The sequence below is a fragment of the Lolium perenne genome, chromosome 2 (genome assembly GCF_019359855.2).
Source record: "Lolium perenne isolate Kyuss_39 chromosome 2, Kyuss_2.0, whole genome shotgun sequence".
In the NCBI taxonomy this organism is placed as follows: Eukaryota; Viridiplantae; Streptophyta; class Magnoliopsida; order Poales; family Poaceae; genus Lolium; species Lolium perenne.
Window position 1 is genome coordinate 24,003,242 of NC_067245.2, and position 55,833 is coordinate 24,059,074.

General features: G+C 48.0%; 3 protein-coding genes across 3 annotated transcripts; all 3 read right to left on the reverse strand.

The window, feature by feature from the left end:
- Positions 1 to 1,961: 1,961 nt before the first annotated feature.
- LOC139835420 (uncharacterized) lies at positions 1,962 to 6,118 on the reverse strand. Its single transcript, XM_071825272.1, has 3 exons — positions 5,267 to 6,118; positions 3,403 to 3,970; positions 1,962 to 3,190 (listed from the first exon to the last, which is right to left on the reverse strand). The coding sequence occupies exons 1-3, from the start codon at positions 6,116 to 6,118 to the stop codon at positions 1,962 to 1,964; spliced, it is 2,649 nt and encodes an 882-aa protein (XP_071681373.1).
- A 16,883-nt stretch (positions 6,119 to 23,001) lies between these two features.
- Positions 23,002 to 27,067, reverse strand: LOC127331488 (cytochrome P450 714B1). The gene is made up of 3 exons (XM_051357668.2): positions 26,596 to 27,067; positions 23,659 to 24,503; positions 23,002 to 23,552 (listed from the first exon to the last, which is right to left on the reverse strand). Exons 1-3 carry the CDS (start codon positions 26,897 to 26,899, stop codon positions 23,130 to 23,132), a joined length of 1,572 nt encoding a protein of 523 aa, XP_051213628.1. The 5' UTR covers positions 26,900 to 27,067; the 3' UTR covers positions 23,002 to 23,129.
- Positions 27,068 to 28,786: 1,719 nt separating this feature from the next.
- On the reverse strand, positions 28,787 to 33,972 carry LOC127331489 (acid phosphatase 1). Its single transcript, XM_051357669.2, has 2 exons — positions 33,287 to 33,972; positions 28,787 to 29,063 (listed from the first exon to the last, which is right to left on the reverse strand). The coding sequence occupies exons 1-2, from the start codon at positions 33,853 to 33,855 to the stop codon at positions 28,883 to 28,885; spliced, it is 750 nt and encodes a 249-aa protein (XP_051213629.1). The 5' UTR covers positions 33,856 to 33,972; the 3' UTR covers positions 28,787 to 28,882.
- Positions 33,973 to 55,833: the final 21,861 nt, after the last annotated feature.

Here is a 55,833-nt window from a genome sequence, read left to right on the forward strand (position 1 = left end):
GATGTGCAATGAGTATTTGGTCAAGCTTTCTATTTTTTATGTTGTTCTATGATGGTTTTATGAGAATGTCGACTGTCGAATGCATATTACATCACCTATATGGGCCCATAGGGCTGCACTTTAATGTAATGAATGTGTGTTGGAAGGGACGGACTGACATAAACCGTTTTCCAATACTATGAGTTGCATTAGAGGGGTTTATGACGGAGACCAATGATCTTGTTGATATGGTGGGACATTTATGTCTTAATGATTCCTATACTTGCTCATGAAAATGCCTCTAAGACCCATCATAAGGGGTGCACTTGCTCATATTTATGGTTGCACTTAATTTAGACTCCGCCCCTAATTGAATGAAACTTGACAAAATATTTACCATGTTGTGTAGAAATCCGAAGCATGTTAGTAAATCTATGCTACCCTCGATTTTTTTTCTCATATAAACACACACACTTGAGCTTGTCATCTTGCTGCATAGAGGATTGGGTTTTCTCTCATTGAGAGCATTTACATACTGCAATTTACTTTTTGTATTTTACTCTATTGCAAACTATACACACAAAATACCAAAACTACTACTTTACTATATTGTGTACTTGTCAAATTTGCTAACCAATGCCTTTTCCTGCACTTGGGAGCAATCAATTGTTCCATTCATCGTGTCCATTATATCCATTCATTCAGGGATCCCGTTGAAACAAACAAAAAATATGTGCATGCGCGTGATAAGATATCAAAATCATGTCACTACTAATGCAAAAACGTAAATTAAATATGCTTAAAAATTCACTCATCAGCGCTCCCATCAACGGTGGATAGATGGTTCGACCTAATATATGAGGTGCAACGACGGTGCCATGAGTGCGGCTACGACTTTCCGTTTTTCCTACGTTGCTCTTGCTCCCTTCAGGTGTTCTTCTTCTCCTCCGGTGTTCCGACATCAGTGGGATATCAAAAAATCGATCATGCCCATGGGTTCACGTAAGCTAGCACACCCCATGAAACAATGTGGCTTTGAAATTCATTCAATGTAACCGGTAACAAACTTTTGGTAACTTCTATGCTTTTTGTTATGAAACGACTCTGGTAGGTATGTGCGCCTCCTTTCTTTTGGTCCTGCAGGCGCCCCCTCCCTCTCCGTTTCCCTCGGGTTGAGAGTGTGTGCGCCTCGGGTAACTGTCTTTTCATCACGCATACCATGAGAAAGATTTGTAATTATCTAAAGGCCAACGTCAAATACAGTGAATTGACATCATTTAATCTTCCATGATCCATGTCACACATTCCTTCGCTAAAAACCACTTGTGTCGTAGTATTTGGCTAGCTACCAGAATGTCCAAGGCGCAAAGCACTACCTTGAGCCTATCATCACTCTACCTACGCGGAACACATTATTCACCCTGGTTCATACAAAAATGAGGGGATGACAACCAAGGTATCTAACGCGAGCAAGGAAGGATAAGCCTCGGCACCACCAAGAAGAAGCGGAAGATCTAGCATAATGTAAGGATGGTGAATGACCGCACATAAATTCTCCTAGATTTTCCGTAACATTTTTAGTGGATCTTTTTTTCAACATTTCCATTAATTAGCCGGCCCACGGAGTGAAATATCGAACTTAACCTATATATAAATAACTAGTATCTCAAAAACGAAATAAAAGGCTTTCTTTTAAGCTTGTTAATGGAATTCCACAGGAGTCAAGCGCTAGCAAAGAAGAATTGGAAATCAGTCGCTTCCCTTCTGGACTCAAGTCAGCAGAATCTTCTTTCCTATATTTTTTCCAAGCGATCCCCTGTGAAAGTATTTTGGGAAGCGTAACCCTAAACCTGGGTCCGCGGTGCATATATATAGTCGGACATACAAGGCCCACCTCGTGTATATGCGAGGGGGTATAATACACAGGAGATATACATGACTACAGCTAGTCTATACAGATACAGTTTAACACTCCCCCTCAATCATAACTTGTCCAAGTTAAGATTGTGACGAAACTTCACTAGCTGTCGAGTAGCAAGAGGTTTAGTAAAACCATCAGCTACCTGATCTCCTGAAGGAACAAACCGGATGTCCAAAAGCTTCCGAGCAACCCTCTCACGAACAAAGTGATAATCCACTTCTATGTGTTTAGTCCTAGCATGGAACACTGGATTTGCAGAGAGATACGTTGCTCCAATATTATCGCACCATAACACTGCCGCTCGTGGATGAGGAACTCTCAATTCGGCAAGCAATGTTTGCACCCAAATTACTTCAGCCGTTGCATTAGCCAGAGACTTGTACTCAGCCTCTGTACTGGACCGAGAAACTGTAGCCTGTTTCCTGGCACTCCATGAGATCAAGTTTGATCCCAAAAACACAACAAAGCCTCCAGTGGATCTCCTGTCATCGGGGCACCCAGCCCAATCAGCATCAGAAAAAGCACTGACCAGAGTAGAAGTCGACCTGCTCAATCTCAGCCCAAGGGAAACAGTACCACGCACATATCGCAGTATCCTCTTGACAGCAGTCCAGTGAACAGTGGTCGGGGCATGCAGAAACTGACATACCTTATTAACAGCAAAGGAAATATCTGGTCTAGTCAAAGTAATGTACTGCAAAGCACCAACAATGCTTCTGTAGCGAGTAGAATCATCACCACTCAGAGCCTCACCATCATGCAGTGACAGTTTGTCAGACACAGACAAAGGAGTATCAACAGTTTTGCAAAGTTGCATATTCACACGACTGAGTAATTCATTTGCATACTTCTCTTGGGACAGAATGATACCATCAGACACCCGCTGAACTTCAATACCAAGGAAGTAATGAAGATCTCCCAAGTCCTTCAAGGCAAAGTCCATGCCCAAGTCATGCAGAAGAGCATCAACAGCCTTCTCTGAAGAGCTAGCTACAACAATGTCATCAACATAAATCAACATAAAGATAGACACTCCCCCTTTGTTGTAGAAAAACAGAGAAGTATCTGCCTTGGAAGGAACAAACCCAAGAGAATGCAACTTAGTACTCAAACGAGAGTACCAGGCTCTAGGTGCTTGCTTCAAACCATAAAGAGCCTTATCCAACTTGCAAATATGTCCCAATTTAGTTTCATACCCAGGAGGTTGGCGCATATAGACCTCTTCTTCCAGAACACCATGTAAGAACGCGTTCTTCACATCTAGTTGTCGAAGTTTCCAGCCACGAGAGACTGCAAGGGCCAACACAAGACGAATAGTAACCGCTTTCACAACAGGACTAAAAGTGTCCTCATAGTCGATCCCATAGCGCTGCTTAAAACCTTTTGCAACTAAGCGGGCTTTGTACCTATCAACAGTGCCATCAGCTTTCCTTTTTACTTTGTAGACCCACTTACAGTCAATCACGTTCTTCCCGTGAGAGGAAGGAACAAGATGCAGGTACGATTAGCCATCAGTGCAGCATACTCCTCATCCATAGCTGCCTTCCACCGAGAATCACTCAGGGCTTCAGTGAGAGTGTTAGGTTCACCAGTACGGCAGAAGTTACCAAACCGAAGACGGTCATACCGAACAGTACCATCGGTGAATTGTTTGGGACGAGAAATCCCACTTTGGGAGCGTGTACGAAGACGCTCAACAGGCACCACAGGAGCAGCTGCAGGTGGCTCCGGCGCAGATGATCCAACGCCTGAAACAGGAGCTGCCGGGCTGGCAGCAGGAGTCGGCACAGATGATCCTGTGGCCGCTGAAGTGGAGGGAGAACCCGCCACAAAGGATCCGCCAGTTCCTGTCGGCGAGGCAGACGAGGCGGGGTTGTCACCAGGCACGGATGGAGCAGGCGAATCGCCGCGCGCCACGCTGGGCGGGAGAGCGCCAGACCGCGGCAATCCCGGGGCGGAGACGCCAGGCAGCGGCGATCCCGGAGCAGATGCACCTGGCGGCAATGATTGGCCGCTGTCAGCAGAATCAGCATGAAAGTCCGTGTCAGCAGCAGAAAAACCACCTGATTCCTGTAGAACAGACTCAGCAGATGCAGAATTAGCAGGATTAGCGTCAGGCGGTGCCTGTAAATCGTGCCCCTCATGATGATGCAAAGGAATTGGTTGAAGTTCAAGTGGGAGGAGATTAATCTCGGCGCGTAACCGAGCACCCGCATTAGAGTGAAGAGCAGCAAACGGAAAAACTGCTTCATCAAAAACAATGTCGCGAGAGATGTACACACGACCAGTAGAAATATCGAGACACTTATAGCCTTTATGCAGACTACTGTAACCAAGGAAGGCACACTGTTTGGAGCGAAAGTCGAGTTTGTGTCGATTATAGGGTCTAAGATTCGGCCAACAGGCACACCCAAAAATGCGTAAGACGGAGTAGTCACCCTTGTTGCCAAAGAGACGCTCCATAGGTGTTTGAGATTGGATGACCTTACTAGGAAGCCGATTAATGAGATAAACAGCTGTAAGAAAAGCTTCATCCCAGAATTTCAAAGGCATAGATGCATAGGCAAGGAGGGACAGACCAACTTCAACAATGTGCCTATGTTTGCGCTCAGCAGGACCATTCTGCTGATGAGCATGGGGACAGGAAACAAGGTGAGAGATACCAATCTGCTGAAAAAAAGGATTTAGCTTCTGGTACTCACCACCCCAATCAGTTTGCATGGCCAAGATTTTAGTATCAAACAATCTCTCAACATGATTCTGAAAATCACGAAACTTTTGAAACACATTAGATTTCTTTTTCAACAGATAGACCCATGTGAATTTACTATAATCATCGATAAAACTCACATAATATTTAAATCGACCAAAAGATTCAGAGGCCGGGCCCCAAACATCAGAAAACACAAGTTCAAGAGGTGCAGTGGACACACTAGTAGACTTTGGATATGGAAGTTGATGGCTCTTGGCCATTTGACAAGCATCACAAACAGACTCTTTATTTGACTCACTAAACGGAATATTATTATCACGAAGGACTTGTTGCACCACAACTGACGACGGATGACCTAGACGCCGATGCCAAAGCGATGAGGAGGACTTGACGACACCATGAGCTTGATGACCAGGAGAAGGTGTGGTGGAAGACGGTAGTGGATAAAGCCCATCAACGCATCTACCGTGGAGCAGAACCTCCCTCGTGTCCTGATCCTTAACAAAAAAAGAGTCAGGCCAATATTCCACAAAAGCATGATTATCACGGGTTAGGCGACTAGTGGACAATAGACTTTTTGTGGCTTTAGGAACATGGAGGATATTCTTAAGATGCAGATCATGATTAGGGGTACGAAAAACAGACGAACCAACATGACGAATATCCATACCTGCACCACTAGCTGTGTGAATTTGATCATGGCCCTTGTCGCGATCCCTCACATGGCGTTTTTCAAGCTCTCCAGTGACATGATCAGTCGCTCCAGAATCAGAGTACCAGTTTGTATCAACACCGTATTGTCCAACAGCTACGCCAACAGACTTTTCAGGACCACGGTAATTTTTGTTGAACCTCTTCCAGCAGGCTAGGGCAATGTGGCCTTCCTTGCCACACACTTGGCATACAGGCCGGGGACCATCACCATAAGGCTGGCGATACCCCTGGTTACCACGTCCACCATGTCCACCTCGATTGCCGCGGGACTGATACCCGCTCTGCTCATAGTTGCGTTGATCATAGCGTTGTGGCTGCTGCTCATAGCCACGTTCGTATCCGCGATCAGAGTAACCGCGACCACCACGCTGTCCTCCACGCGAGCCACCACGACCACCACGTGTAGCTGCATTTACAGAGGAGTCACCAGTCGGATTCTGTTCATCCAACCGAGCTTCATATGAGACCAGCTGCGAATAAAGATCGCTCATGCTGACATGCTTGTCCGCTTTGATCAGAGCGGTTATCGCAGCAACAAAGCCGTTGTAGGCCTCTTCATCAAGACCAGCTAGAACATACGATACAACATCGTCATTGTCCAGAGGCTTCCCGGCGGCGGCCATCTCATCCGCCAGATTCTTGATCTCATTGAAGTAGACAGCAGCAGATTTGTTCTCTTTCTTGCACTTGTTCAACTGTGTACGGAGCTGCACTACCCGCGCCTTAGATTGCGACGCAAACATCTCCAGAACCGTCGTCCAGACGCTCGCAGCACTGGTCAGACCGACCATCTGCGTAAGAACTTCTCGTGACATATTCCTCACGAGATAACTGAGCACAGTTTGATCCGCAGCAATCCACTGAGTATATGCTTATGCTGGATTAGGGATCTTCACCTCCTTCCCATCCTTGTCCGTCTCCTTCAGTTCCTTCTCAGGCGCCGGCATCGATCCGTCCAGGAGCCCAAACAGTTGAGCGCCACGGATGTCCGGCAGTACCTGCGTCTGCCACAACAGAAAGTTGTCCCTCGTGAGCTTCTCCGAGAGATTCGTATTAAGGCCACCAGAGGCCGGCATCGCAGAGGAGGAAGACGACGCTTGAAACGCCATGGCCAGGAACAGCGATCTACAGAAAACACTGCGATGCATAGAGAGACGGTGGCGGCGATGGCGGCGGAGGCTCGACCTAGATGCGATCGTGGAAGCCGAGCTCTGATACCATGTGAAAGTATTTTGGGAAGCGTAACCCTAAACCTGGGTCCGCGGTGCATATATATAGTCGGACATACAAGGCCCACCTCGTGTATATGCGAGGGGGTACAATACACAGGAGATATACATGACTACAGCTAGTCTATACAGATACAGTTTAACATCCCCCACCGGGATCGATTTTCATTATCATTGATAAAGAAAAACATCGTCAGTACTCTTTAATTATATTTTTACAGCAAAAGAACCACCACAAAAGAACCAATCTAAACATCTACTGCACTGGGTCAAGAGCCACCTCGCATCCCAGGCACGCTCACAGATCGGACAGGAACAAGTTCTACAGCCAATTTTTATCAACACATTTTGATCCCAGCAAGAGCAGTCGACAAGTTTAACCAAAAGCACAAGGTCATCACAGGAGCAGAGATTTTCTGGCAAGGATTCAAGCGTCCATATCATTAGCATCATCTTGCGCGCGTCGACTTCCATATCTCCATCTGCTGGGTTTGTCAGTCGACGAGGGCCAGCAACTGCATCATTTCCTCCAGCACCAGCTCCAACACCCAGGGCCAGATTAAGGAGGGCGTCCGCACCTTGTTGGAGCTGTGTAGCGTCAGAATCCGAGTGAAGACCTACCCAATATTTCATAAATGCAGCAGCAAGACAGATTAGATTAACAGAAATTTTCAAGTATTTTCGCTCAAAACAAGAACTGTTACACGTTTTTCAAATGGCCCAGCAGATAGTTTCCATGCCGGCGATCAGGACGTTGCGACTCGCTTGAGAAAACTGGGGCATCCACCAAACGAACTGGGCAAAAACAATCCAGAACGAGTAGGAGCGCCCACTGCCATGCCCACCAAGCTCCAGACATACTTAGTTGCAGGGCAAGAGAAGAACAAATGCAAAATGGTGTCATGTGTGGGACAAAATTGACAAAGAGGATCTCCTGTCCCCAATTCCTTGCACAGATGCCATTCTTAGTCCATTTCCATTTTGGTTTGTCCACATCATCGGATAGAGTCCCCTGGTTCAAAATCTCCACAAGACCACACCATTGCATTTGCAAGTCAGCAAATAACCATCTTCTGAAAGATAGTCTCCAACCCACTGTGCAGCAGCAGCCACATATATGTTTTGCTCATTGAAGATATCATAAATTTTATGCTGTGTTTGGTTGCAATGAATTGGGCTCTGAATTGAATTGGCAATGGAAAACCAAATCAACCAATTCAATGGAATACCACAAAGAGTGTTTGGATGCGCGTGGTATTGAGCTATAGACTTCAGGTTTCAATGGAATACCAAATCTTGTTTGGATGTCACATGTGTGGAAATGAGAGTATTTTGTCTTTGAGCAATATTATTTTTCACACAATATGTTGGGGAGATGACCCCCGGTATGCCAAAGGCATGCCAAACCGGATGGTTTGGGCCATCAAGATACCGGTTTAATGTTTATACCGGAGCACGAAGATAGGAGTTTGGCTAAGTAAAGCTAAGCCGGTATCCCCAAGAGGGGTATACCGGAACCGGATAAAGAAGATACCGGGTTACCGGAAGGAAGGGCGTGTCGGCAAGACTGGTCAAAGATTCTCTTCAGAGCTAGAAGACAAGGATGAGCTAAGCAAAGTGACTTTAATCGGAGCCCTGGCGCCATCGAGAGGGGTGACGCTGAAAGAAGCCGGAGGACGTCAGCGTCCCTGATTAAAGAAGACCCCGGCGTCATCCATGATTAAAGTAGCTTTGTAAAGTAGTTTGTCCAGTCAAAGATGCCATTAGGGTTTCTTGCTCTGTAAGTCACCCTCTCCCCTATATAAGGAGAGGGGGCACACCCGTGTTGAGAAAATGGTCAATCCCTAGACGCTCGTGTACGCCCTGAAACTTGTAACCATGTTGAGATCAATGAAGCTAGCGATCTAGAGCAGAGTTCTTCCTCTTGTCTTTCTTCTTGCATACCTGCCTTTGGTTGTGTTCTTGAGGAAAGCATCCAGAAGTTCATCCCATCTAATCGCAAACCCTCCCCCGAATCCTCTAGCGCCCATTCGGCCCCAACTTAAGCCATCCCATGGCATCTGCTCGTTCGCCACGACGACAGTTGGCGCCCACCGTGGGGCATGAAGTGGCGCTTGCTGGAGTTCACATTCGGGCGGGCATCCTCGACGTCGCCGGCCAGCGTACGGTCTCCGCGTTGGTGCAACGCATCTACGCCATGGACTTCATCAACGACAACGCGGGCTACTTCGCCAACGGCGGCATCTTCCCCAAGAACGGCCGCATCATCGAGTTCGGCAGCCACCGCATCTACTTCGGCACCGTCCCTGTGCGCCAGTGCCTCTCGCCGGTAGTGGTGGCACCGGATCCGCCAAGATGGCTACATGCTGGCCGCGCTCCTGGCAGCGTGGAGGTGATGATGGCAGGCGCGCTCGACGCCGGCAAGGGAGCTGTGGAAGAAGGTGCTGGGCGTGCGGCTTCAACCCGCGCGGCCAAGCCACCGCTGGAACGCGGCGCGGGCGCTGCGGGAGCATCATCCGCACCACCGGAAACACCACTCCAAGCGGCGATGAACGTCCTCGCCACCCCCATCGCGCAAAACATCGACCCGGCAGCGGCTCAGGCGGAGCTGGAGGCGCAGCGCCAGAAGATACTCGAGAGCGGCAAGGACGTCGTCAGGGCGCAGCGCGAGCTGAACCTAACCGTACGTGAGTATAACGCTGCCCATGGCTTTGCTTCTGTTAGCGCTCATGCTGCTAGGATACCGGAAAACCGGCTTAAGGCTCGCAATCTAGACCAGGATCTGCGTAAAGAAATTCATACCGGCAAAAGCACTTCTGCATCTGTGAGCATAGTAGAAAAACCTAAGTACAGTAGCCCAGATAAAACAATAAAAGCTGCTAAAGCTACTGTGCAACTGTGTGAATCGCTTTCCGGGGACGCTCTGGCAAAACAACAAGAGCGTGTCCGGGAACTTCTTGAAACTATCGAGCAGCAAAACGCTGAGCAGCTTGATAAGCTGAACAAGGTTGTGGCTTCAAAATCCGCGCGTTCGACAAGGAATGCCGGTAGCAAGTCCCATGGGCAGGCTTCGTCCCCCCATCCGGACAGAAGAAGAGAAAAAGAAGTGAATGCGCAGCAGATGACTGTGTATGATCCGGTCCTTGCCGGAAAACAACAAGCCGGGCAATATGATGCCGGTAGAAAAAGCCAAGGGGCAAACAGCGGCTACGCCAAAGAAGGCTATGCCGGAAACAATCATGCCGGTAGACAAGAAACCGGGCAAAATTATCGAGCTGCAAGGGCGGCGTACGATGAGGAGGAAATAGATCCCCCAAGGTACCGGCAGGTAAGGGCCGTGGTACCGGAATGTTACGATGAGGCTGATTCCACAAGACCGGCAGCATACCGGAACCCGTTGGGGGAACATCTGGGAGAAAGATACCTACCGGAACGGGATGCGAGGCACTGTCTGGATAGAGTATACTTGTCAGAAATGATCGAGGAAGAAGGTCCCCCGGGCCCAAAGTGTTTTGGCCCAAGGATCATGAAAGAAAAACCACCAGTTCACAACTTTATGTTGCCCTGTGACACAAAAACATACGATGGCACCACGAAGCCGGAAGACTGGCTCGCGGATTACGTGACCGCGGTATACGTCGCAGGCGGCGGAGGAACCGTAGCAGGAGGAGGAAACCGACGTTGGGCTGTGAGAATCATACCATCATTCTTGGTAGGACCGGCGAGAATTTGGCTGAACAACCTGCCGGCAGGAAGTATAAATGGATGGTTGGACTTTGAGTAAGCTTTCGTGAGCAACTTCAGCAGCACTTACCAAAGGCCAAACAGGCCACAGCAGCTCGCTTTGTGCGTGCAGCGCCCAAATGAAACAGACCGGGATTATCTGGCCCGATGGAACACTACAAGGAACTCCTGTGAAGGGGTGATAGAGGCACAAGCCATTGCTTGGTTTAGCAGTGGATGCAGAAGAGGTTCACCGTTGTGGCAAAAGCTGCAGCGGAACATGCCGACAACGTTGGCAGAGATGATACGTGTGGCGGATAGCTATGCGTTGGGAGACCCAACGCAGTCGGCGGTGCAACCTGAGCCGGAACAACAGCGCCAAGAGCAAAACCGGGATAACCGGAACAACAAAAGAAGGGAAGATTTTCCGGATCGAAGGTACGGTCCGCAGCAAGTTGCTGCTGTACAAGAAAACTCTGAGGCCAGCGGCAGTCAGAGACAGAGAACCGGATCGCAGCCATGGGCGGGTCCTAAGAAACAGTGGGTAGAAAAGAAATCCTGGGGCCAGAAAAAGAACTGGCAAGAACCCGCGAAGTACACCATGGAAGTTGCCATGGACCAACCTTGCCGGTGGCACACACCGAATTCGGCACACCCATCAAACCATCTGACAAAGGATTGTACCTGGACCAAGTACTTGATGCAAAAGGGAACGGTAAAAGATGCACAACCACCGCAAGACATGTCGCGGCAACAACAGCTACCACCACCACCACCGCTTACCGGGGCAAACGCCTTACCGGTACAGCCAAACCGGCAGCAATACCAGCAAGTTAACCAGGTGGGAGAAGGCAGTGGCCAACCACCTCCACCGGCACCTTTGGGCCGGAATGTTTACCATGATCCAGATATGTGCTGCGTTGTGTTCGTAACTGAGCCAACCGACAGACAGAGTCTACATCGCCGTTCTATGGAAGTGAACGCGGTGATGCCGGCAGTACCAAAGTACATGCTATGGTCTGATCAAGAGATCTCGTGGTCGTTCAAGGATCACCCCAAGATCATGCCTAACCCGGGTGGCTATGCTCTCGTCTTGGACCCAATCATGCAAGGGCCAAACGCTCGAGTCAAGTTCAGCAAGGTGCTGATAGACAATGGGAGCAGCATAAACATCATGTACCGGCACACCATGAACATGCTGGGCATAACAGAAAACATGCTTCAGCCAACGCGTACGACTTTCCATGGAATCGTTCCGGGCCTATCCTGTGCACCGGTTGGAAAGGTCCGGGTGGATGTATCGTTTGGAGGACGTGACAACTGTCGGGTTGAAAATCTTGAGTTTGAGGTGGTGGACTTAGATAGTCCTTACCATGCTCTGCTGGGGAGACCGGCATTGGCTGCTTTCATGGCCTCAACTCACACGGCATATCTCAAGATGAAGATGCCGACACCTCGTGGACCCTTGACTGTGGTGGGAAACTACAAAGTCTCACTGGAAACAGCTTCCGCCGGATCAAATCTGGCAGAATCGCTGGTGATCGCTGAAGAAAAAAGGAGGATGCAAACTGCAGTTGCGCTGGCTCAGTCCTCACAGCTGAGTTTAGCGGCAATGAGTGCAAACCTGGGCACACCGGCATTCAAGCCGACAAAAGAAACAAAGGACATTGTGCTGGACCCGGCTTACCCTGAGCGCACCGTTCGTATCGGTGCCGGCATGAATGAGGCATAGGAAAGCGCGCTCGTCAGCTTCCTCCGTGAGAATCGGAATATCTTTGCCTGGTCTACTGATGACTTGGTGGGTGTTCCGAGGGAGCTGGCTGAGCACTCATTGAATGTCCGGAAAGATGCAAAGCCGGTAAGGCAGCCGTTGCGCCGGTTTGCTGAAGACAGGAGAAAGATCATTGGAGAAGAGGTGACAAAGTTACTGGTTGCCGGTTTCATCGTGGAAGTACTGCACACTGAGTGGCTAGCCAATCCGGTGCTCGTCGAGAAGAAGAAGGAAGAGAACATGGAAGCAAAAGCTCCAAAGGTGTGGCGCATGTGCATCGACTACGCCAACTTGAACAAAGCTTGCCCGAAAGACCCTTTCCCTCTACCTAGGATCGATCAAGTGATTGATTCCACTGCAGGATGTGAGCTGTTGTCTTTCTTGGATGCTTATTCCGGTTTCCACCAAATCCCCTTGAAAAAGGAAGATCAAATAAAAACTGCGTTCATTACCCCGCACGGGGCTTATTGCTATGTCACTATGCCTTTTGGTTTGCGCAACGCTGGTGCAACGTACCAACGTTGTATGCAAAAATGCTTGTTTGATCAAATCGGAAAAAACGTGCAAGTCTATGTGGACGATGTCGTGGTAAAAACCAAGGTAAAAGAAACCTTAATCGATGACCTCCGGCAAACATTTGATAACTTGAGAAGATTCCGGATGAAGCTCAATCCGGCAAAATGTACCTTCGGTGTCCCTGCCGGCAAGTTGCTTGGTTTTCTCGTATCAAGCCGAGGCATTGAGGTCAATCCGGTAAAAATCCGGGCAATTGAAAGAATGACAATACCGCGCGATCTCAAGGACGTGCAAAAGTTCGCCGGAAGCTTGGCATCGCTAAGCCGGTTCATAAGCAGGTTGGGAGAAAAAGCTCTGCCACTCTATGCTCTCATGAAAAAATCTGATACGTTCGTCCGGACCCCTCAGGCAGACGCAACGTTTAAAGAGCTAAAGACAATGTTAGCTACAGCGCCTATACTGGCTTTGCCTCTAGAGAGAGAGAGCCTATGCTATTGTATATAGCAGCAACAAACCGGGTTGTGAGTGTGGTAGTTGTGGTTGAAAGAGAAGAGGAAGGAAAAACCGTCCAGAGGCCGGTATACTACCTGAGCGAGGTGCTCTCCCTCTCAAAACAAAACTACTCTCACTTCCAAAAGATGACTTATGGCGTGTACATGGCCGCCACCAAGCTTAAGCATTACTTTGAGGAGCACCCCATGAAAGTGGTGAGCGAGGCACCCATTTCCGATATCATGTGCAACAAGGATGCTAGCGGAAGGATTGCAAAGTGGGCAATTCAGATATCACCGTATGTGCCGGTGTATGAAAGAAGAGATGCCATAAAATCGCAAGCTTTGGCTGATGTCCTTGTTGATTGGGCGGAGATGCAATACAAGCTGCCAGATCAAAGAATAGAGTACTGGAAGATGCACTTTGACGGATCCAAACTTAAAGAGGGTCTGGGTGCCGGTGTGGTGCTTACTTCACCCAAGGGAGATCATCTTCGGTATGTTTGCAAGTGCATTTCAGGGCATCAAACAATGTCGCTGAGTACGAGGCTCTGATTCATGGGCTTAAAGTAGCAAAAGAAATCGGTGTGCACCGGATCATTTGCTATGGGGATTCAGATCTCGTGGTGCAACAGAGTTCTGGAGATTGGGACGCAAAAGATGCAAACATGGCCTCGTACCGGTTTCACGTGCAAAAGATTGCCGGCTTCTTTGAGGGCTGTGAATTTCACCATGTGCCACGGGCAGAAAACGAAGCTGCGGATGCTTTGTCCAAATTGGGCTCATCTAGGCAAGAAATTCCTCCCGGAATAGCCTTGGAACACTTAAGGGTACCATCGATCAAACCAAGCCCGGAGTCAGAATCAATTTTCATACCGGAGTCACACATAGTACCCATGGACATCGATGAAGGGAACCCGGGGACTGCACCGGTAAACTCGGGGACTGCTCCGGTAAACTCGGGGACTGCACCGGCAAGCTCGGGGACTGCTGCAGCCATACCGGAAGAAACAATGCTGGTAGATAGCATGGAGATAGACGCACCGGTGTTTCTAGTTCGGGAAGCACCATCGTGGGTTAAACCTATTAAGGAATTCCTGATCAACGGCACCTTGCCGGATGACGAAAATGAATCCAGGAGGATCCAGAGAAGGTCCAAAGCATACACATTCATCAATGGCGAGGTGTACAAGAGAAGTGTTACCGGAGTCCTTCAAAGATGTGTGGAGCCGGAAGAAGGAAAAGAAATGCTTGAAGAAATTCACCAAGGGGAATGTGGGCATCACGCTTCATCAAGGGCGCTGGTAGCAAAGGTATTCCGGCATGGGTTCTATTGGCCCACTGCTTTGGAGAACGTTGAGGATTTGGTAAGAAAATGCAATGGGTGCCAGAGGTACGCCAAACAAAATCATACCCGAGCGTCCGGTTTAAAAACCATACCGCTAACATGGCCATTCGCTGTTTGGTGCCTTGATATGGTCGGCCCATTCAAAACTGCGAGGAGCAGCATGACTCACATCTTGGTCATGGTGGATAAATTCACCAAGTGGCTAGAAGTGAAACCTATCGCAAAGTGTGATGGGCGCACAGCAGTGAAGTTCTTAAAAGATGTCATTTTGCGGTATGGCTACCCGCATAGCATCATCACAGACAATGGAACCAACTTTGCTCAAGGTGAGTTCAAAAGATTTTGCGAGGATAACAACATCCGGTTGGATTTGTGCTCGGTAGCACACCCACAAGGCAATGGCCAAGTGGAAAGAACAAACGCATTGATACTTTCCGGTATCAAACCAAGACTCATCGAAGCGGTGGAGAAGTCACCAGGGTGTTGGCTTGATGAGCTTCCATCAGTGTTGTGGAGTATAAGAACAACCCCAAACCGGTCCACCGGATACACTCCATTCTTCATGGTTTACGGAGCAGAAGCGGTCATACCAACCGACATCATCCATGACTCACCAAGGGTACAGCTCTATACCGAGCAAGAGGTCAAAGAGGCCAGAGAAAATGATGTGGACTTGCTAGAATAAGCAAGAGAGTTGGCATTGGCAAGAACAACCATTTACCAGCAAAACCTCAGACGCTATCATAGCCGGAAGGTTAACCCGAGAGTATTCCGGGAACGAGATGCAGTCTTTGCGCTGGTGCGAGCAGACCGAAGGCCGGCATAAGCTTTCACCCCCATGGGAAGGTCCCTTCGTGGTGAGCAAGGCTCTCCACAATGATGCTTATTACTTGATCGATGCACAGGAGTGGAAAAAAGGAAAGGCGGACAGGTCCGGAGAGGAGAGCAAGCGTCCATGGAACGTAGCTCTGTTGTGTCCTTTCTACTCTTGAAGTTGTGGAGTAAAAAGTTCCTTTTTGTACCTTATATGCTATGAATAAAAAATGTCGGAACCTCGAATGAATCTCGGGGACTACCCCTAAAGTTGCATGCAATATGTTTATTTTTTCCAGTTCACCGGTTGCGTAGTGAACATTTTTCTTTCCGGTTTAGTAGCGTGCTAAACCTACCGGAGTCTTCGACTCTGCTGCTGTCCGCAAACCGGCTTCATGGCAAGCAAGATAAACCGGTAGCAATTAAGCACGCGAACTGCGAAAAGAGAGTGTGGGAACAAGCAATCCGGAAAAGCTTAACTAACCCCGGTTAAACCGGTTTTTTGCAAAATTTCGAAGTTATTTCTAAGTTCAAGAAAATGCTTGTTTGGTAAAAGAACCTTGTGCTCATACGCCAAAGAACGCCCAGAGAAGGCAGGCAGAGCCAAGGCAAAAGAGCCAAGTATGCATCGAATTGGATGCGGAAACAATTTTGAAATCTTTGCAGTGCAGGATAAAAGCAAAACAATAAGCAGATATGCTAAGGCAAACATAAGATAATTAACTACCGGTATAACATACCGGCATAGAACTGTTGTGCTATAACCAACAAAAGGGAGTTTAAAGTTTTACATCACGAACCCCGGCATACCGGGGTAGAATTTAACAAGCAGTGTTTTAAGTCAAGCAGGACCAACGAACATATCACAGGCAAATAAGTAACATCAGGCATTCAAGCAGCAGGGACTTCCGGAGGAGCGTCGCCAATACCAGGACCATCCAGAGGCTCATTGTCGGCTCCGGCCTCCTCGTCGCCTTCACCTTCCTCCTCGTCGCTCAGATAATCTTTGACGTCAGGAGGGGGAGGGATGAAGGTGCGCACGTCGGCGTACTGCGCGATGTGGTACGCCCGATCCTGCCGCTTAGCGGTGAGGACCGGGTCCAGATCGGTTTCAGCATCCTCGCGCACTCCGGTGAGGGCGTCCAAGTCCAGCTCCGGGTACCAGGAGCAGGCGACGCGGAGCGCGGAGTCTGCTCCGGCACGGGCAGCAGAGCACTGCCACTCCCGGATCCTTCTGCCGGCACCCTTGAGGCGGTCGCTGATGAGGGAGAAGGTGTCTGGCACCACTTCTCCAGGCCAGAGAGTCCTGAAGAGCTGGGTAGCCACATCAGGAATGTCGGAAAGATTCCGATCTATGGCGCGCATATGGGAAACCCGCGCGTTCAGCGCAACCAGATGGTCATAGGGGTCCCAGGCGCACCAAGATTCTCACAGGCCTGGGCAACCCGGTGCTCTTCAACCCTCTTCATGGCAAACGCCTGGGAGTCCGGGAAGAGACCTACACGAAGAAAGAAAGAGGCGGAGAAAATGCAATCGGAAGAAATAAGCTTGTAAGCAGAAACCGGAAAAGGAAAAAGGAAGAAACTTACGGAAGGCATGTGCATCAGTTTGCATGACTAGCCGGTCATACTCTTTCCGCTCCGCCTCCAGCCGCGCGGCCTTGTCCTCAGCAGCCTTCCGCGCCTTGGCAAGCTCCTCCAGCTCAGCCTGCAACACCGCATTGGAGTTGCCGGCATCCTCCAGCGCTTCATGCAGCTTGGTCGCCGCATCGGCTTCGGCAGCCTTCAGCGCCTTGGCATGGTCAAGACCAAGCTGGATGAGCTGACCCTTGAGCTCCTGGTAGCTGGTTCTCTGGGCGCTCAGCTCCTCCTGGTGCTGCCGGATAAGCTGGTCCTTTTCCTCTGGAACCCGGAAAGAAAATCTTAGTAAAAGTTGCACCGGTAAAATGAAGAAGGAGCAAGCCAACCGGAAAACAGGAAGTCGTACTTTGGGCGGTGGCGAGCTGCGTCTTGAGGGCCTCAATAGAAGCTTCCGGGATAGCTGTTAAACCAAAAAATCATAAGTGTTAAGAGAAAGAAAGCTTTCCGGTAAGAAGATGCCGGAGGTACAAAAAGTTTACCTTGGCACTTGTCATGTGCCTCAGCAAGATCCTGGTGCTCCCATAGAAGCTCCTCAAAGAGGACCTTCCGAGCGTCAGCCGTGGTCTGTTCAAGAAAAAGAGATTAGTTAAAGTTTCGCGCTAAGAACAAAGATTTTAACCCAAAACTCGGGGACTGGCTATGCCGGTTTCGCGCGTTTCTAAGTTAAGTTTCGCGCTAAGAACAAAGATCTTAACTCGAAACTCGGGGACTGGCTATGCCGGTTTCGCGCGTTTCTAAGTTAAGTTTCGCGCTAAGAGCAAAGATCTTAACCCGAAACTCGGAGACTGGCTATGCCGGTTTCGCGCGTTTCTAAGTTAAGTTCCGTGCTAAGAGCTACGCTCTCAACACAAAACTCGGGGACTGGGAAGATAGACAAGATTCAGTAAAAAAGAGAGAAACCGGCATGAAATTAAAGAAAAGATAGAAAATATCCGGAAGCAGGAAAACCGGTAAAAGTTGAAGAGAGTTGGTGGAACTTACCATCAAGTTGTTCGTGGCGTCATACCACGCGCTATCCAGCTCCTTGACGGCTCGACGAAGACGCATGAAGTGCTCCTCGGAGGACCGGTTTCCAACAGGGTCAGGCGCCGGCAGCCTGTCCTTGCCCATACCGCGGGTCGCCGGGGACATGTCCGCGGCGTTCCACTTCTGAGCGTAGGGCAGCAGATGCCCCAGCTCCCGGCCTTCGCGCTGGAACTCGGTGATCCGGCCGAGCAGGCCGGTGGCCTTCTCGCTGGCAGCGCTGGCGGCGCGAGAAACGTGCAGCACCAAGGGCTGCGGACCGCCGGAGGGGGCGCTGGAGGCCGTCGCCTTTCCCTTGATGAGCTTTGAGGTCTTGGGCGGCGGCGGAGTTGGAGTGGCGCCGGATGGTTCGGTGCGAGGAGCTTCCGGCGGTGGCGTCAGAGCAGTTTTTGGAGAAGGGGGAGCGCTAGGCGCGTCACCCAAGTTGGAGCTTTCCGGCACGGAAGTCTTCTTCTTCTTCTTTTCAAGGACGGAAGGAACCAGAGGTTCCGCCCGCCCGGCAGCTTCTTCGTCGGCGCCGATGTTGCTGGCGCCGGTGTCTTGGTTTTCAGGAGGGGAGACAAAGTCCTCCTCCGCGCGGTGTTCTGGCGGTGTAGGGGCCGCGCGCCCCGAACTTGAAGTGCCCCCCAGAGGGGAGGCAGAGATGTTGCCGGCACCAGATGGTGCCGGGCTTGAGTGAGGAGGACGGGTTGAGGTCCTCGCGGTACCTTCAGAGCCCTCAGGCCTTGGGCCAAGCTCGAGCGCAGGGCTGGACGAAAGAAAAAGAAAAAGAGTTGGAAAAAAGCAACCGGCAAAAGAACTTGGTAAAAAGAAACAAGCAAGAAAACGGGAGCTTACCCAGAGGAGGTCGGCATCTGCTTGCGCTTGTAGCGCCTCACACCTACTTCCTTCTGCCCCAAAGGCTCCGTCCGGAAGCGCTTCGGGGGAGGGGCCTGGCTGGAACCGGCGTCAGATGCCGGCACCTTGTTCTTCTGGCCCTGGGCCATGAGCTTGTCCACGAACTCGTGACCGGCCTCGGCTCGCAGGGGCGGCGCGTGCTCGTGGATCTGCGGGTTCGAGATAGCTAAGAGAACATCTACTAAGGAGCAATAATGAAAAAAGTATAAGAAATCGAAAAAGAAAAATACCTCGAGCAAGGTCAGGTCGTCCGAGGAACCGGTCGGTTCCGGCACGGACGGGCCGAGCCGCGAAGCTTTGGTCTTGCCCATCTTCAGGTCCTGCCAACGGATGAAAGGATCCGGGTCAACAGAATCTAGGGCACGCTTCACGCAGGGGCCTCGTCGCTCTGCGTGAATAGAGGGGAAGCGGTCCTTGGCCTGAAACAAGTAAAAAGAAGGTTAACAACAGCGTAAAAGTTACCGGTAAGCCGACCCGAGTTGCGTAATCTCTTACTTCTTGGGTCGGAGGGTTAGTAGTACTGAGAGGCAGGAGGCCCCATTCCCAATCATCCGGCATGGCAGTCTGGCAGATCTGCCTAGCCTTGCGGACGACGTCCTTCTTGCTGAGAGGAAGGCCGGTGATCTTGGTGGGATCACCAGGACCATACATCTCGCTCATCTTGTGCTGCCGGCGCTTGAGAGGAAGCACCCGGCGCGAGAAGAAGGTGCGGATAATATCATCGGAGCAAATGTTAGTCTCCTTCACCAGGTTCGCCATGAAGCGTACCACCCGGTTGGTTTCGATATGATCAGACTTCGGGTTGTAGCTCCAGTTGGCTCTGCTGGGCGGCGCCGGATTAAAAGGCGGCAGATCGATGAGATTTGCAGCGCCGTTGTTGTTCACATAGAAGAAGGTCCCTTGCCATAGCCGGCATGACTCGAGACCGGAAGATTTGAAGAAAGGGCTCCCTTGGCGGGAGCCGATGATGCAAGACCCGCATTGAACGGGGGGTTTGGGCTTAGGGATTTCCTTGCCCTGAACGGAATTGATTCGTAGAGCTAAGAAGCGGGCAAACGTCTCGCGAATGGGACGAATGCCGATATAAGCCTCCATGAAGGTGGCAAAGCAGGAAAGGTAAAAAACGGCATTGCCGGGAAGATGGTGAGGTTGAAGTTCGTAGAAATCTAAGAACTTCCGGAAGAACTCGGAGACAGGAAGGCCGAAGCCGCGCTCAAAGTGAGCAAGAAAAACGACATGTTCACCGGGCTCAAGCACCGGTTCGATCTCGTCGCCAGGAAGCCGGCAGGTTACTCCCTCCGGAATCCTTCGGGACCGGTATAGCCAGTCAATCTCATACTGGGTAACATTGGAGCCCATCCAGGCTAAACGTGTGACACCGGAAGGATCTACACCGGAAGCTTGGCTAGAGCTACCGGATTCGTGGTAGCTACCGGAATCGGTATCCATCGGAACAGGATCGGCGGTTGATCTATCAGAAGATTGGCTACGCCGGCTACCGGAGGAATAGGCAGAGGAAGATGAAGCGGAAGATGACCCCTCGCCAGACATGAGGTTAGATGCAGAAAAACAGGAATCCCACAATTTGCCCCCGCGCGAAGATCTACGAGTAAGAGAAAAAGCAAAAGAAAAAGGGGAAATAAAAACACTATCGACCCAAGATCTAGAAAACGAGCAAAAGGGAAGCAAACTCAGATTAGACCTAACCTGAGGCGGCGCAGTCGCTGCAGAAGAGGTTCGCCGATGAAGTAGCGGGCCTGCGGTCGCCGAGGAGTTCCGTCGACGGCGGAGCGGAGAAGAGCTCGAAGAAGCGTGAATGCAGCGGTCGCGAGAGGAACGCTGCGAAGAATCTCCGCGCGGTGAAGTCCGGCGAAGAAGCGGAGCAAGATCACCGGACGGCGGGGCTTGAGCGAAGAACGGCGGACGCGCAGAGAGCAAGAGGCACAGTGCGCGAGAGAGCGGAGAATGCGAGAAGAGGAAGAAGAGGGGGCGGTTCTGCCTTATAAAGGAAGAGAGAAGGTGGGCCGAAAACCATCGGGCCGCAGTGGTTCGCTCCGCGGGCCGCGACGGTTCGCACCACAGGCCGCCACGTGGCGCGGTGATACACGCAAGGAAACGAAAAGCCACAGGAAGGTACACAAGGATCCGGAACAGTGACTGGGATTCGCTGTGGAGCAGTTAATACGCGCGCGGAAGTCGAAGGGAAGTGACCCCTGACACTGGCGCGTCAGTCACAGTGCGCATGTCACTGACAGGCGCGGGGCCCGAGAAATTCTCGAATTCGCCGAGGAGGTAGTTAATGGTTAAGATACCGGAGAAAAACATACCGGAAGATACCTTGCAAAGAGAAAGAAAGAGTGAGTCCGGGCAAAGATGCCGGATCTAAGCTAAGCGTCGGAAATATTAAACCGGTATCCTAAAAACAAGAGAACCTGGCATGGTCTGTTGGATAGAATCCACCAGACTATGCCAGCTTCGGGGACTAATGTTGGGGGGATGACCCCCGGTATGCCAAAGGCATGCCAAACCGGATGGTTTGGGCCATCAAGATACCGGTTTAATGTTTATACCGGAGCACGAAGATAGGAGTTTGGCTAAGTAAAGCTAAGCCGGTATCCCCAAGAGGGGTATACCGGAACCGGATAAAGAAGATACCGGGTTACCGGAAGGAAGGGCGTGTCGGCAAGACTGGTCAAAGATTCTCTTCAGAGCTAGAAGACAAGGATGAGCTAAGCAAAGTGACTTTAATCGGAGCCCTGGCGCCATCGAGAGGGGTGACGCTGAAAGAAGCCGGAGGACGTCAGCGTCCCTGATTAAAGAAGACCCCGGCGTCATCCATGATTAAAGTAGCTTTGTAAAGTAGTTTGTCCAGTCAAAGATGCCATTAGGGTTTCTTGCTCTGTAAGCCACCCTCTCCCCTATATAAGGAGAGGGGGCACACCCGTGTTGAGAAAATGGTCAATCCCTAGACGCTCGTGTACGCCCTGAAACTTGTAACCATGTTGAGATCAATGAAGCTAGCGATCTAGAGTAGAGTTCTTCCTCTTGTCTTTATTCTTGCATACCTGCTTTTGGTTGTGTTCTTGAGGAAAGCATCCGGAAGTTCATCCCATCTAATCGCAAACCCTCCCCCGAATCCTCTAGCGCCCATTCGGCCCCAACTTAAGCCATCCCATGGCATCTGCTCGTTCGCCACGACGACACAATAATCCAGAAAATGTCTCACAAATAGCACAAAGTGGATACATTATGTCTCAGATAAGCATTCATATGAAAAACAACAAATTTCTATATTTCTCAAGTTCATATCTCATATCATAGTACAAGAGAATACGAAATATGCCCAAGTTTACATATGCCCAAGGTAAGGATGAATTTCTAACTTTCTATGTCTCAGTACTACTTCTCCTCAATTTCTGCAAAAACAAAATCCAAAAAAAAAATCATCAATGGGAGGCCGCCGGTTCACCAATGGGCAGGGGATGCCGCCGGTCGACCACCAATGGGAAGGAGATGCCACCGGTCGACCACCACTTCCGGCTGCTGGCACACACAGATGAGATGGGAGGCCACCGGTTCCCCACCTCTCGCCGCTCGACCCCTTCCCACCGCCGCTCTACCACATCCCGCCGGCACACACAGAGTTAGGGTTTGGATTGGGCGGGGAGGAGGCAGCCAGGGCGAAGGGGAGGAAGGGGAAGAGGAAGGGCAGGGGAAGAGGAAGGCGGGCGGAGTGGGAGGAGGGGATAGGGCAGGCGGCGAAGCTTACCTGGCGGCGCCGCTGCGAGGCCTTCACCGGCGAGGGCGACGACAGAAGGTGAGCGAGTCGCAGCCTCGCAGGTGTGTTTTCGGGTGAGCGATTCAGAGCGAATACGGAGCTCTGGACCTCTGAATTGAGCGCGGTGTTAAGTTGCCCCGCGGGGGGGGGGGGGGGGTACGCGCGGAATTGGGCCATGATTCCATAATCCAATACATAGCACATCCAAACAGCGGAATTGGGCCCTCAATTCCAGATTCCCCAATACCAAGCCCAATTCAGTGCATCCAAACACAACATTAGGGAATTTATCTTTAAGGGGGAATGGCCACACCAAGCATCACCCCAGAAACTTGTTCTACAACCATTTCCCATTGTAATTCTTCTACCACACAAGTAGATATCTTTTTCCCTATATAAGGCTAGCAAATTTAAATTTCATTCAGTCATTATTTTACCACATATATTTGTCAGCGAACTGTTTCAACTTTTTCCCTAAGGTATAATTTTCTTCAATCTATGCTGGGCCAAGAGCCCAAGAACACAAACAACTACATGCAGCCCAACAACTTCCGGTACACCTAAGACGCGCCCTCATGGTGCCGCGCGCACGCTCTTCAGCACGACCCGCACGCCGTGCTCCGGCTCGACGACGAGCTTGAGCGCCGGCGAGTGGCGGTAGGCGGGCGACAGAGCCACCTCGAACCTGGAGATCACGAGCGAGAGCAGCACCTTGAGCTCGGCCATGGCGAAGCCCTGGCCGAGGCAGGTGCGCGCCCCGGCGCCGAACGGCAGGTACGAGTGCAGCTGCGGCCGCGCCGCGAAGCGCTCCGGGTCGAACTCACGCGCACCGGGGCCCCAGAGCTCCTCGTCCAGGTGCACCGTTGACACCGGCACGTAGATGTTGACGCCCTCGGGGACGCGCACGCCGCCGAGGGTGACCTCCCGCAGCGCCTGCCGCGACACCACCGAGCCCGCCGGGTACAGCCGCAGCGTCTCCTGGATCACCATCGTCAGCTGCAAACAAGCAAACAGTCGGAAACGATCAGAGAGAGAAGAGGTGTACACAAGAAAGCTCGACGATGCATGTCTGTCCCATCGTGCATGTGCGTTGCACTTGTACCTGTTTCATCTTCTGGAGCGAGAGGGAGTCCGGCGCCGTGCCGCCGGCGAGCGCCTCCCGCGCCTCGTCGCGCACCCGTCGCTGCCAGTCCGGGTGCAGCGCCAGGAGCATGAGGCACCACGCCGCCGTCACGGCCGTGGTCTCGTACCCCGCGAAGTAAATGCTCTTGCAGTTATCGACGACGAAGTCCTCCGCCGCGGCGACGCTGCCCGCCTCGGCCTCAGCGCTCCGGAGCATCGCCGTCAGCAGGTTCGGCCCATCATCCTCGTCTCTGCCGCCGCTCTCCTTGACGACGTCCAGTATGAGGCTCCGCACCCGGCGGTTGAGCCTCCAGGCGGCGCGGTTGCTGGTGGTGGGCAGGAAGCTGAGCCCGGTCATCTCGGCGAGCAGGTTGGGCTTGGTGACGGTCTTCTGCAGCTCCCTGATCATGGCGAAGATCTTCTTGCCCCTGACGTAGCTGCTCCCGAAGCAGGTCCTGGAGATCACGTCGGCCGAGTAGGCCCTGAGGTCGTCGTCGACGTTGAGGTCCAGGACGCCGCCGTCGCTCCCGGCCACCCGGTCCTCCCACGCCCGCACCAGCGCCTGCGCCGAGCCCACCATGAGGTCTACCATGCCCTTGACCTTGTCGTGGAAGAACTCGGGGGCGATGAGCTTCCGCTGGCGCGCCCAGGCGTCGCCGTTGGACTTGAGGATGCCGTCTCCAAAGAGGGGGCGGTGCGTGGTCTTCATGTAGGAGCTCTTGCCGAGGTCGTCCGGCGAGACGCAGAGGCAGACGTCGCGGACGACGGCCGGGTCGGTGGCGTGCAGGAACACCATGTTGCCCACGGAGTAGCTGAACACCGGGCCTACACGACATGGCAAAACCGATCAGAGGTTCGGCGACGGGACACGCGACCATCCGTGATCGACGCTTGGATCGATCCGGTCTGGAACCTTCCCTCGTGCAGTAGGACCGGCCGACTTTGTGGCGTGAGGACAAGGGAGGGCGGCGAAAGGTGCAACTCCTGTGCCTCTCGCTTTTCGCTTTGGCGCGAGACGACGACATGGATGGACAGCAGCATGCAGCGAGCTCCTTGTCGCCTGGCGGATTTGGAGGATCACAGCCAGCACGCGACGGTGACATCTACGTGTATCGGTGAGGCTTCTGGCGCAGCCAGGTGTCGCCACGCCCTCGTGGGTGGCTGACTGGACCTGATCGATTATTCAGAGAAATCGACAGAAGGCTTCTGAATTCGGCGCCATCAAACGAAGATGATCACACTTGACTTGAGGATCTCGATCTGATCATCTGATGTCCCACGCAACACTATAGATCGACATGGCAACATCCGATCGAGACGCGGCAATTGTTCTCTGACCCAACACTACTCTGAATATGTATGCATTTCTATCTGTAAAGCTTGGGGCAATCATGGACCTCCAATCGAACAAAATATGCATGGATTTACTTTACGAAGCATCGATCATTTTGGATATATAATATGATTCATAAACAGAAAAGAGATGCAATAAAAAAAGGGACAAACTGACTAGTTAATTACTTAGTTGATGTGTATAATTAGCTAGGAAATGGTACTGAATTCAGTTAGATATCCCATTCCTATGGATCGAACATGGTTTACTATTCCTCTACACACATGAAGCATATACTTAGCTACAACAGTCGGCAATCCTACTCAATTATTGTTTCATCTTTAGATAATATTACTATTTCTGTGCAGGCAGAAAGCACACGCTGCTTGATTATCCAACAAATGCTTCTTGCGATTCGTCTCAATTATTGCCTTTAGCTAGCTATATACTAGTGGTAAATCAACAAAGCACCAAGAATATATTATGATCGGCGTGTGTTTCAAGTGGAGATGCTGCATACTTGTCTTCTTTTTTCCTTTCGTTCGATTGAAGACATATGCTTCTATTATTTCTTTTGAGAATGTATATATACTGCTATATCGAGAATGAAGAAGAAGGTAACTTGTGCATGATGTAGGGGCATGAGAAAATACGAAATCATGTGCATTGCACTCGATCTCTGCATATTTTGTTAATCTCAGTCACAGTTTTAAATCTTTGCGTCAGTATTCAACCATGCATCACTATCTCCAATTTATTCCATATTAACAAAATAGAAATTCCTCTATTGGGTCCAGGTGTACTTGCAGAGAAAATTAGAGAGGATTTAGAACAGCTTAGTCTGGCTCACGGCCAGTAGTTATAGCTTTGCTGTTTTAAGAGTTTTCTTTAGCGGTTTTGCTATGTCTCAGTCAACTGAGATTTTCTTAAGTCTAAGTCACAAAAATTTCTGTTAAAAAAGTTCAATTGCACTTTTCTGACAGAAATGTGCAACTGAACCGAGTTGCACTTTTCTTTAAACTGTAGTACTTTTCTGAGTTGACTGAGACTTAAGAAAATCCCAGTCAACTGAGACGTAGGCACACCCTTTCTTTAGACAATGTTGTAGTAGTATCTCTACAGGATTTTCCACCTTCTATAATGTATTTGTTAAAAAAGAAAAAAAAAACTCTATGAGGTTGCTAAAGACGCACGCCTTTTAAAACAAGATTGCGGCTTCATGCGTAACTAGATTGTGAGTCAGGTCAGGTCAGGTCAGGTCAGGTGACAGAGAAGCAAAAAAAAAAGTCATCTTAGGAGGATTTTCAGTTCTTTGAGGGTAATATACTTCTGTGTGTTGTGCGACATTAGGCGAGTTTCAGGCGACAGAGAAGCAAAAAAAAAAAAAAAAAACGCAGAACGTAAAACAATCAAGAAGAATCTGACATGCATGCAGAAAAAAAGGAAACTAATTAATCACATATGCAGTGGAGATACCGACTGCTTGATCAAATCAAAGACGCGATCACCAGCGAATCAATCGTAATCAATGCATTCATGTACAAGAAGATCAAGAGAGAGGGCAGCATAGATATCTGCACGCACCGTACTCGCTTCTCCATTTCTCGTAGTAGGGAAACACGGCGGGGCGATAGTCGTGCACGATGCCGGTGACGCCGCCGGCATCTTCACGCCGTTTCGCGGCGACATCGGCGGCCGCCTGCCTCATGTCGGCGACGTTGCCGTACGGGAAGGACGGCGGCGGCCCGCGGATCCCCTGCGCTCTCAGCTCGCGGCGGATCCTCTCCGGCGCCAGCCAGAGGATGCGGTAGAGGTAGAGCACCAGGCTGCAGAGCCCCACGCAGCACAGGCTCGCCACCGCCGTCACCGCCATGCTCGTCCCCGCCATGTCCACTCTTCCTCGAACTAATTCTCTCTGCCTAATCCTTTCTGCGATTGATTAGATTGTCCGAGCGACAAACGTGAATCTGTTGGGAGAGATAATGATGTGCGGGCGTGGGTGACACAGCGGCGCAGCTAGAGTCCAAACGCCAGCTTTAGCTTTGGAGCTGGAAGACGGGAGAGATCGGCTATATATCGGCGCGCCGCCCGGCCTGGGGCACACGCCAGTCCCGTCACGCCATTGATCATTTATTTACACGCTGCCGATCGTCTCCGCGATCGAGGAATTAATTCAGAACATGACAAGGAGCGGTAATGCTGTCCGTAATTATTTATTACAGATTTTATTTAAATACATATATATATACTCATATATCTAGACATGTTTTTAACGTGTAGATAAATACGAATCTAAATTAATTTGTGACATCTAATTTGAGACAGAGAGATATTAGCCTCTGGCATGCAAGTAATTATTCTCATGGAACATGTGTGTTCTTGGATCAACCATTTTTTGTGTCGATTAGCACCGCATGAACGTTGGATGGTAGGTTGATCGTGTGACATCTAAGTTGAGACCCCGGCAGCGGGGCGTGGCTGCGGCGGCGGGCTTCCTTCTTGACGCGACGAAGACGACGGCTGGGGGATCCCCTCGATGCTGCGGCGGTAGACCCCTTCCCACGTGTGATGATTGGGCGGCGGCGGTCGGAGGAAGGAGTCTGAGCGGCGGTTGGACGGTGGGCGATGTGCCGCGGCTTCCCCTGCCTCCCGTCGATGGCACACCGGTGGTGGCTGGTGGGGGGACGGGTTGCGCCATCTCCTCCCTTTCTCGCCCGGTGCGGGGGGTGACCTTGGGATTCTCCCGCGGCACGAGGACGCCCGGGGCAGCAGCCTCGGGTTCGACGGAGGAGGCGACCTTCTTCTTCGTCGGAGGTGGTCGGCCAGGCTGGTAGCCCTGTGTGGGGGATCATGGGATCTCACACAGGTTTTCAGCAATGGTGATCTAGTCCGGGGTGTCATGGCGGCCGGTGAAAACTGAGCCTCGACCTCGGTCTTGGCGGATGATGGCGGCGTCGGTCGACGTCGTTTCCTTGTCGAAGGCATCATCTTTGCCCGTCTTGGCACTACACTCGGCGAGTTGGGGATGTGCAGCTGCCGGTGAAAACCGTGCTCCGACTTCGGTTGGCGGACGATGGCGACGTGTCGCGCCGCTACCTTCTTGAAGACATCATCGTCGCAGTCTGCGGTCTCTCACTTGTGCTGCTCCGGGGGATACCCTAGGTCCGGGTCTCCCGGATCGGACGATGGCGGCGCGCTCTGCGTCGTTCTACCTCTTGGGGCATCATTTTTGGAGCAGCTGCTGGATGTTGGAGGTTTTCGGTGGAGTGGTGTTCATCTACCACATTGTTGGCGCTGAGTCTCAGTGACATGGTGTTGCAGGCTATCAACGACAGATGCGGGATGATGTATAGGTGCAGGATGGTGGAGCCGTCTGGCGTCATGGTGACATCGACGGTAGGTCTTGCAAGGTTAATGCGATAATCTCTCTTGAAGATGGAGTCGCGGAAGACGGCGGAAGCAACTCCTGTGGCGTGGGTTTTGGCGTGCGCTGAGAGTCTGCTTGACTGGATGTGCTTCTCATCTGCTATTGGGCGGTTTGGGAAGGTATTTAGTTTTGGATGATGTGAGTTGGTGTATTGTCACCCTCTTCATCCCACTGTAGGTATAGTAAGGTTACTTCGAGATTAATCTTTTGTATTGTTTCTTGTAAGGTTCGTGAATAATCTAATAAAAAAATCGTGTGCATCCTTTGGATGCAAAAGCTGGGACGATATTTCCCACATTTCGAAAAAAAATCTAATTTGAGACCGAGATATAGTATTAGCCTCTGCCGTGCAAGTAATTATTCAAATGGAACATGTGTACTTGAATCAACCATTTTTCTTGTCGAGTAGCACCGCATGCACGTTGGATGATGGATCGATCGACATCAAGGGACGAAGTACATTGGGTTGGGGACTTTGAAGAGGCGGTCTCCGGTGCAGTCGCCCTGCAAGTCGCTCCACTGGTCGCCCACGTTGCCACGGATCCGGTACCCCTCCTCCTCCATCAACCTTCGCCGCACCGATGATTTGAACACCACCGAGCTCTGGCCCCGGTACCCCGCACTCCTGCAACACACACACAAAATCACATACCGATGTGAACAAAACGCATATGCTAAATTATACTTGGATGTGTTTGGCGCAACGTTTAATGTTGCTCAAGTTAACTGATGGCTCAAGTTAACTGATGGCTCTGATGTGTTCGGATGTGTTTGGGATACTTGGATCTATGTATGCAGATCAAATGCATCGACAACCGGTCTTGCTACGAGACATATGAAGACTAAAATAACCTCTAGAGATTAAGATCTTTATATGGTTACTCTTTATAAAAGTTATTCTCTCCAAAGATCACCTTGCTATGCGGAAATGGAATGGTTGTAAGAAATGGGGAAAATTGGGTCTCTACCATCAAAATATCCGGTCTTTGGGTTTATACCATCAAAAGATTCTTCTTTAGGCTTATGCCATTGAAAGCTTGCAGCGTTATTGATTTTTCCACTCCGTCTGCTTCCGTTAGAGAGATCATTCTTTTTGCCAATCAATTGATTTATTAATTTCCCTTTCTACCCCTAGGTCCATCTGCTAAAGGCATTCCCTAGCTCTGCTCTTCAACTCAAACTGAACGCATAGAGAAGCCCTGAGACTAGTCACAATGCATAGTATCATATAGAAGTATCATGCGTATGATACTACTACATATTACTATCTCCACAATGCATGGTATCATATACTAGTATCATAGTCTCCATATATTAATTGTTTTGTAGAATCTCAATGCAAATATGTGTACAAGATTTACTTGATATTATTTTTTCTAGTAGTATGTGCTATGATATGGTATCTACCTATGATACTAGTACACTCTCTCTCATCCTTAATTGCACTGCCACATCAGCATTTTGCATGCATGGAATGCATGATACTACCTATGATACTCCCATTGTGGGTAGTCTGACCACCGCATAGCCCTCCCCGACAGCGACCACCGCATCCCCCTCCCAGCCCGACGGAGGATCTCCTCGATGGCACGCCGCCATGCCTGCCAAATCCCGCTCCTGTAGGCATGGAACGAACGGGCCCGGACGGCCGCCCAAAACTCTAGCCCGAGTGGTCTACGAGCTTGCCTACACGTCCAACCGCTGCCGTCACACTTTGTCTGGTCATCCGGCCGCGGCGACTGCCGTAGATTTTCGTGCATCCGCGGCACGACCCCGTCACCGAGGCCGTGTTCCTCCTGACGCACGGCCTCCCAATCCTCATTCCCTTGCTTCTCCCCAGCGCTCAGTGCGTGTTCTTGCTCCTCGTTGGGATGCATCCTCCATGTTCAAGCTAGGTAAATCTTCTAACGGAGACATCACAAAAGTGAAAAAAATCAAAACGACAGCGACCTTTCGAAGGTACAGACCTAAAGATGGATCTTTTGATGGTATAAACCTGAAGGCCGGGCCTTTTAATGGTACATACCCAATTCTCCCTAAAAAAAATGTGTGTTCAGTTATTCTGACAGGTCTATTAACAATTTTTTTCTTGTCCTTTTGCTCGTCTTATTTGAAGAACTATTCAATTTACCTTTAACATACAGCTACGTGCAAATGTGACGAACATGTTTGAGAACTGGTTAAACGGATCGATAAAACAACTAAAGCACATGTTCATAAGAGCATTTGTACTTTAACATGGGCCATATGAAATTGTGACATAATTTTTATCAGGAATGCAAATGCCAATATTCTACAGGTTATTTATATGGTTAGGCACTGGATCCAAGAGTGGATTTATCTTATCCTGGAAGAGAAATAGGAGCATATGGATTTTAGATGCAACTGCCTAACGATTACAATGGTATCTACAAACAAGATGGCTCGCGGCTTGTTAGAAGATTAGAATGATGTATAGGCAATGTATTTTAGACAAGGCGTTTCATGTGATAGATGTAGATACACCTATTAGGAAAAGTACAATTTAAATTTATTACTCCTTCCGTTCCTTTCTATAGTGTCTATTGTATTTTGGCACGGAAATTAGCGCAAGCTATGTTTTGACACAAAACCCCCTAGCGATCTTAGAGATAAAATAGGAAACTGAAATCAGATCTCAGAAAATAATCCTGTTTCCATAACCGATCGCGTCATGTACTCCCTCTCTCCTGCTATTCTTTCCATAATGAGACTGGTTTCCATATTTTCTGACGGGAACAGATTGGTTTCCAGATTTTCTGGCCGAGAACAGATCCGTTTCCAGATTTTCTGGACGGGAACAGATCGGTGGAAGGGGTTCTTTGCAAGAAAACATAGCTTTACTCTTATATTCTGAAACAAAAGCGAAAAAACAATAGGCATTATAGAAAGGAACGGAGGGAGTATAAAATGTTAAAAAATCGAATAAATTTTTTCATCGTGCATCCGAACATCCTATGTTACCTCATGAAATTTTTGCGGGAAAAGTTATTTCATGTGGCATATGTAAAAAAGACAAACAAATGTCTCGTAAAAAACTTTTTTGGAGCATCATAATAAATTGTCTTTTTTGCATAGGCCATATAAAATAGTATTTTTTTGCGACACTTTGTGTGCATGCATAGAATATGTGAAAGTGCACCCTAAACTTATTTTCGAAATTTTTAGACATTTTAAAATATGTTTTTTTTCGGCGCATCTACACCTATGAGCTCAAATGGATTTCCGATCTATTTTTCGTTTCTGCTGCTGGTTGATTTTCGTACACATGAGTGACCCAATAGATGTAACACTCTGAATACCTAAACTTTGAATAAAATGCAGTGAATTGTAATTCAGATCTTTGTTAATTGTTAGTTGCGATTTTAGACACCATCCGTCATTTTGGACGATAGGCGGTATATAAATAGCATTGCTAAAGGTAATTCGCCTACTTTACATAGACTAAACTAATTGGCACATCCATATACTATATTTAGTAAAGTGTTCTTGTTGCGTCAATTATTTTGACCGGTGAAGTTAAGACTTTTTTATGCTTACATGGACCTAGTGGAAGGCTCAAAGCTACTGTTTTCTTTTCTTTTGGAGTGCAGAGGTATCGTGTTTATATAGTTCTTATAAAAACATCTTTTTTTAGTTCTGAGGTGTATGAGCCGTGGGTGAGTACTATCTACGGTTAGGAGGACAATGTCACCCCAAGCCAACAAGAGTTCAAACTCCAGGTTTGACACTTTGGTGCCTCATTAAAGGCGAAATATTCATCAGTGGGAGGCGGTGTCCCCGTCGATAGCAAGGCGTCTTTGGTGACTTCGTCAATCTCAAGACCTGTCGATGAAGTTTCTTGAACACAGTTTCTCGGAAGTGCTCATAGGGGTAGGGTGTGCGTGCGTGCGTTCATATGGGTGAGTGTACGTGCGTGTATGTGAGCGTGTATTGTGTTTCGCAAAAAAGTACTTTCTACGGCCCAATTGTATCTCTCGAGAAAATTCGTCGGCCCAATTGTGTTGGGCTGGGTCGACCATGAGGTGTATGGCCAGGGAGCTGCTATCCAGCGAGCTGGTCGGTGACGATGCGGTTGCCGCACACCCCGCGCGCCGCGGGTTACTAACTGGGCCGCAACCCAACATGAGGTAAGTCGGTTTTTCTTTTTCTTTTTCGTTGCTTTTTGTTTTCTATTGTTTGTTTTCCTTTTTAAAAGAAATCTTTTTTTAATCTGAACATTTGTCAAATTTAAATATTTTTAAATTAAAAACAAATCAATTTTTAAAATCGGAACATTTTTTAGATTTGAACATTTTTTTTAATTTGAATAAAAATGTATTTTTTTTCTATGAACAATTTCCGAATTTGAACATTTCTAAATTTGAACAAATTTTATATTTGAACAATTTTCGAATCTGAGCGATTTTCATATTAGAATTTTTTCCGAATTTGAACAATTGAACAAATTTTGAATATGAACGATTTTCATATTTGATTTTTTTAAAATTTGAACAATTTTCGAATTTTAGTAATCCTCAGATTTGAACGTTTTTCGAATTTATACATTTTTTGAACATAGACTTTTCCAATTTGAACAAAAGAAAAAATAAACAGAAAGAAAATAAAATAAAATAAAACGGAAAACGGAAAAACAAAATAAGGGAAAAAAGCGAAAGCAAAATCGAAAAAGCGCTAAATGGGCCAGGCCTAATACCCGACCAGGGTGTGCGGCAACCGCATCGGCACCGACCTGGTCGGTGTATAGGAGTAGGACTGGCCGTATGGCCGTGGGTGAGTACTATGTCTGCCCCATTTCTAAATTGTGTTGGGCTGGGTCGTAGCTCGTACCTCATGATGAGTCGGTCATAGCCAGCGAACCCGGCGGCGGCGAGGTTGGCGGCCGTGCAGGCGCCCAGCGCCTCCTCGTCTCTCCCGGAGAGCAGAAACACCCTGAAGCCTCCCGCTTTTAGCGTCCGGAACACCCTGACCATCGCCGGTATCCCCGGGCACGCCGCTCTGCTCGCCCACGCCTTGAACGCCGCCGGGTCGTACGGCCCGAACTGCCTGGCCTGGTAGTAGGGCAGGTTGGACAGGCACGTGTCGTCGACGTCGAGGACCCAGGCGTCGAGGCCGTCCTCGCCGGCGGGGTCCTGGCTCGCGGCGTAGGCGGCGATCTCGTCCGCGGCGGTGCCCACGTCCCGGCCGTACTGGCCCCAGGACATGTAGGCCCAGACGTAGCCGACGCACGGCGCCGGCACCGTGCGCCAGTTCTTGGCGTTGTTCGCCTCCACCATCACCCGCCAGCTGAGGCAGCCGCCTGGGTCGCCGCCCGGCGGCCAGAACGACCACGGCGACCCGTCGGCCGCCTTGTGGAGCACCAGGAGGAAGCCGACGAGGAGCACCACCAGCCGCTGCATATTCAGAGCTACCGCCAGTGCCTGAGCAGTGGAGACTGGTATGGAGGTAGGTAGTCCACGGCCAAAGAGTGAACCGAGGACAGGAGCAGAAGCTGATCAGTGATCACGCAATTTTGTCAAGGGGCGTGCATGGATTTTATGGACGCACTTGCAATGCACATCGTGGTGCATGCCACCTTTTGGTGGACAGAGCCCGGTGGAAAAGCCAGCAGCGGTGGGTTAAAGCGAGGTCACCGCGGCGAATTAGCTGACAGATACGCCGACGCTTTCGGATATCCACCTCAGCGCCATTCACACGCACCGCCGCCGCTCCGGCCGCGCTACACGTGGATCCAATGAGGAACTCCCGCCGTTACTTTCTGCATATCAACTTGACATTTGGGACAGATCAAAGGAGCTTCGGTGACTTTCTGCAAATCAAATTGACATTTGGGACAGATCAAAGGAGCTTCGGTTTCGGTGCTTGCAGGCAGTAGAAACATGGAGATAAAGCTAGCATCTTGTGATCATGTTTATGCCTGATCTTTTCGATTTGTGCGAAACGACTGGTTCATGCATGCACTTTTGTGGTTCATGGATGTACATGTGTAATCCGAGTAAGCACACGAGTTGTGGTTCAAGCATGTAGATATGTGATGTGGTCCGCGTAAGCACACGAGGACGCAATGCACATGATGGTGTCTGATCTTGGCTGCGTTGGCGGCTACAGGCAGGAAACGTTTGTCTGCGCCACAATCAAAATTACATTACCGGGGTTACTGATCCATTAATATTGGATAGACTGAAAGATTCGGTGCTTATTATTTGCCTTATTGGACGAGTGTTACCACTCAGCAAAGCGAGATCGGTGAACAGTAATTTGATTGATCTACACATGAACAGCGGAGGCCACTCCGCTAGTGATCGCTCACGACGCATGGAGCACCGATTAGTGGATTGTAGCTGCTAATTAATCAATTGTCTACGACAATGCGCCTATGGTAGTACCGGACTGACAGACATATATAGACTGACAGACATTTCTAGCTTGCAGGGTCTATGCGGCTTGATCGAACTGGGACGTGCTTCTAGATTATGTACTACTACAAGCAGAATGTGATATGATCTTGGCGTCAGCAATCAACGCGTGCAATGCAACTTGGGGATGCGTCGATGATGAAAAGGAATAACACTGCTGTTGCCCTGACAAGGAGGCATGCGCACAGGGAGGGTCTCTGAATTCTGATGCCCGACTTAGCAACAGAGGATAGCTAGTATTTAGCTATACCTAGCAGCTAGCAAATCCACAAAAACTTTGGAGGAATTGGGTGCGGCCAAGTCACGGAATTAACGCTATTCTAACGACAGGAGTAGTTTTTCAGGATGAGCCAACTCACGGTCTGGGAGACCATGGCTACTTTTTTTTCCAGAGAGGCCAGTGTGGGATTAGGAGAAGTCGTATACCTTAGCAGGCCTTGTCTGGCCAGCAACGAAGTTCTGGGCCAGAGACACCAACTAGCCGCACGCCACGGGCTCCTTGATGGGAGCACCTAAGCATCGCTCCAGTGCGTGCGGGATAATCCACCGCACGCAGAGCTACCTGGTGGGCCAGCCCAGGTAAAACCTCTGCTCCAGGTTTCTTTTTTTTCTAATTTTTTATTTGAAAAATTTTCAAATTAAAAAACTTCAGGTTTTTTAGGGAAAAATGTTCAAACTAAAAATTTCTTTAAAAAAATGTTATAAAAGTTTTTATTCAGGAAACAATTTGTTTAGAAATAAAGATGTTCAAATTAAAAATTGCTCTAAAACGTTTTATTCAATTTTTTTGTTTCTGAAACTTTTTTTTGCTTACAAATAAAAATATTCATATTTTAAAAATGTTCAAAATTTCAAAAATGTTTTAAAAAATCAATGGTAAAAGAAAGAAATAGAAAAAGAAAAGAAAGAGAGAGAAAACAAAAAAACCCGAGGAAAACCGAGAAAGAACAAGAGAGAATCGACAAACCAGCCGAAAAAACCCAACATAATCCTTCTAGAATGTTCCTAAAACCAAATAAAAACTATCACGATAAATGGGCTACGACCCAGGTCGTCCCATTAGCGTGCACACCGTATTAGCGCACGCTAATGGGTGGCAAATATGTTTTGCCCTAGTTGATGTCGATCCACGTAGGCCATGGTAAACATGCGGCCAGCGAGGCAGCTAGTGCGTGATACGTCTCAAACGTATCTATAATTTCTTATGTTTCATGCTACTTTTATGATGATACTCACATGTTTTATACACACTTTATGTCTTTATTATGCATTTTCCGGTACTAACCTATTGACGAGATGCCGAAGAGCCAGTTGCTGTTTTCTGCTGTTTTTGGTTTCAGAAATCCTACAAAGGAAATATTCTCGGAATTGGACGAAATCAACGCCCAGGGTCTTATTTTTCCACGAAGCTTCCAGAAGATCGAAGGGGATACGAAGTGGGGCGATGAGGCGCCGCCACCATAGGACCGCGCGGCCAAAGGGGGGCCCGCGCCGCCCTATGGTGTGGGCCCCTCGTCAGCCCCCCGACTCTGCCCTTCCGCCTACTTATAGCCTTCGTCGCGAAAACCCCAGTACCGAGAGCCACGATACGGAAAACCTTCCAAAGACGCCGCCGCCGCCAATCCCATCTCGGGGGATTCAGGAGATCGCCTCCGGCACCCTGCCGGAGAGGGGAATCATCTCCCGGAGGACTCTTCATCACCATGATCGCCTCCGGATTGATGTGTGAGTAGTTCACCCCTGGACTATGGGTCCATAGCAGTAGCTAGATGGTTGTCTTCTCCTCATCGTGCTATCATGTTAGATCTTGTGAGCTGCCTATCATGATCAAGATCATCTATTTGTAATGCTATATGTTGTGTTTGTTAAGATCTGATGAATATGGAATACTATGTCAAGTTGATTATCAATCTATCATATATGTGTTGTTTATGATCTTGCATGCTCTCCGTTGCTAGTAGAGGCTCTGGCCAAGTTGATACTTGTAACTCCAAGAGGGAGTATTTATGCTCGATAGTGGGTTCATGCCTCCATTGAATCTGGGACAGTGACAGAAAGTTCTAAGGTTGTGGATGTGCTGTTGCCACTAGGGATAAAACATCAATGCTTTGTCTAAGGATATTTGTGTTGATTACATTACGCACAATACTTAATGCAATTGTCTGTTGTTTGCAACTTAATACTGGAAGGGGTGCGGATGCTAACCCGAATGTGGACTTTTTAGGCATAGATGCATGCTGGATAGCGGTCTATGTACTTTGTCGTAATGCCCAATTGAATTTCACACTACTCATCATGATATATATGTGCATTGTTATTCCCTCTTTATTTGTCAATTGCCCAACTGTAATTTATTCACCCAACATGCTATTTCTTATTGGAGAGACACCACTAGCGAACTGTGGACCTCGGTCTATTCTTTTACATCTGAATACAATCTACTGCAAACATTGTTCTTTACTGTTCTTCGCATACAAACATCATTTTCCACACCATACATTTAATCATTTGTTTACAGCAAGCCGGTGAGATTGACAACCTCACTGTTAAGTTGGGGCAACGTATTTGGATTGTGTTGTGCAGGTTCCACGTTGGCGTCGGAATCCCTGGTGTTGCGCCGCACTACACTCAGTCACCAACAACCTTCACGTGCTCCTTGACTCCTACTGGTTCGATAATCTTGGTTTCTTACTGAGGGAAAACTTGCCGTTGTACGCATCACACCTTCCTCTTGGGGTTCCCAACGGGCGTGTGCTTTACGCGTCAACAAGCTCTTTTTCTGGCGCCGTTGCCGGGGAGATCAAGACACGCTGCAAGGGGAGTCTCCCACATCCAATCTCTTTACTTTGTTTTTGTCTTTCTTTAATTTATTTTATTTACTGCTTTGTTTGCTTTCTTTATATCAAAATACAAAAAAAAATAGTTACTTGTTTTACTTTATTTACTGTCTTGTTTGTTTTCCTCATATCAAAAATACACAAAAAAAATTAGTTACTTGCATTTACTTTATTTACCTTTTTTTATTTCATCATGTTTCCTCCTAAGTTCACTCTGAAAGATATACCGGTAGGACGAGGGTCTATCATTGGAAGAGATAATATAGAAGATTTTTTCACTCATGTTAGTACGGTTGAGGATTTTGAAGATAGACACTTGGTAGAACTTGCTCCTACTTATGAAATTGTTGTTGCTTCTTTAGTACACATGTTAGAAGCTAGATTTGTTAATCTCAACCCCGTAATGCAACATATGTGTTCTTACACTCTGTGATATGGAAGAAGGAGAAAAGAAAGATTTTGTCTTAGAAACTCTTCTTAAAGAATTTGGTGATGTAGCAAGAGAAGCTAGGAAAGTCTTTATTCAATATAAGATGCTTGACTTTTATACCAATTTTGCAAATACCCTTGAAAAGATTGAAAAAGATAGATTAAAGTACACTACTAAAGTTAATTGTGAGGGGGAGATTAAAACATCAATACCTTGCAAGCTCTTAGGAATGTGCGAGGCACTAGAAAATAATTTTGATTGGATTGTTCCTGAAAATTTGTTTGATGAGAATAGCAAGCCTAAGAGTAATAAGAAAGGAGCCTCTGAAACTTACATAGACCAGATATAATGTATTGTTGAGAAAACTCCCGACGCCCCTGGTAAGAATGTTAATGCTTCATCTCTTGATAATACTTGATTCACACTTTCTGCGCCTAGCTGAAAGACGTTAAAGAAAAGCACTTATGGGAGACAACCCATTATTTTACTTCTGCACTTTTATTTTATATTTGAGTCTTGGAAGTTGTTACTACTGTAGCAACCTCTCCTTATCTTTATTTTATTGTATTGTTGTGCCAAGTAAAGTCTTTGATAGTAAAGATGATACTAGATTTGAATTACTGCGCAGAAACAGATTTCTTGCTGTCACGAATTTGAGTAGGATTCTCTGTAGGTAACTCAGATAAATCTGCCAATTTACGTGCGTGATCCTCAGATATGTACGCAACTTTAATTCAATTTGAGCATTTTCATCTGAGCAAGTTAAGTGCCCCAGAAAAATTCGTCTTTACGGACTGTTATGTTTTGACAGATTTTGCCTTTTGTTTCGCATTGCCTGTTTTGCTATGTTTGATGGATTTCTTTGTTCCATTAACTTTCAGTAGCTTTGTGCAATGTCCGGAAGTGTTAAGAATGATTATGTCACCTCTGAATATGTGAATTTTTGATTATGCACTAACCCTCTAATGAGTTTGTTTTGAGTTTGGTGTGGAGGAAGTTTTCAAGGGTCAAGAGAGGAGGATGATACAATATGATCAAGAAGAGTGAAAAGTCTAAGCTTGGGGATGCCCCCGTGGTTCATCCCTGCATATTTCAAGAAGACTCAAGCATCTAAGATTGGGGATGCCCAAGGCATCCCCTTCTTCACCAACAACTTATTAGGTCACCTCTAGTGAAACTATATTTTTATTCCATCACATCTTATGCGCTTTACTTGGAGCGTCTTTATGTTTTTATTTTTGTTTTTGTTTGAATAAAATCGGATCCTAGCATTCTTTGTGTGGGAGAGAGACACGCTCCGCTGTTGCATATGAACACATGTGTTCTTAGCTTTACTCTTAATGTTCATGGCGAAGGTTGAAACTGCTTCGTTCATTGTTATATGGTTGGAAACAGAAAATGCTGCATGTGCTAATTGGTATAATGTCTTGAATAATTTGATACTTGGCAATTGTTGTGCTCAAATAGATCATGTTTAAGCTCTTGCATCATGTACTTTGCACCTATTAATGAAGAAATAATGTAGAGCTTGTTGACATTTGGTTTGCATGATTGGTCTCTCTAAAGTCTAGATATTTTATGGTGAGGGTTTGAACAACAAGGAAGACAGTGTAGAGTCTTATAATGCTTGCAATATGTTCTTATGTAAGTTTTGTTGTACCGGTTCATACTTGTGTTTGCTTCAAACAACCTTGCTAGTCTAAGCCTTGTATTGAGAGGGAATACTTCTCGTGCATCCAAATCCTTGAGCCAAAAACTATGCCATTTGTGTCCACCATACCTACCTACTACATGGTATTTTCTGCCATTCCAAGTAAATACTTCATGTGCTACCTTTAAACAATTCAAAAGTTATTATCTCTTATTTGTGTCAATGTTTTATAGCTCATGAGGAAGTATGTGGTGTTTTATCTTTCAATCTTGTTGGGCAGACTTTCACCAATGGACTAGTGGCTTAATCCGCTTATCCAATAATTTTGCAAAAAGAGCTGGCAGCGGGGTTCCCAGCCCCCAATGAATTAACTTTCATTAATAATTCTCTTCACATGTTTTGCTCTGATTCATCAGTAAGCAACTTAATTTTGCAAATAGACACTCCTCCATGGTATGAGATTGTTGGAAGGCACCCGAGGATTCTGTTAGCCATGGCTTGAGAAAGGAAAAGGTTGGGAGGAGTGTCATCCATAAATAAAAAAAACTAAACTAAAGTACATGTGTAAACAAAAGAGAAGAGGGATGATATACCTTGCTGGTAGAGATAACGTCCTTCATGGGAGCCGCTCTTTGAAAGTCTGTTTGATGAGGGGGTTAGAGTGCCCACTACCATTCGTTGACAACAACAAACACCTCTCAAAACTTTACTTTTATGCTCTCTATATGATTTCAAAACTTGAAAAGCTCTAGCACATGATTTTATCCCTGCTTCCCTCTGCGAAGGGCCTTTCTTTTACTTTTATGTTGAGTCAGTTTACCTACTTCTTTCTATCTTAGAAGCAAACACTTGTGTCAACCGTGTGCATTGATTCTTACATACTTGCTTATTTGCATTCATCATATTACTTTGTGTTGATAATTATCCATGAGATAAACACGTTGAAGTTGAAAGCAACCGCTGAAACTTATATCTTCCTTTGTGTTGCTTCAAAACTTTCTAGTAAGAATATATTGCTTTATGAGTTAACTCCTATGCAAGTCTTATTGATGCTTGTCTTGAAAGTACTATTCATGAAAAGTCTTTGCTATATGATTCAGTTGTTTATTCATTATCTTTACCATTGCTTCGAATCACTTCATTCATCTCATATGCTTTACAATAGTATTGATCAAGATTATGATAGCATGTCACTTCAGAAATTATCCTTGTTATCGTTTACCTACTCGAGGGCGAGTAGGAACTAAGCTTGGGGTTGCTTGATACGTCTCAAACGTATCTATAATTTCTTATGTTCCATGCTACTTTTATGATGATACTCACATGTTTTATACACACTTTATGTAATTATTATGCATTTTCTGACACTAACCTATTGACGAGATGCCGAAGAGCCCGTTGCTGTTTTCTGCTGTTTTTGGTTTCAGAAATCCTACAAAGGAAATATTCTCGGAATTGGACGAAATCAACGCCCAGGGTCTTATTTTTCCACGAAGCTTCCAGAAGACCGAAGGGGATACGAAGTGGGGCGACGAGGCACCACCACCATAGGGTCGCGTGGCCAAAGGGGGGCCCGCACCGCCCTATGGTGTGGGCCCCTCATCAGCCCCCCGACTCTGCCCTGCCGCCTACTTATAGCCTTCGTCGCGAAAAACCCAGTACCGAGAGCCACGATACGGAAAACCTTCCAGAGACACCACCGCCGCCAATCCCATCTCGGGGGATTCAGGAGATCGCCTCCGGCACCCTGTCGGAGAGGGGAATCATCTCCCGGAGGACTCTTCATCACCATGATCGCCTCCGGATTGATGTGTGAGTAGTTCACCCCTGGACTATGGGTCCATAGCAGTAGCTAGATGGTTGTCTTCTCCTCATTGTGCTATCATGTTAGATCTTGTGAGCTGCCTATCATGATCAAGATCATCTATTTGTAATGCTACATGTTGTGTTTGTTGGGATCCGATGAATATGTAATACTATGTCAAGTTGATTATCAATCTATCATATATGTGTTGTTTATGATCTTGCATGCTCTTCGTTGCTAGTAGAGGCTCTGGCCAAGTTGATACTTGTAACTCCAAGAGGGAGTATTTATGCTCGATAGTGGGTTCATGCCTCCATTGAATGCAGGACGGTGATGTAAAGTTCTAAGGTTGTGGATGTGTTGTGCCACTAGGGATAAAACATCAATGCTTTGTCTAAGGATATTTGTGTTGATCACATTACGCACCATACTTAATGCAATTGTCTGTTGTTTGCAACTTAATACTGGAAGGGGTGCGGATGCTAACCCGAAGGTGGACTTTTTAGGCATAGATGCATGCTGGATAGCGGTCTATGTACTTTGTCGTAATGCCCAACTGAATTTCACACTACTCATCATGATATATATGTGCATTGTTATACCCTCTTTATTTGTCAATTGCCCAACTGTAATTTGTTCACCCAACATGCTATTTCTTATTGGAGAGACACCACTAGCGAACTGTGGACCCTGGTCATTCTTTTACATCTGAATACAATCTACTGCAAACATTGTTCTTTACTGTTCTTCGCATACAAACATCATTTTCCACACCACACATTTAATCCTTTGTTTACAGCAAGCCGGTGAGATTGACAACCTCACTGTTAAGTTGGGGCAAAGTATTTGGATTGTGTTGTGCAGGTTCCACGTTGGCGCCGGAATCCCTGGTGTTGCGCCGCACTACACTCCGTCACCAACAACCTTCACGTGCTCCTTGACTCCTACTGGTTCGATAACCTTGGTTTCTTACTGAGGGAAAACTTGCTGTTGTACGCATCACACATTCCTCGTGGGGTTCCCAACGGGCGTGTGCTTTACGCGTCAACAGTGCCCCAACGTGAGGACGGGGAGTGGAGCAATGTTCCACTTCATCTAAAAAAAGCAATGTTCCACTCAGAAAAAGGCAATGCAGCAATGGTGCGACAGGGATTCGCTGGGGGCGCCGCTTTAGGACGTGTCACGACACCACCTATTGTGCATCTGCCTGGAGAGAAGATGAACAAGACGAACATGCGTAACGTTCTCCCTAGTCTACCCTGGGTCCGCTCATCAATGGGCTAACAACCACGCGTCTGTGTGGCCCTTTTAAACTTGGGTTGTGTAAGCCCCGACACCATCCTTATCCTCATACCGCACAGCCCCACGCTGACCAATCCAAACCCTAGTTTCATGCCGTTAGCATGGACCAAAGAAATGGTGAACTTCTAAGTTAATTAGGGAAGTGCGACCAGGAGGCATCCTGCTCCTTGGTCGGCCATCGTCGTGCTTCCACCGCCCCTCCCCATACTCTACATTGGCAAGCAACGGCCTTCCCACTGGTGCAATGGCACCGTCACTCGTCGTCATCAAGGTTGACAACGGGCGATGACCTCTACGCTGCCGTCGACAAATCCTAGATTAGCTAGGGTTTTCATCTATGTATAATTATTTTTTAATACCTATCTAGTTTAATTTTATGAGTTTGGAAAAAAATGAAATGGGTGATGATGTTGGGTTCACCGATACACAAAGTGATGAAGGGAGGACAAACGGTCTATGCATGTCCGTGTGGCCACGCAAACGAAACAAAACAAACACATTTGGTGTCCAAAATAGGTGTCCACGTTGGAGATGCCCTAAGAATCCAGAAGGGGTTTGACACTTTTGACATACTATGAGTGAAGTATCACGCTGTTGCGGTCAAAACCCACCGGCGAGCAGCGACGGGCAACACAGTAGAGCCGGGAACAACTTAGGGCTGCGGCTGGCCCTGGTCCCTCCGAGCGACGGCTCGCAAAACCTCTGGTACACACGTCCGATGCTGGTGCAGGGCGTGCCACCTGACCTATACCTTGTCAGGAAGGTGATGGAGATGCCTCGCTTAGTTTCCTGCATGGTATACACGTAAACATTAAATACGAGCCTCGATCGGCTCTCAGGTTATCCTGTGAATCGGCTCAAGGAGCCGATCCACCCATGATTCGTACAAGGTGCACGAATATATGGTGGTCCTGCTTGATCAAGATAAAGCTAATGCGATCTACGACGATTTAGGGTTTTCACCGCATAATCGGATCATCCTACTCACGATTGGGCCTCGTGGCCACGCACGGTGATCGTAAGCCGATCCTAGACAAGGCCTAAAAACCAACACGAGGTTGATCCCCGGAACATCCTGTCTAGGACTAGCAAACGACACCCTACGTGCCGCTGGATCCTCCAACCCTTTGTAAGGCCTAACTATTGCAGATATTAAACTAATCCTTGAAGAACAAGGAGCAACCGTAACGGATCGGATCTACTAAATAATGATCAAGCGGGGTGCCGCCCCCACACCTAAGATAGGTGTGAGGGCGGCTAGATATGCAAGGGTTGCACTACGATAGCATATGATACGAAGAACAATGCTAACCCTAACACATCTAAGATAACTACGTTGCTCGCCATCAAAAAGGCTTCAGTACGAGCAACGCATGAACAACATAAAGCTTGTGCTGCCTAGATCGCAAGATGCGATCTAGGCAGCATGATGTTTACCGGTAGAAACCCTCGAGACGAAGGAGTTGGCGATGCGCCGAGATTGATTTGTGGTTGAACGTTGGTTGTTGTTTATTTCATAAACCCTAGATACATATTTATAGTCCAGGGGACTTTCTAATTTAGGCGTGCACCTAACCGTGCACGAGGCAAACTCTAACTAACCAACACGTAATCTACTATGTTACAGATACAAGGGCAAACTAGCCCAAACTTTGCATAACAGGCCGATTTACGTAATTCTTCCATGTATATTCTTTAAATCTATCCTGATCGCGGCCCACCTCTGACTCGGTCAAATCCTGGTGATAACACATGCCCCCCTGGTTTTGGAATTGATAATTTCAAAATCACTCTGCTTTTGCTTTGTTGGGTCATGTCGTGGCAGAACCGTCGCAGTATCCTTCATCATGATGCCTTGCCTTCTCAACTTCTCCGCGTGACCTGGCCGTTTTTTTTTTCTTTAGGCACCACTTCCTCGAAAACTGCTGTGGCATTGAATTTCCACTATATCCCCTTTTATTTAACCGCTCCGAACAGTTTACTTCCGCATCTCCTTCGCATTAGCACTCCAAAAGCCCTCCTGCGCCACCATGTTTTCTTCCTCCTCTGCCCCATCGGATCTTTCCACCCAGTCCTCCTCTTCCCGCGAGCCGACGCCGGAGCCGAACCCGGCGGAGGTCCACGCAGCCAACACCCGCCGCGCCATCGAGGCCGGGGAGGAGCCCAGCCATGATTTCTCCGTCTGGTCTGAGGACGACAAGTCCTTGACCGACGGGGAAAGCGACCTCCGCTTCCTCGCCGACGGGGAAACGGAGGAGGAGAGCGACGACGATCGCTTCTCCTGCGACTTCACCTCTTCCGAGGAGGAGGAAGAGGAGAAGGAAGAGGAGGAGGAGGAGGAGGAAGACACCTCCTCCGACGAGCCGCCGGCCAAACGGTTCTGCCCCTGGCCGGGTGTCAACACCCGGATTTTTAAAGTCCGGATGCCTATTATGTCATACATCGCAATCCCAGGAAATTGTTGTTGCGAGGCATAATAGTTAAGTATCACAGTCATCATTCATTACAAACCATAATGTCTTACAAATTGGAATCACATGATCCATATTACACAAATAGTTGATCTAATGATCAACGAACCAACACAAGTTCATAGCGGAAGCGTAAGATACAAGGACTCTCTAGTCCACAGGCCAACGCTTGACGTTAGAAGCTCCTAGTTGTGGTAGACGTCCTGCTGATCGTCCTCCTCGTACTGCTGCTCGGCTTCATATTCTGGCCATTTGAATAGCCAGGGACAAAGCCGTGAGTACTTTAAGTACTCGCAATCTAACACTAAAGTAAGTACTAGCATTGATATAATGGTGTTCTAAGCTCTAAGTTTATTTGCATAAAGCCAATTTTATTTGATAAACATTGTAGAAAACAACTCCTCATGTGCTAACTAACTCAAGTGGGAACATTAGTGTCATTCCCACAACTCAGTTGTGATACAAAGTCAAAGTCACCGTTCAAGTTCAAGTTCAAAAACACCAGTCACAAAGATATAAATTCTGATGACGGAAACAGAATGGCCTTTCCAATTGTCCATATCCGCGGACGCGGCTATTCGAATAGTTCTACACTCTGCAGAGGTCGCACACTTGTGCCACAACATTTGATTACATCCGTCAGGGATAAAACCCCGAATAATCGTAACTCAGCACGCGGATCATCAACCGTTAACCTTTCACTTACACACCCTAGTATAGGCACCTCTCCCCATGAGCTTGGCCTCCCGGTGAAAACCAACTGTTAACCCGGGAACTGCACAGGGCTTGGGCCGGACATTCACCTCATATCACATCATATCACATCATTTCCTTTGTTGTAGAGGCAGCTTTCGGCATAACCCCGATGACGCTTGTTTAGAGGGAACCCATACTAAGACACGTAAATTTCCAGCTAAGCCCTACCCATAATCAGGTATTGTGGGGGTACTCAAAAATTGGAATGGTATCGCATCCAACTCAATCATCAGTTTTTAGCCAAAGTCACCAAGTCAACTTCAGTGTCATATTCACCTTCAAAATCTTTCAATGGAAATGACTAATCATTCCAAGGTTTTCAACATCATCATTTCATCAACACAAGTTCCCATCTAGAGTAGTCATTTTAAATTTAGCACTAGCCACTATGTGTGAGGGGTGCTAAGTATTTGCTTTGCTTCTAGGCTAAGTTTGATACTCTTGTACTAACTCAACACTAACCAAGTACATCATAATTCAAAAAGTACTTTGATAAAACAAAGGTAAATAAAGCTTGTAAAGTAAAATTGGGAAATAGGATCATAAGCATAAGGTAAATGGGGTAATGCCTTGCTCATGGTGAGCTTTGCACTTTGCAAGAGTATTATCTTGCCTTGGTTGGGAAACTGATCAAAGTGGTCTTCTTCTTCTTGGAAGTAGACCTCCTCCTCCTCCTGGTACTCCTCGGTACTAGCGTCTAAAATACGAATACGGAGTACACAATCATCACACCAAACTAATTTACTAAACTATGCACAAACATGGTTCACACACTTAAACTAGCATCACATATTACTATTATGTTGGTGGATGTGTTTTTCTTATTAATTAAGAAAAAATAATTTCCTCTCATACTAGTCTTAAAGGTTACTTTGAATATTTCAGAGAAATAATTTCCTCTCATTATCTTATTAAGATTTAATTTCTCTTATGCATAATATGTGACCTAGGTTGACCCAAGTCAACCTCTTCACACTTATCATTTGGAGAAAATGATTTAAATGAGGTGAGCACCTCATACCATTTAATTCTAGCATATCAAAGATTTAATATCACCAACAATTCCTAGGGGACCTAAATAACCAGAGTCTCCACTTCATTTGGAATTGGTGGTGACAAGATTTAAATGAGAGAAAACTCCCTCATAAGATTTCTTAATAGTTTTGGACAATACCTTTGACTAGAAATAGCCATAAGGGCATTTAAAACCACTAAGCCATGATCATTCAAAGTAGGCATGGCATATTTTTGTAGAAACAATTAGTATAAGTGAAATGTGAATTATTGGAGGTGGAATTAACTGAAAAGCATTTATGGTTGATTTTTAAGAATTATTATAAGGCAGAAAAGTCCCTGCCTTGTTTATTTTGCCACTTTAATTCTACAACAGATCTAGGGTTCTATCCAGTGGCATTGTGTAGATAAATTCCTAAGGTTTCCAAAAACATAAAGTTTGTAAAATTTGGCCGGATAGATTTGTCCCAATTAAATTTCAAAGTTTGCAACAGATTAAGATATTTTTCTAATTTCCAAAATTGAATTCAAACCGTGGGCTTGCGCGGGAAAAGAACTTGGGCCGGCCCAGTACTGCATCCAGCGCAGCGGGCCGCCTGATAGCGTGGGGGCCACGCATCAGCGGGACTTAACGCCCGAAGCGGTACGGTGAAATGTGAGCGGTTGGATTAGAAAGGGATCGGACGAACGACAGACGTCGTCGTCTCCGGCGAGCGGCGAGCTCCCTGGCGGCGAGCCTAGGGGGTGGGAGGGAGTACCAGGCCGTTGCAGGGGTCTGGCAGTAGGCGCGGAGAAGATGTAGTACATGAGGAAGCCCTGGGAGCAGCGGCGGCGCTCGGGGAGGCGCCAATCGAAGCAGAGCTTCCGCGGGCTCCGGCGGGCTTGAGCTTGCGATTCGAGCAGCTCCGGCGAGGTGGTGCTCAATTGAGGTGAGGAGATTGTTCAGTGAAGGGAGGGGAAGGTGTTGGCGTGCTCAGTTCAGTGGGAGGGGCTCCCCTTTTATAGCGGCGGGAGGTGGCTGTGGCGCCCGGCTAGGTTCGTCGGCGTCGTCGTCGTTCCAGGATGGCGAAGAGGCAAGGGATGGGCGCGGCGTGTTGCTGGTGCACTGGCGAGGATGACGCGCTTGGTGGTGGTGAAAACGAGGCTCTGAGGCGACGGTGAGCATGACGGGAGTGTGCGTCACCGTGGCGGGTCGCGTCGACGATGACGTTGGCCATGGCGTTCCCGCGGTCAATCGACGATGTCTGTGAGGTTGCTGGTCGTCTGGCGCGTCCACTGGCGAGCGGAGCAGGTGAGTGAGGGCGAGGAGCGTTGGCGCGCGTCACGCTCTGTCGCGTCCAGGGCGCTCGCCGTGCGTGCACTGGCGCGTGCATGGGCGTTCCTGGGCGTGTCTGGGCGTGGCTGTTCTGGCGCGTGCAGGCTCGATCTTGGTCAAGGGCGTGCACGGGCGTGTCCAGGGAGGTGAGAGGGAGCGGCCAGACATGGTGGTGTGGTGCGGAGCTGACCAGAGAGGGAGGTGACATGGAGATGGCATGGTGAGCACGGGCATGGCCCTGCCATGGTCATGGAGGTCAAGTGGAGGGGGTACAGTGGCTGATACTGATGCTGAGGGATAAGTGGAGGTGCCAGGGTGCAGAGAGGGTCAAGGTTGGACCAAGTCCAAGGTAAAAATGAGGTATGGGCTCAATTTTTCACCCTGCCAGCAAGGTGTTCGACAGAATGCCCGCAAGAAAATAATTTTTGAAATTTGAAATTCTTTTTGGTGGGTTGTAATCATATAATAAATGGAGCATTTTGGTGGTGGTGGTGGTCAAAATGGAATTGAGATGCAAAATCACATTTTGCATATGATCTTACATATGTGAAAATGTTCCAACTTTGATTGCCTCTCATTTGAAATTGGTGATGAATTTGGGGTGGTGGCTTTGGGCAAAGTTGAAGTGCTTGATGTTGTCTTGGATGAGATGAAAAGGTTTGACCATGTGTAGAAGTGAAAAGTGAAAATCCAGGGGCTCAAAGTGGGCATCAGGGTAAAAATGGCACATATGACCATAATCACATGTGAGCTCCATTTTGATTCAAATTTGATTTGAATTGAGTTGGCTTGATTTCAAAGGTGTTAGTAAGTGTTTAGTAACCAAATACAAGTGATGGTGCAACCCAAATTGGCCTAGATCAAAGAATGGTAAAAATGGCATAGGCCTTATGTGAGGGTGAAGTGGATTTTTGGAAATCCTTTTCTATTTCATTTTTATTTGACTTTGGGTGATCAAGTGATCATTGCTAGGGTTTTGGAATGAGAGTAACACATAAACAAGCATCATGGCAAAAGCACACTCAAATAAATTAATAAGGTGAGCTAATATGCATAATCCTATATGCCGAGAAAAAGTTTTTGTTGGCTCCAAATTTTGGATTCTTGAATGTTATCTCTTGTTCCTTTTATTGAAACTTGGGATGTTACAAACCCTTCCCCCTTACAAAAGATCTCGTCCCGAGATCTAGAGAAAACTAGGTGCTAAAGAGATCTGGGTATTCCTTCTTCAGGTCTTCCTCGCGTTCCCAAGTTGCTTCTTCTTCGGTGTGATTACTCCATTGTATCTTCAGGAACTTGATACTTCTGGTGCGGGTGGTCCTGAATGCTTCTTCAAGGATGCGAATAGGCACTTCGCGGTAGGTCAGATCCTTGTTGATATCAATGGCTCTGTGGTCGATGTTCTTGAATACTTCGGTCTTCTCAGGCACTTCTAGACACTTCCGAAGCAGTGAGATGTGAAACACATTGTGTACGGCGGACATCTCTTCCGGTAGTTCCAACTGATATGAGACTTCTCCTCGGCGATCCAGAATCTTGAATGGTCCGACATATCTGGGGGCGAGCTTTCCTTTGAGTTGGAATCTCTGCATTCCTTTGAGGGGTGAGACTTTGAGATACACAAAGTCTCCGATCTCGAACGTCATCTCTTGTCGGCGTAGCTCTTCTGTCTTGACTGGGCAGTCTTGAGGTACTCGCGGATCTTGTGCACCTTCTCTTCGGCTTCGCGGAGAACATCGGGGCCGAAGACTTGACTATCTCCGACTTCCGACCAGTTCAGAGGGGTACGGCATTTCCTTCCGTACAGGGCTTCAAAGGGGGCCATCTGTAAGCTGGCTTGATAGCTATTGTTGTAGGAGAATTCTGCATATGGTAAGCAGTCTTCCCATTTGGATCCGTACTCTAGCACACAGGCTCTCAACATATCTTCCAGTATCTGGTTGACTCTCTCGGTCTGTCCGTCAGTCTGTGGGTGGTAGGCTGTGCTGAAATTCAGACGGGTTCCTAGTCCTTCATGCACTTTCTGCCAGAATCTTGAGGTGAATTGTGATCCTCTATCTGACACAATTGACTTCGGGGTTCCGTGCAGGCTGACTATTCTGGAGATGTATAACTCAGCTAGCTTTGGGCCTTGGTATGTGGTCTTGACGGGGATGAAATGGGCAACCTTGGTCAACCTATCAATGACTACACAAATGGAGTCATTTCCTCTGCTAGATTTGGGCAATCCTGTGATAAAGTCCATACCGACAGAATCCCATTTCCACTCAGGAATCTGTAAAGGTTGCAACAGTCCTGCAGGTCGTTGATGTTCTGCCTTGACTCGTTGACAGATATCACACTTGGCGATGTAGCTTCCTATCTCTCGCTTCATTCCGTGCCACCAGAATTGTTCCTTCAGGTCTTGGTACATCTTGGTTCCTCCGGGATGAATGGAATACAGTGTATCGTGAGCTTCCTTCAGAATGACTTGCTTCAACTCTGAATCTGACGGTACACACAGGCGTTCGTTGTACCAAAGAACTCCTTCATCATCTACGGTAAATCCTGGTGCCTTTCCTGCAGCTATCTGACTCTTTATTCCGTCAATGCTGGCATTTCCCTTCTGGGCTTCCTTTATCTGGCTCATCAAAGTGGGTTGGAGCTCCATGCTGACGAGGAATCCTTCGCTCACTAGCTCTAGTCTGAATTGTTCAAACTCTTGGTACATGCTTGGTTGCTCTATTGCGATCATGGAGTTCAACTGACACGGCAGTCTGCTCAAGGCATCCGCTACCACATTGGCCTTGCCGGGGTGGTAGTGAATTTCCATGTCGTAATCCTTGATTAATTCTATCCATCTGCGCTGTCTCATGTTCAGCTTCTTCTGGGTGAAAATGTACTTCAGGCTCTTGTGATCGGAATATATCTCGCATCGATTACCCATGAGGTAATGACGCCAAACCTTCAGGGCTAACACTACGGCCGCTAACTCCAGGTCATGAGTTGGATAGTTCTGTTCATGTTGCTTCAGTTGCCTTGATAGGTAAGATATCACTTTGCCCTCTTGCATCAACACACATCCAAGACCAGTCTTGGATGCATCACAATAGACATCAAATGGCTTGGTGACATCGGGCATGATCAGTATTGGGGCTGTGGTTAATCTGAGCTTGAGTAGCTGAAAGCTTTCTTCACATTTGTCATTCCAGTCAAATTTCCGGTCCTTCTTCAGCAGTTGAGTCATTGGTCTTGCGATGCTTGAAAATCCTTCAACAAATCGGCGGTAATATCCCGCTAATCCCAGAAATGCTCTGACTTCAGTCTGGGTGGTTGGGGCTTTCCATTCCTCAACGGTTTTGATTTTTGCGGGATCTACGGCAATTCCTCCTGCAGACAAGATGTGTCCCAGGAATCCCACTTCTTTCAACCAAAACTCACATTTGCTAAACTTGGCGTACAACTGATGCTGCCTAAGGGTTTCTAGAACCACTTCCAAGTGTTGCTCATGTTCTTCTTCTGATTTGGAGTAGATAAGGATGTCGTCAATGAAGACAACGACAAACTTATCCAGAAATTCCATAAAGATCTTATTCATGAGATTCATGAAGTAAGCGGGGGCATTGGTCAGTCCAAAGGACATGACATTGTACTCATACAGTCCATATCTGGTGGTAAAGGCAGTCTTTGGAATATCTGTTGCTCGGATCTTTAGTTGATGGTAACCTGTCCTCAGATCAATCTTTGAGAATACTTGGGCACCGGTTAGCTGGTCAAACAGATCTTCTATCTTCGGCAGGGGATATTTGTTCTTGATGGTGACATCGTTAAGCTTACGATAATCCGTAACCAAACGAGTGGCACCGTCCTTTTTATCCACAAACAAAACTGGTGATCTCCAAGGCGACGCACTTGGTCGAATCAGACCTTTGTACAGCATATCATCCAGTTGCTTCTTGATTCCATTAACTCTGCGGGGTTCATGCTATAGGCTCTGGGCTATAGGTCCTGTTCGGGGATTAACACGATGATAAACTCGATATCCCGATCCGGGGGCATACCGGGTAGATCATCCGGAAACACATCGGGTATCGACAAAGCGACCACGATTTGATCCAGAGTTGGCTTAGCTACACTTTGGTTGCAGGTGAAATTTCTGGGTAGTTTTTCAGATAAGTGTTCTATTAGTATTCCGGTGCTACTTGTCATGGTGATGGCCTTCTTGGCGCAGTCTATCAATCCATGATGTTTCGCCATCCAATCCATACCCAGGACTACTTCCAATCCTTTTGTTCCCAGAACAATCAAGTTTGCATAAAAGTCTATTTCATGGATTCTGATGGGTACATCTTTGCAAAATTTTCTAGCTTTAGTTGTTGATCCAGGTATTTGAACTACCATGACATGTTTCAAGCTGATTGGTTGAATCTTACTAGTGCACACAAAATCTTCATAACGAACGAATGCGATGCTCCAGAATCAAACAACACTCTTGCTGGTATTGAGTTAACAGAGAACATACCCAGCACCACGTCAGGTGCTTCCTGGGCTTCCTCAGCATTCATGTGGTAGAGGCGTCCTCCGCGGTTGTTCGGGTTGTTGGGGGCGAACTTCTTGCCGGTGGAGACACGGCGTTGCTGCTGAGCAGGTGGTGCGGGGTTGCCTGCAAGCTTGGCGAGCCTCTTGGGACACTCATTGGAGTAATGCCCCACTACACCACACTCATAGCAAGTGATGGTGGTCTTGTCCTGCTTGTTCGCGACGGGGATTGCATTGCTCCCGGTCCTTGGTGCGGTGTTGGTGTTGTTGTTGCTGTTGTTGTGGTTGGGGGCTCTCGGCGGAGCGCGGTTGAAGTTGTTGTTGGTGTTGTTGTTGTAGTGGCCTCCTGGCACAGGGTTTCCTCCACTCCGGTTACGTAAACCGGACGTGACATCTGTGCATTGGGCTTGTTGGTCCTGAAACCTCCTCCTGAGTTGGGGCGATACCTTGGGGCATTGCTAGGCCCACTCTGATTCATCATGCGGCGCTTGCGGTTCTCGCTGGCTTGGTGCAGTTTGCCTTCCATCTGGATGGCGGAGTCAACAAGGGCTTCGAGGTCGGCAAAGGGGATGTTGATCAACACAGTCTGCATTTCGTCATGCAGTCCATTCAGGAACCTTTCCTTCCTCTTCTCAGTAGTGTCGGTCTCATCCGGGGCGTACCTTGACAGTGTGAGAAACTTGTCGCGGTATTCCACCACGGACATTCGGCCTTGCTTCAGTTCACGGAACTCATCTCTCATCTTCTTTATCAGACCCGGGGGCACATGGTACTTGCTGAATTTGAGCTTGAAATCAGTCCAAGTGATAAACTGTCCCGCGTTCATGGCACGGGTGCTTGTCCACCAAGCTCTTGCTGGTCCTGCTAAGTAGTGCGTGGCAAACAGCACTTTCTCATTCTCTTCCACTCCAGCTACTTCTAGATTGTTCTCCATAGTTTGGAGCCAATCATCTGCATCAAGTGGTTCCTCAGTCTTGCTGAAAACTGGCGGGTTGGTATTCTGGAAGTTCTTGAGCTTTGATCCTGGGTGATCATGATGGCCTTGATGGTTGTTGGCAAGCTGTTGAAGTGCTGCAATGTTGGCTTGCCTTTCAGCTCTTTCTGCTTCTCTATCTTCCAGCATAACTTGCAACATCTGCATCATAGCGTCTTGATTCGCGTTGCGAGTGGGAGGGGCCATCTGAGTATTGAGATAGATCATGAGATAAGAGGGAAATTTTCTATGGCTTGTTTTGTGTTTGAGTTCAAAAGCTTAAAACTTGAAGTCTTTTCATGATGACACAAACATACATTCATTCATAGCAAACAACACACATTACAAGCTAACACACTAAGGGTTTTAAGAACCCTTCTTCTCCAAGCTACGATACATGGGGCGGGATACAACTCACACCTACGATAGTGCAATAAGTGAACTACTCCTCATCCTCATCAACATCGATGGGGGTGTGGTCATCATCTTCGTCGTCCAGGAAGTCGTAGTCTTCCCCCTCGGTGTTCTCATCCTCCTCGAAGTCGTTGTCGTCACTCAGGTAGTTGCTTCCTCCCTGAATGTCTTCTCCATCTTCCTCCATCTTCTTCATCTGCTCCTCCTGGGCCTTGACAGTGGCCTCGAGTGCGGCTATCTTCGCGCGGAGGCGAGTGATGGTGGCATCCCTCTTCGCCCGCTGCTGGCGGAGGGTCCTGCGGTCGTTGGCAAGCATCTTGATGGCGTCTCCTTGCTCGATGATGCGGGCGTGAGTCTGGTTGGCGTACTCACGGGAGTGGTCGAGATCCTGCTGAGTGTGGTACAGCATGAAGTCGAGATGCTCCACATGGTGCTTCAGCTCCGGGTGGGATGACATGTCCATGGGCTCTCCAGCAGAGTTACGCCTCGCGAGGTGGGAAAAGCGAGGGTGCTTGAGTGCCTCCCCGCTCATCCCGCACAGGCGTGCGAGTCCCTCCTGAAGGGCGCGGGCAAGTCCGTCCAGCCAGTTGCTCTCCATGAAGGAGAAGAGGATCCTCTCAGAAGTGGGAGGCTCCATCTTGCCCCTCAAGTCAGCGGTGATGATCCACTGTAGTTCGCCTCCTGGCTGGTTCGCGATCTGCGATCCATGGAACTCTGGGTGCGGGCGACCAAGGTGGTCGGACAGGGCGTTGAGGTCGTGCTCGAAGATCAAGCTTCCCCCATTCCCAAGCTGGTAAAACTTCGTGTTCACGGGCTCCATCTGAAAGTGAAGTAAAGGATTAAGTTAGAGAAGTGAACAAGTGTGGCAAAATTTTAGTTATATTTCTAAGGAAGAGCATGACTTTTTGGTTTTTCCAAAGAGCTCAAAGAGAAGACAAAGATTAAAATTTTCAGAAATACTTCATTCCTTTTTGAAACTCAATTTTTCAGAACGTCCATTTCTAACTAGGGTCTCCTAAGGTCAAACAATGGCTCTGATACCAACTTGTCAACACCCGGATTTTTAAAGTCCGGATGCCTATTATGTCATACATCGCAATCCCAGGAAATTGTTGTTGCGAGGCATAATAGTTAAGTATCACAGTCATCATTCATTACAAACCATAATGTCTTACAAATTGGAATCACATGATCCATATTACACAAATAGTTGATCTAATGATCAACGAACCAACACAAGTTCATAGCGGAAGCGTAAGATACAAGGACTCTCTAGTCCACAGGCCAACGCTTGACGTTAGAAGCTCCTAGTTGTGGTAGACGTCCTGCTGATCGTCCTCCTCGTACTGCTGCTCGGCTTCATATTCTGGCCATTTGAATAGCCAGGGACAAAGCCGTGAGTACTTTAAGTACTCGCAATCTAACACTAAAGTAAGTACTAGCATTGATATAATGGTGTTCTAAGCTCTAAGTTTA

Excerpts from the sequence above, each read along its gene's own strand:
- LOC127331489 (XM_051357669.2), bottom strand. The coding sequence starts at position 33,855 with ATGCAGCGGCTGGTGGTGCTCCTCGTCGGCTTCCTCCTGGTGCTCCAC. Across the intron at positions 29,064-33,286 it reads TATGACCGACTCATCATGAG|GAGTGCGGGGTACCGGGGCC; the intron begins GTACGAGCTACG and ends TGTGTGTTGCAG.
- LOC139835420 (XM_071825272.1), bottom strand. The coding sequence starts at position 6,118 with ATGGTCGGTCTGACCAGTGCTGCGAGCGTCTGGACGACGGTTCTGGAG. Across the intron at positions 3,971-5,266 it reads CAGGTATGGATATTCGTCAT|GAATCAGGTGGTTTTTCTGC; the intron begins GTTGGTTCGTCT and ends TCTGTTCTACAG. Across the intron at positions 3,191-3,402 it reads TGCTGCACTGATGGCTAATC|TCTCTCGTGGCTGGAAACTT; the intron begins GTACCTGCATCT and ends TGGCCCTTGCAG.
- LOC127331488 (XM_051357668.2), bottom strand. The coding sequence starts at position 26,899 with ATGGCGGGGACGAGCATGGCGGTGACGGCGGTGGCGAGCCTGTGCTGC. Across the intron at positions 24,504-26,595 it reads GAAATGGAGAAGCGAGTACG|GCCCGGTGTTCAGCTACTCC; the intron begins GTGCGTGCAGAT and ends CATGTCGTGTAG. Across the intron at positions 23,553-23,658 it reads CGCTCCAGAAGATGAAACAG|CTGACGATGGTGATCCAGGA; the intron begins GTACAAGTGCAA and ends GCTTGTTTGCAG.